General features: G+C 33.6%; 2 pseudogenes; both read right to left on the bottom strand.

The window, feature by feature from the left end:
- Positions 1 to 40232: 40232 nt before the first annotated feature.
- Positions 40233 to 40767, bottom strand: LOC114052016 (annotated as a pseudogene).
- Positions 40768 to 40895: 128 nt separating this feature from the next.
- LOC114052015 lies at positions 40896 to 44859 on the bottom strand (annotated as a pseudogene).
- Positions 44860 to 72089: the final 27230 nt, after the last annotated feature.

Here is a 72089-nt window from a genome sequence, read left to right as displayed (position 1 = left end):
AATGTTCATGTGGACTTTTTTGTGCCCAACCTGTGGAAAAGTCTTCCAAGCTCATACTGGTCTGATCAGCCAGAATCAATCACACTGTACCTTTGCCTAGACAGTGATGTGATTTTGTTCCTCTTTGAGTGAAACAGACTACAACCAACCAACCACACCAATTGCATTAAAAAACAATAAATTCTACATGCAATCAAAACATGAAAGAACTTCAAATATAAAGAAAAGGAAATTGAAATTATGAAAAATTATTTTGTACCCACTAAAAATATAGAAGAGAGTGGAATAACGTGGCCTTAAGAAAAATGAAGCTCAAGAGGCAGCCCAGGGTAAACTAACCTGTTGATATGAGCTTATTCAGAAATGGGAAAAGTTAAATGTTCAACAATAAAAAAAACACTTTTCAAAAATTTTTTAAAAAAATTTGAAATGATTACTTGCTTTGTGAGCTCCTTAAAAACACACAAATACAGAAGGAGTGAATAAATGTAGCATCCAATGACAGCAAAAACAATAGAGGGATACAGAGAGATTAGTAAGCAACTGCTTTCTAACTGTACACAAAGAGAAATGGATAAGATAGAATTCCTGTGCAAGTCTTGAAGAGGAAGTCCTGGGACATTATGGTCAGAGCAAGGCAACACACTGATTACAAGTGAATCAATTTCTGTTAATTTTTGGGGGGGGGGCTACGTTACAACATAGGAGGATCCATGAAAAGGTGAGAAGAGCATGGGACTGGACAGGACTGTGTGATGTGCTGAGGTCAAATCTAAAGCTAGGTATGAGGGGAAGATGACCAATAGGGTCTCAGAAAGAGACAAGATTACAGGTGAGGAGGATAGAAGGAGGCAGCAAGGACTGCAAAAGGAGAGAAAGGAAAGAAATATTGCTTGGATTATGGGAAGGGGTTCCACTGATGAATACTCTTACTAGTAAATACAGATGTTTTATGAAGGGAGATGAAGACTTTGCACTGTGAGTGGACCAGTGGATTTGGTGCTTGCAAAAGTCTATTTGTCCTACCTCAGGAGGGGAATTGTTAGAAATCCTGGGGACAACTGGTACCTTGGGAAGTGGGAGAATATGAACACAGGAAGGAGATTTTGAGACTAATGAAAAAGAAAAGGTAACAAGGAAAGGTTAAAGATCAATGATGTTCTGCACAAACAAGGACTTGGTGGGGGAGGGAGTTCTACCAAGGCACAGCATCCTCTCTGACAACTACAATAATTGGTATTGTTCTGGGAATGAGTCATAATGAAAAACCAACAAATAAAGAAACCTAACTACGAAAGATGAGATATTAAAAATTAGAGGCAAAAAGGCAAATCAGAAACAAACAAAAACATATGGAAATAACAAAACTAAAAGCTGGTTTTCTAAAGATTAATACAATTGACACACTGTTATCTAATCTAATTGAAAAGAGGAGATCAGAAAATCAAATCCAAAAAATAGCAAAGGAGTAAGATGAAATTATAGCAAAATTGTAAGAAATAACAAGTCAGAACATATTATGCAGTTATACACTAATAAAACTGAGAATGCACACAAATAGAGATATACCTTAAAAATGTAGTATAACAAAACTATCTTATGATAGTTAGAGATCTTAAAAAATCCAATCTAATAAAATGATATCAGTCTTGCTATAAAGAAACTAAAAAAGGAAAATAAAACTTCTGCACCCAATGGATTAATAGGAGAATTCAATCAACATTTTAGAGAATGGTTAATAGTCATACTTCTCAAATAATTGTCAAAAACTTGGGGAAAAAACACCCTCCCAAAATCCTTTTATGAAACATATTGTACTATTACCTAAACCACAGAAAAATAAACCATAGAAAGAAAACTGTTGGCCAATATCATTCATTAATAATGATTCAAAATATTAAGCAAAATCTTTTCACATAGACAAAAGAAATTTATCCAAGAAATCATTCATTATGACCAAATGAGATTTATACCAAGGATGAAAGGATGAATAATAAATATGGGCTGAAGCAAGGATATCCACTTTTCCCATTGTTACTTGATAAAGTTCTGGAAATTCTAGCAACAGAAATAATACAAAAGAAAAAAAATCAAGCCATAAAAATAGGTGAAAAGGAGATAAAACTGCCTAATTATAAGGGTCAAATCAGACTCAATTGAAGAAACATGAAAGGATACCCACAAAATACTCCTCTCTGGTGGTGGGATGTTCACAATATTACATAATGCAAATGTTTTTGGATTTTTTCAATGTATTGATTGGTTTTGCTGATTTTTCCCCCTCTCAAAAGCACTATTTGTTACATGAGATGATTCTCAGGAAAGAGGAGGCAGAGGGATATGTCAGATAAATATAATGTAAAATACAGAAAATAGCAGTAAAATTGTATTTTTTAAAAAATAAAAAGGAATAGCATTGATAAGGATAAAAGGGTATGGAAGAGGTTATTAGCATGGTGAAATGGCTGGAAATTGTAGGGAAACTACTTGATGACTTAAAAATAATATAGTTGTCTTCAAATATTTGATGAGTTATCATGTGGAAGAGCACTCTAGGGAGCAGAAATAAGAACAATGTACAGTTATAAAAATTAATGCTGTAGCCTTGATGGCAAAGGGAAAAATACTTCCTAACAATTGATGCTATCTGTAAATGGACTGAACTCTCTCAGCAAGTGATGATTTCTTCCTCACTAGAATTCTTTAAGCAAAAACTAAATGACTAGTTGTGATGAGATAAAATGAAGACCATGTACAAATTGGAGTTTTTCTAGTGTGAGAATCAGGAAAACCAATCAGATTCTGTCTTATGAATACTGACTCCATTTTGTGCTACCACTTGTATTCTCCTCAGTCTTCTTGTTTTTTATGTTATTTATCCATGAGAAAATAGATACTATGAGCCACCTACTGTTTAATAAATTCAGATTGATATAATTAATAATCATCTTTTCATTTCATGAAAAGAGAACCTTGAAACCTACTTGTCCCTGTCCCAACTTAAAACTTACTCTTTCTCTGTCCCAAATTGGAACATCTGTAATCTTTCCTCTAATTAGGAAACAGGTTATCCAATTCTGTATCCTGGTGTGCATCCTGGTTTGTTAATTTTATTATAATTAATTGGTCTTATTTGATTGTTTTTTTTTATGTACAAAATCTGCTTCACTCTGTACTGGAGACTTTAGACTGACTGGGGAGTCCACTCGCCCATATATTCTGATGTCTTAGTTAATAAATTATTTTTTCTCAGATTGTTTCCTCAGTTATTACTAATTAATCACTGCAGTTTAAAATATTGTAGAGGGAACTTTTGTGAAGTTTTATGTCCCAGTGTATGTCCTTTGAGGACATTCCATGATGAGAATTAAAATAATTACAAATTGTCATACACAATTCCACTAAGGAAAGAACATTTTTCATTAGGGAATTAGGGAAGGTTTCATGAAGAATATAATGAGGTTTTAAAGAATAGGCAACTTCCCTAGTTCAGACCTTCATTATTTCTTGCTTGGTCTATTGCAACAACTTTCTAAATGATCTCCCTATCACAAGTTTCTCCTTTTTACAATCCATCCTTCATGTAACCACCAAAATGATATTCCTAAAGAAAAGAAATGACCATCTCACTTTCATGCTCAATACACTCCAAGGGTTCCCTATTACCTACGAGATGAAATAAAAACTCCTCTGTTGGACATTTAAAGTCCAAACTGCTTCCAATCTATATTTTCACAACTAATATGCATTATTCTCCTTGATTTATATTATAAACAATGTCCTTCTCATTGTTCCTTACACATCACATTCCATCTCTGGTCTGCATCCCTTTACATTGACTGTCTAGCATATCAGGATTGCAGTTTCCCCTTCATTTCTGCATCTTAAAATTCCTAGTTTCCCTCAAAACTCAGTTTCAAATGCCAGCTCCTACTTGAAGTCTTTCTTGTTCCACCTAGCAGCTAGTGACTTCACATAAAAAAATCACCTTTCCCTTATTCAACATAAATATTATATATTTGTATAAATGTTTTTTCCCATCTGACAGAATGTAAGCTTCTTGAGTGAAGGCATCGCTTAATTTTTGTCTTTATGTGATCAATGCCTAGCACATAGGCAGTGAATAAATGATGACTGATTCATGCTTTCATTTAATCATTCATTGTTAGACTGGGCAGCAAGTGGAATATTCTAATTATAGAGAACTGAGAATACAAAAGTATAGAGGTTGGCAAAGGAGATTTGTGTTCAAAGAATGGGTGAGTGGTTCCATTTGACTCAAGTATAATACATGTGGAAGGTTGTAATTTGAGATAACACCAGATAGTTAGGAAGTTTCCAGGTTTTGGGAGGTGGAAGTTACCACTGTTTGAAGGTAATTGAAAACTAATCCACCAGTTCCCTGAAATTCTGAGGTGAAAGATACAATTGCAATGAATTAATTTACATGCAGCACTGAAATAAAATTCCATTCAGAAGACTGCTGAGGTGAAACTACTGAAAAGACTACTCAAGCTAAGTAGGCCTCAACAGCTTGCACTTTTAAAAGACAGTTCTTGCCTTTTATGCCCTGCCCAACAACTGCTATTTCATTAAAAATTCTGAAAACGATCATAGCTTGTACTTTTCTGACTCCTTTGCCTCCTTCTGTTTGATCCTTCAATTCTCTTTTATCTTTTGTTTGACTGAGCAGCATTAGTCTTTCACATGTGAAGTTTCCTTGACTCCCTGCTCTGTTCTTTCTCACACCATATTGGCAGTATGGCAGATAATAAGTCAGTTCCATTTTCTTCCCTCTTTGCTCTTGTTAAAGCAATACTGCTATTATCACAATTGATACAAGAATGACATTTTCATATTGTCTGACTCACACAATTTTTGCTGGATAAATAGACAATGCCCTTTTAAAAATTGTAATTGACTTTTTATGCAGGATTTTTCATTTGACAATCTGTGTTGGTTATGAAAAGTAAACCTTGTGGAAATATTGACTCCTTTCTTAGCTATTCTATAAAGCTGTGGCTCTGAAACTTTTTTTAAACACATTGACAAACACTTGAGGATGAACAAGTACAAAAGTATTTTTTCTTTATTTTCTGTATTTATAAGAAACCCAGGGATGAATTGAGAGAAAAAATTTACCATTTAAGGTGTGAACTTGTCAAAAATTTTAAAACAGTCTGAATAGAATGTGCTACTTGGGCCTCATCAAACGCCTTCATTTAAATCAGATGAATATAGAAAAAGCAATTTTTTGAGAGCCAGCTAAGATGGTTTAAGTGAAAGTACATATCATCTAGCACCTGAGCTTCCCACTAACCCTTGCCTAACCTTTGGACTAATACAAACTGGGCCCCAACTTGGGGGCTCATCCCAAATATTCTTTGGCTCATTCTTACCTCCTTCCAGAATTTTTTTTTTCTAGGAAATGTCATGACTAGGTCACACTCAAAGTAATGTAATCATATAAAATATAGAACAATCTTGAATTCACCCAATAGAAAATGCAGAAGGCACAAAGTACTCACTGAAAACCATAAATAGGCACAGGAACACTAAAAGCACTTACAACAACCTATAAGCTACCATGAAAATATTGATAACCATTCATCAACTAGTAGAAGTGGGAGAGAGCTCAAATGTAAACTTGGACAACTTGCTACTGTATTGGGACACCTAGGCGGTACAAGAGTAGTTATGTAGCTTAGTGGATAGAGTGCTGGGCCCAGAGTCAGGAAGATCAGAGGTTAAGTCTAGTCTCAGAGATTTACTGGTTATTTGACTCTGGGCAAGCCACTTAATATGTGTTTGCCTAAGTATCCTTGATCATAAAATGGGATAATTATAGCACCTAGCTTCCAGAGTCATTGTTAGGTCAAATGAGATAATATTTGTAAAGTGTTTTACATGCTGCCTGGCATATAGTTGATGCTATATAAATGTACCTATATAATAATATAATTATTATTAATGTTAATATTCCCAAATTAAAGATATTAGCATTGATTCTACACCCATCTATTGAAATGCACTCCTTCACTTAAATCAAAGTATTGTTAACAAATCACTTTGATATCATGGTAGTGAAGGCAATATAGTTTTAGGAGTATATTCCAGCAGATGGCTGGGTAGTAAACCTTAATCCCTATTCACAAGAGTAAATGCTGAATCTCTCTGTTTTTTCTTCTGCCACTCTAAGTGGCAGAGGAAGAAATCCAGAATTTGTTGACATCACAAACCTCACATCCACCTTTGTCAATGAAAGTGGACTTTCAATCACTCTCTAGGAAAACTGGTTATTAAAGACAAAGGTACACTGGATTATATAGTTCTTGAAACTCTGGACTTCAGTTTCCTCAATAGAGTGAGGCTGGGCAAAAGTGAGGATCTCAGAAATTCCCTTCTCCATGAATAATGTTTTTGTATCATATCATCCTCCTGGTCTAATAGTACAAAGAAGAGGAAGAGGAGAATTCTCAACATTCAAAACACAAGGTTTAGTTTCATAGCTTTAAATCTATAAGATACCTTAGAGACCTACTTACCTAACTAGTATAACCCCCCTTGTTCTAAAGGTTAAAAAATGATGACCCAGGGAGGTTAAGGTACTAATCCAATATCAAATAGATAACACATGTCAGAGCAGGGATCCAGAGTAGACATTGTCAGCAAAAATCTCCTTATTATGTGGTTATTTGTTGCCTTTCATCTTAATTTACCATCCTCACAGTCATTTTTCCATTTTACTTTGGCATAACCAATCCCCCCGTCCAGTGCCATCCATATCCTTAAAATCATTCCCTGCAATTAGGATGCAACTACATCACCACAAGCTGAATTTTGTTTTATCTATGAAATTTCCTAGGTAAAGCAGCCTTTGGTGAATTACCAAACAGAAAACAAAGGGTTAAATTTAAATGAGCAAGATATCTGTCTGTCTATCTATCTAAATATATAGATATGTAATGTACATGCTATATGTTTTATATATGTGTATGAAAGATGATATAAGTTCCATAACTGATATATGTATATGTATGTATGTAAGTTTATATACCTGAAGAAGTAAGCATTTTAACTTGTACTTATGTAAGTTTAAATCACATAGTATTTCTGATTGTAGAAACTAATTGTAGTTTCTACAATTGTTGAAACTCATATCTAATATATCTCAAATTTTCATTGATTGGAGATGAATACAGAACCTTTGATTTTCATTGCCACAGTCATGGTTGGTTGTATATTTTTAATTTGTTTTTTAATTTTTAATATGTGTTTTTAAAACTTTGGGTTACACATTTTCTCCCTTTCTCCCTCCCCACCCACCCTCGTTGAAAAGGCAAGCATCTCAATACAGGTTATAGATGTGTAATCATGCAAAACACTTCCATAGTAGTCATGTTGTGAAAAACTAAGCATATTTCCCTTCATCCTATCCTTCCCACCATTTATTCTATTCTCTCTTTTGACTCTGTCCCTCCTCAGAAGTGTTCCTCAGTCTTCCATCCCCTCTATCAACCCCCTGGTCTCTTGTCTCCTTCCCCCCTTATTTTCTTGTAGGGTAAGATAGATTTCCATACCCCATTGTGTTTGTTATTCCCTCCTTAAACCAAATCCTAGGAGAATAAGATTCACTCATTCCCTTTCACCTTCCCGCTTTTCCCCTCCACTGTAAAAGTCTTTTCTTGTCTCTTTCATGTGAGATATTTTACCTCATTCTACTTCTCCTTTTCTCCTTCTCCCAGCATAATCTTCTCCCACCCCTTAATTTTATTTTCCAGATATCACCCCTTCATCTTCAACTCACCCTGTGCCCTCTATCTACCTATCTATTCAAACAAATAATTTTTCCCTCCCACTACCCTAGTACTGACAAAGGACTCATGAGTTACAAATATCATCTTTCCCTGCAGGAATGTAAACAGTTCAACCTTAATAAGTGTCTTATGATTTCTCTTTCCTGTTTACCTCTTCATGTTCCACCTGAGTCTTGTATTTGAAAGTTTGTATAGATAGATAGGTTGTAGTCCTAACTCCTTTGCCCTCTGGAATATCATACTCCATGCCCTCCGGACCCTTAATGTAGAAGCTGCTAAATCTTGTGTTATCCTGATTGTGTTTCCACAATACTTGAATTACTTGTTCTGGCTGCTTGCAATATCTTCTCCTTGACCTGGGAATTCTGGAATTTGGCTACAACATTCCTAGGAGTTGTCCTTTGGGGATCTCTTTCAGGAGATGATTGGTGGATTCTTCCAAATTGTATTTTGCCCTGTGGTTCTAAAATAACAGGGCAGTTTTCCTTGATAATTTCTTGAAAGATGATGTCTAGGCTCTTTTTTTCATCATGGCTTTCAGAGAGTCCCATAATTTTTAAGCTCTTTCTCCTGGATCTATTTTCCAGGTCAGTTGTTTTTGCAATGAGATATTTCACATTCTCTTCTATTTTTTCATTCCTTTGGATTAGTGTTACAGTTCCTTGATTTCTCAAATTGTCCCTATCTTCCAATTTCTTCATTCTAATTTTTAAGGAAGTATTTTCTTCAGTAGGCTTTTGGACTTCTTTTTCCATTTGGCCAATTTTGCTTTTAAGGGCATTCTTCTCTTCATTGGCTTTTTGGACCTCTTTTGCCATTTGGGTTAGGCTATTTTTTAAGGTGTTGTTTTCTTCAGTATTTTTTGGGTCTCCTTTAGCATCACTCTCAGTTTTTCCTCTACTTCTCTTACTTGCTTCTCAAAATCCTTTTTGAGCTCTTCCGTGGCCCAGGATCAATTCGTAATTTTCTTGGAGGCTTTGGATATAGGAGCTTTGGCTTTGTTGTCGTCTTCCGGTTGTATGTTTTGATCTTCTTTGTCATCAAAGTAAGATAATATAGTGTGACTCTTTTTGCACTGCTTGCTCATGATCCCAGCCAATTACTTGAGTTACAAACTCTTTGTTAAGGTAGGAGTCTGTTTCCAGTGTGGAGAATGTACTGTCCCAAGCTTCAGGGGTTTTGTGCAGCTGTTTTCAGAGATACTTCTAGGGACCTGTGAATTTTTAGTTCTTCCAAGGTGCTATGATCAAGGGTGAGGTGTTTACTCCTTTCCTGGCCTATGCTCTATGAGCACGGGTTGTATATTTTTTTAAATTAAGTTTTATTTCAAGGGATAACTTTTTTTGTTAGAACCTGCAATATATTCCTAACCAGTAAACTGAGTACAAAGAAAATGATAGACCAGTTTTAATTCTGGTATGTGCCAATTACATCAGAATAAGAGATTACTTAGGATTTCAGAATTATCAATATTATTCAAGCTCAAAGCTACAAAGATTCTCAATAGCTGTACTCCAATAGAATGAGTCAAATATTTACAGAAAACTGTTGATTTGAATTCAGTATATATTCTAGGTGTGACATTCTCCTGGTCCCTCAACATAACTTTTGTTGAGTGTTCATTCAATCTGGAGGGTTAGGGAATGAGACTAGAGAATAACAGGTAGTTAATAACTCAAACAAATAACAGGTATTTAGTAAATTTAGAGACAAAACTTCCTATCAGTTTGATTCCCCATCTTCTCTGGATTTGGAGGTGCAAGTCATATAATCTGAGAACATCAAACTTACTCTAAATATTAACACAGTTATAACAGGATCAGGGAGGGTGGGAGCCCTGATCAAGTTGTCTTTACCTCATCCTATAGCTGGCAGAATTCCTAACCTATCTGTCATTGTAATCAAGGAACATAATCTGATGATGGAAAAATCCTTCTGTATACTACACTTTTAATCTGATCAACTTCAGCTTTAGCCCTCCATAGTTGTTAACTTGTCCTGCCTATCTATGCTATTGTGTATTTTAAAATCCCCTCTCTGTTGTGATTATATCAAGACTGTTTGCTGGTTCTGCTACAAGTACTACTAAAAGGTATATTCCATAATGCCTGCAACTATCCCTACCTGATTCCCTTTGCTCTCTGCTTTGTGGACAAGGTTTGGGGGAAGGAGAGGAGGTTTCACATAATTTACCAATATTTAATCACTTTAGAGAGTGTTCAATATATTATTGGAATACCAATTGGCAGTCTAGCTCCCCATCATGAGGATACCCAGCCTCCCCCAACTCTTTGCCATTGCCACTCTCAGACAGACAGTGATTAAACTGTCCATAATTTTTATTTTATCCTAGTGGTACAGTATAGAATATAAGCTTATGAAAATTCAAAATCTTTTCTTGAGTCATCTAGTACCCATCCTATGATCTCGCTTCTTCCCTCCAATCAAGATCCCTAAAGTTAAATGAATTCAATAATTTCCTGTTGATGCTCAAATGATGTATGAAAACAATCTGCTAGCAGAACAAAACAAACAAAACCTCAAGCAAACCATGAAACAAAGTTTCGAAAAGCAGTTCACAGTATTGTTGTTATCTACATCAACTTTCTTTTTTCCTCTCCAAACCCGAACAGAACTCTCAGAAACAGAAAGGGAAAGGGAAAGGATAAAGAAACAAACAAAACCAAGATAGCTGAATTACATAAATAAATGAATAAATAAATGAATGAATAATGAATAAATGAGCAGATAAATAGATGGATCAATAAAATAAATATAGAGCAATTAATTAATTAATTAATTATTAGCCTGACCTTGGATTCTTCAACCTCTCTAAGGAAAGAGAAAAGAAAGAAACTTTGGACAAGAATTATGTTTGATCTTAGTGAGACAGATGGCAATTTATTATAAATATATGTTCGACTCTGTCAAAGTATTTTTTCAATGTCTATTGATAGAATCACATAATGTTGGATGTTTTTGTTTTTAATATGACTATATACTGTTTTCTTCATGTATTCTTGGCAAATAAAACTTGATGTGTGTGTGTGTGTGTGTGTGTGTGTGTGTGTGTGTTCCCTCGGATACATTGCTGTAATCTATTTGAATTTTATACAAATATTTTGAATAAATATTACTAAACTATATTTTTTTATTTGCTTTATCCACCCTTTATTTGGGTTTTAGGACTATATTTGTCTCACAAAAAAAGTAGGGTAAACTTCATAGTATAAGCACTGATCACTTTATAAAATGTTTGGTGTGTTTCTCCTGTAAATCCAGCTGGACCAAGTCCTACAATTTCACTCAAACACATACTCCTCCACATACAGTTACTTTACAATGATTTCAACTTCCTTTAGTGTTGTTTCTATTTTCTGTTGTAATTTGAGTATTTCATATTTTTGTAGACATTTTTTCTCTTCCATTCTGGTTTTCTGGCATATAATGATGTATAGTAGGTTCTGATAATTCCTTGTATTTCCTTTGTGATTGGTTCATTTTGTTTTTACTCTTTTTTATTTACTCTTTTAGTTTTTTTTTAATTTTACTCTTTTTAATCATTTTGGTTCTCCATACATCTCATACATAGCATAACATAATTAACTCATTGAGCATTCAGATGACAGCTCTAAATTCCTACTACTATTGCCTCCTTCCCCCTCCTTACAACCTGTAGGAGGAATAGACTGTATTCTATCCTCCTTATTTTACAGTGTACAGATATAATACAACTGTGACTATAAACATATTTTCCCCTTTGCTGCCAAAAATCTTCCCACAAACTTTTCTTGAGTCAGTCAAGATAATTCCTCACTACAGCTTTTTTTGGATTGCTAGAGAATTCCTGTGGGTGAGCCAGCTGACTGTATATCATGTTCTGGGCAATAGACATTCTTCATCAACTACTTTTTTTTTTCTGTAAGGATAGTTAGACTATTTTGGAGTAATGATTCCTTCTTTTAGAAGGCTGAGCCTTGTTTCATGGCCTAATTCAATTACCAGTGTCATCAGAAACAAAAGGATCCAATGGGCCACATAACTTATAGGAAATCTATCTTTTAAACTATGTGCTTAATACCTTCCATGATAACAACAATTAATTTTGGTATTATTTTTTTCAAACTTTTTTCCATTTTTACCTCATTGGCTGGAGGGTAGAGTACCAAACTCCTATCAATGCTTTCCTTTATAGACAGCAGATACTGGACTCTCAGATGATTCCACTTTGCATCTGATTGCTCTGCCTATTTTCAACTCCTCGGAACAATATCACACACAGACATGCACAGACATACTCACACACACACACACACACACACACACATGCACACACACTTTCTAGCCTCTTCTGTGAGTTTTGTCTCCTCTTTCCTCTTAGATTGTAAACTCTTTGAGGGCAGTGATTATCATGTTTTCTAATAATTGTATCCCTAGTACAGTGCCTAGAATATAGTAGGCACTTAATACGTGTTTATTGAATTGGATTGAATATAGTTATCATTCTATCCATCTCTTTCAAAGAATCCTATATGATTATTGCAAACACAAGAAGGTATTTTGTTAGGGGCAATCCTCTAAGTTGGAATTTTGATCAATAAAATTATTTTTGTAGTTAACAAATAATAAAGTGTGAAATTGTATGTTCTAAAATGTGTGATAGTAAAGATGTTTCCTACAGAATTATGTTTATGAAATCCTTCCTATTCCCATCTGAAACCCCTCTCAAGAATAACCTTGATGTCCTTGGTTAAGAAAATATCAAAGGATTTGAACAAATAGCTCTCAAAAAATAAAAAAAATCAAGTTATATCAGTATGAAAAGATTTAAATCAATAATAATTGGAGAAGTACAAATTAAAACAACTCTGAGGTTCCATATCACACTTATCAGATTAGCAAATTTGCCAAAAAGAAGATGACAAATGTTACAGAGGCTGTGGGAAAACATCCAAACTGATGCACTATTGGTAGAACACGGAATTGGTACAACTCTTCTGGAAAGCAATTTAGAACAATGCCCCAAAAGTTAGTAAACTATGAAAACCTGTTTGCTCACCAACACTGTTACTAGACCTTTACCCCAAATATCTGAAAGACAGAGGAAAATGACAAAAATGTACAGAAATACCTGAAGCACTTATATAATTCTAATGGCAAAGAATCAACAAATAACAGGGTACCCATAAATTTGTGAATGACTGAGCAAATTATGGTATATGATAGAAATATAATAGTATTGTCTTATAAGAAATGATGAAATAAGGTCAACTAGGTGGCATGATGAATAAAACACCAGCCCTGAAGTCAGGAGGACCTAAGTTCAAATCCAGCCTCAGACCAAATACTTGACATTTACTAGCTGAGTGACCCTGGGCAAGTCATGTAACCCCAATTGCCTAAAAAAAAATGATAAAGGAGACAATTTCAGTGGAATCTGAGATTGGCATAAAATGATGCAGAGTTAAGTGAGCCCAATCAGAAATACAGTTTATGCTTTAACAACAACACTGTAAAACTGAACAATTTTGAAAGATTTAAGAACTCTGAGTAACCCATGATTCCAGAGAACTAAGGGCAAATAAAGAAACTTATCTCCTTACAGAGTATTAACAGACTAAATCTAAAGAATGAGATACATTTTTGGACATGGCCAATAAAAGGATTTTCTTTGTTTGTCTGTGTGTGTGTATATATGCATACATACACATATATGTATGTATATGTATGTGTGTATATATACATACGCACATATATGTGTGTCTATATATGTATATATGTGTGTATATATATATATGTATGTATAATTCTGTTCATTACAGGGATTTTGTTTTGCTCTTCCTGCTCCCTCACAATGAGTGAAAATGAGAAAGAAAAAAATGCTTTATTATTGAAAAAAATTAATTAAAATTAACATAATTAATATGTATTTGGATTATTCTCTAAAATTTTCCAGAGGTGAGAAAGTATATATCAAAGACTATGGATTTTTTTCTCACCTTTCTTTGATAATAATCTCTATTATGTGTTTACCATAAATTCCCTGTCCTTCCCTCTTTCTAATTCCCTCTTTCATTTTTATAAATTTTTTTATTGCAATTAAAAACAATTTAAACTTTTTTTAAAAAAATAGAATTTTAAATTCTTTCACTCCTTCCCTCTCTTAACCCCTTATTGAGAAGGCAAAAAATTTTATAAAGGTCATACATGTGTAGTCATGCAAAACATATTTCCCTATTAGCCATATTGTGGAAAAAAAAGAGAAAGGAAGAAAAAGAGAGAGAGAGAGAAAGAAAGAAAGAAAGAGAGAGAATGAGAGAAAGAGAGAAAGAAAGGAAGGAAGGAAGGAAGGAAGGAAGGAAGGAAGGAAGGAAGGAAGAGAAAAAGAAAAAAATATGCTTCTATATACCTTCAGATTCCATCAATTCTTTCTCTGGAGGTGTATAGCATTTTTCATCATAAGTGCTTCAGAATGTCTTATGTCATCATATTGCTGGGAATAACTGAGTCGTTCATAGTTGATCATCATAAAATACTGCTGTTACTGAGTACAATGTCATTCTGGTTCTGCATGTTTTGCTTTGCATCAGTTCATGTAAGTCTTCCTAGGATTTTCCAAAAGCATCCTGTTTATCATTTCTTATAGCACAATAGTATTCCATTACAATCATATACCACAACTTGTTCAGCCATTCCCTAACTGATGAGCATCCCCTTAATTTCCAATTCTTTGCCATCAAAAAAAAAGAGTTTCTATTAATAGTTTTGTACAAATGGGTCTCTTTCCTTTCTTATCTTTTTGGGATACAGATTTAGTAGTAATATTATAGGGTCAAGGGATATACAGTTTTACAGCCCTTTGGACAAAGTTCCAAATTGCACCCTGGAATGGTTGGATTAGTTCACAACTACACCAACAGTACATTAGTGTCTCAATTTTCCCACATCTCCTCCAATATTTCCATCATATAAGCCACTCTGGTAGGTATGATGTAGTATTTCAGAATTGTTTTAATTTGCATTTCTCTGATCAATAATGATTTAAAGCATTTTTCACATGATTATAGATAGCTTTGATTTCTTCTTCTGAAAACTGCCTGTTCATATTTTTTGACTCTGTGTCATTTGCGGAAGAATCTCTTCTTTGAATATCTTAAAGCATGATTCCTCGATGGCCTTGGAAATGTGTTATTTCAAACACAAATCTCATTTTTGTATTCATTATGGTCCAGCTGCTCTTGTTTTCTTTTTTATCATTACTATTTCATCTTACAACACATTGGATACTCTGGTGTTAGAGTTCCAAAGCAATAGTTCCACTTATATTTATGGTGAAAAGAGATTGTTTTAAAAATCTTGACAGATCTCAGTATTTTAAAATGTTCATTGTCATTCTTGCAGTTCTAACCTTCAATTCCTTTAGGATAATAGGACTTGGTCGGGTGACAAGCTTTCTATAAAATTATCTTGTTTTGTTTTGCTTTATCCATAGTTTTGGCTTTTATGAAGCAACGCAACTAAAATATTTCAGTGTCCTTGTTCTTATGATTTTATAAGTAAGGTAATACTCTGAACTGATGTTGCCTTTAACTGCTTTATCTCTTCTCCTGGCAAGGAAAAGAAACATTGTTACCTGGAAGTTTCTATACTCTTTTGACTTTTTGTTTAATTTCCTTAGAGAATTTGCAGCCTTTGTTGTCTTCTTTTATTGAGGCCCTGGCTGTTGTTTCCTCAGTTTTATATATATATATATATATATATATATATATACACACACATATATATGTATATATGTGTGTGTATGTGTGTGTATGTATATATGTATATGTATATATGTATATCTATATTCTGTAATCTAAATTATTAAATATTAGCTTTAAAATATCAGTGCTAACAAGTCAATGACCTTACTATATAAAAACAGTTAATTTGCAAATGATTTCCACATCCATATTGAATCATATCCTATCTGTTAACATGTTTTTAATTTTCATTTTAAATGACATTTATTGTTCACTATATAATCCATTCCAATTCTCTTCACAAAGAACATATTTATGACATCTGGGTGTGAATTTGCTGTATGTTCTGTGATAGCTTTTCCTCTTTCTTACTCTTCAACATTGTTTTCCAATATTTTTCACCATCCACACCTAAGACTATCTTTTCAATATAGTCAATGAATATTGTAGTATATCTTGACTTGCTTTATAGAAATTATCTAGTTTTTCACAAGCATTTTCTTTCTCATCATCTGAAACAATGATGTCCCATAACCAATACATAGACAACTCCTGATCCCTTTGATTATTAGTAGTCTTTTACTCTTGAAATTATTTTACATACATACACACACACAAACACACACATATACACACATGTATCTTCATGTTTTAGTTCATACATGTTATATCCTGCTGGAAAAAAATATATATATATGCTTTTTTTTTGCATTTTTGTAGCTTCTATCTCTAGCACAGTACCCTGAACACAATAGATGTTTAGTAAACACTTGTTATTCAAATTTAATGCTCATTCTGAGCACTATAGTATGATATGACTAAATTTCCTATGAAATAATATTCTTTGCTGCATTTGGACACAATAAATTTGACTCTTCCAATTCCATTATTTGCCACTTGAAGAAGATTCTATCTACCATATTTCCATTTAGCTGCAACTTTTTTCATTTTTAGAAAAAAATATCAAAATTGCTATGATCATAAGCTCAGTAAAGTATCTATTTATTGGTCACTGGATCAGTAATTTCATTTATTGCTATAAATTTATTCCTATAGCAGGAGCTAATCCATATATCCTAAAATAATAATAACATAGGATATAATAAAAATATAATAATATAGACTACTTAAAAACCTGCAATTCTATGTGTCCACTGCCCCCTTTCTTCTGCCCCTTAAGTGCTTCAAAAATCAAAGGGTACCACATGAGATTAATGGTGTCCCCATATTTTTCTTGGTTTCATGGATTCTTGTAGTCAAATAATCAATAAATTATCAAATGGCAAATCTACCACTGGTGACAAAGCTTTCACAACTATTAGTCTAGTTCTTGTACAACAGATGCAATCTAACATTCAGGATTGTGTTCAATATCTTTGCAGCATGGGAAAATCTTCTAGGTCCTGCTCTATACAACTATAACCTTGAAAGAACGTGGATCATTTATATATAATGATGAGTCATCAGAATAGGATTTCATGGAGTCATTTGAAATTGATCTTTCACAAATCCCTTTTGACAACCATTATAATTGACCTGGATTCCTCCTTCTAGAAAAAATAGTGAAAGGTAGACCCATAACAGATATATTGTGCATCAGGAATACTTTTTTGAAAATGACCATGATTAGGTCAGCTATGTACACAAGAAATATTTCCTGAGTCACTGATGATCCAAAAAACATCTAACAAATATGTGTGTGTGTGTTATTAATGGTGCTGAAACTTTTAAATTAAAAAACAAAGTGAAGTAGTCTTCTTAATTTGGATAATTGTTTATATATGATGGTATGTTAATATTCATCAGGAATTTATTTTAACTGTACCATATTTCACTATGTCCATTTAAATTGGATAAAAGTAACTTGTCCCCAAAGAAATTTCAGCCTTTTTTCTCTCCTTTTCTAACAATAACTAATAATAAATCTGTTTTCACTACACCTTTCATCATAACACAAAACAAATATTTTGCCATCTTTAAGGAAGAATCAGTTTAGCTAATGTAAAATATAGAAAAATGGAATGTCCCCAGAAATATGGGTTAGCACTTTAACTTAGGATATCCATGATCATGTGTTTTTTTTTTTACTACTTTGGAAATAAATCTATTTTAGATATTTTCATATAAGTTTCTATTTATATGGAAACACTAACATTTTAATATTTTCCATGATTAATAATCTTACTTTGAGAAAAAAGAAAATTCATAACATTTTTTCAAATACTTTTCAAATTGCCCTCCAAAATATCCTCTTTATTTTAATATTTTTTCCCAATTACATGTAAAAAATTAGCCTTAATTTAGTTCACAATTTTGAGTTCCAAATTCTCTCCCATATTTGTTCCCTTCCCCCCACTGAGAAGATAAGTGATTCGATAATGGTTATACATGTGTAGTCATACAAAAACATATTTCTATATTAGTCATGTTGTGAAAGAAAATGCATGTAAACAAAAGGATAGCTAAGTCATTCACTGTTGACCATCATAAAATGTTGCTATTACCATATACAATGTTTTACTAGTTCTATACACTTAGCTTTGACTCAATTCTTGTAAGTCTTTCCAGTCTTTCTCTGAAAGCATATTGTTAATCATTTCTTATAGGTAAATAGTATTCCATCACAATAATATACCACAACTTGTTTAACTATTTCCTGGTTGAGAAGCATCTCCTCAATTCTTTCTTTGTCTATTTTTCCAAATTGTTTATATAGTATTAGAATTAATGGTTCTTTAAATGTTTGGTAGAATTCACCTGTGAATCCATCTGGCCAAGATAATTTTTCTTAGGGAGCTCATTTTTTCCCCCTAAAATAAGGTTATTTAAGTATTCTGCTTCCTCCTTTTTTTTTAATCTGGGAAGCTTATATTTTGTAAATATTCATCCATTTCACTAAAATTGCCATGTGTTATAGCTTATAATTGGGCAAAATAGCTCCTAATAATTATTTAATTTCCTCTTCATTGGTGGTGAATTTGCCCTTTTCATTTTTGATGCTGGTAATTTGGATTTCTTCTTTCTTTTTTAAAATCAAATTAGCCACTATTTGATTTATTTTACTATTGTTTTTTTCCCACAAAACAAGCTAACACTATTATTTATTAGTTCATTTTTTTTTACTTTTGATTTTATTAATGTCTCCTTTGATTTTCAGGATTTTCAATTTGGTGTTTATTTATGTTTTCTTTTTTCTAGTTTTTTTTAGTTGCGTACCCAATTCATCAATCTATTATTTCTCTATTTGATTGATGTAAGCATTTAGAGTCACAAATTTTCCCCTAAACTATTGCTTTGGCTGCATTCCTATAAATTTTGGCATATTGTCTCATTGTGTTCATGCTCTTTAATGTAATTTTTTTGTTGTTTATATGATGTGTTCTTTGACCCACTCATTATTTAGCACTAGATTATGTAGTTCACAGTTAATTTTTAATCTATCTTTCCATGGTCCTATACTGATTATTTGGCATTATGATCTGAAAAGAAAGCATTTAATGTTTCTACTTTTCAGAATTTTGTTTTGCTCTAAGACATGATCAGATTTTTTGTTTGTTTTTGGAGTGTGTGTGTGTGTGTGTGTGTGTGTGTGTGTGTGTGTGTGTGTGTGCAGGTGCCAGGTACCACTGAGAAAAAAGACATATTCTTTCCTATTCCTATTCAATTTTCTCCATGCACATATCATATCTACTTTTTCTAAGATTCTCTTTAGCTCCTTACCTTTGTTCTTTTTTAGTTTTGCTTAGTTTTATCTAGTTATGAAGGAGAAAAGTTAAGATCTCCCACCAGTATAATTTTATTGTTTATTTTTTCCTCTACCTCTTTTAACTTTTTCTTTAAGAATTTGGATGTTATATGATTTCCTGTATATATGTTTAGTATTGCTATTATTTTATTTTCTATCATACCTTTTACCAAGATACAGTTTCTTTACTTATCTCTTTTTGGGGGAGAAATTGGGGTTAAGTGACTTGCCCAGGGCCACACAGCTAGTAAGTGTCAAGTATTTGGTCTGAGGCCAGATTTGAACTCAGGTCCTCCTGACTTTAGGTCCGGTACTCTATCCACTGCGCCACCTAGTTGCCCCTACCTATCTCTTTTAATGAGACACATTTCTTATTTAATTTTTGCTTTTACTCTGTCTGAGATGATGACTGCTAACCCACCTTTTTATTTTTTACTTCAGCCAAAGCATAAAAGATTTTTCTCCAGCCCCTTACATTTATACTATGTGCATATCTCTTTTCTTCAAGTATATTTCTTCCAAACAATGTATTGCAGGATTCTGGGTTTTAATAGACTCTGCTATCCATTTATATTTTGTAGATAAATTCATCCCATTCCTATTCAAGGTTATGATTACTAATTATGTATTTGTCTCCATCCTACTTTCCTTTATTTGTCCTTATCTCTCTCTCTCTCTCTCTCTCTCTCTCTCTCTCTCTCTCTCTCTCTGTCTCTCTGTCTTTCTCTCTCTTCCCTTCTCCATCTTTCCTTAACAGTGTTTTGCTTCTGACCACTGCTTCCCCCAATCTGCTTTCTTTTCTATTTTTCCCCTTTTAAGTTAGTCCCATCCCTTCCTACTTTCCTTTGGGGAAAGATAGATTTCAATACCCAACTGAGTGTATATGTTAATCCCTCTTTCAGTCAATTCAGATGAAAGTAAGGTTCAAATGTGGCTTGCCACTCCCACCCCCACACCCCATTACTGCAGTCTTCACCTTCCCTGTAAAAGCTGCCTTATGCCTCTTTTATAAAAATAATTTACTTTATTCTTTGTCTCTCTTCTACTTTTTCCCAGTGAATCCTTCTTTCTCTCATCTTAATTTTGTTTTATTTTTTTTATTTTTGATAACATTTCATCATAGCCAACTCACACTTGTGCCCTCTGTGTATGTATACTTCTTCTAACTTCCCTAATGCTGATAAGATTTTTTTAAGTGATAGGTATCATTTTCCCATATAGGAACGAAAAGAGTTTAAACTTATTGAATCCATTTTGATTTTTCTTTCCTGTTTGTCTTTTTATGTTGAGTCTTTTATTTGAAAATAAAAATTTCTAGTCAGCTCTGATATTTTCATCAGGAAACCATGATTTTCTATTTCATTAAATTTCCATTTTTTTCTCCTGAAGAACTATACTTAGTTTTGCTACATAGGTGGTTCTTGGTTGTAATCCTAGTTCCTGTCCCCTCCAGAATATCTTATTCTAAGCACTCTATTCCTTTAAGGTGAAAGCTGATAAATCTTGCATTATCTTGACTGTGTCTTCACAATATTTGTACTGTTTCTTTCTGGTTGCTTATAGAATTTTCTCCATGATCTAGGAACTCTGGAATTTGACTACGATATTCCTGGGAATTTTCATTTTGATGTCTCTTTTAGGAGATGATTGGTGGATCTTTTCAATTTCTACTTTATCTTCTGGTTCCAGGATATCAAGACAATTTTACTTGATAATTTCTTGAAATGTAATGTCTAGCTTCTTTTTGTTGATCTTGGCTTTCAGGTAGTCCAATAATTCTTAAATTATTCTCCTTAAGAGAGGATTCTGGGAAGATGGTAGAGTAGTTCAGAAAACTTTTGGCTCTCCAAATTTTCTCCACAAAAAATACAGAACATTATATCAGAGGGAAGGTAGACTAGCAAAAATAAAAAAAAAAGTAGTTAGGGTAAAGCAGTTGTTCTCCTAAGACAACTTCAGAAGACCTCAGGAAATAATTGCTCCCCAGGGACAGAGATTTGGACTAAGTAAGGTGCAAACAGCTCCAGTCTAACTGTGGAATCAGCAAACAAGCCCTGGGTGAAGTTAGGTTTGGGAGGCAGGCTCAGCCTTAGAAACTTTCACCTCACTGACATTATGGGGGTCTGGTGGCAGTAGGAGAAGATTGAAGGTCCTTCCACTGTTGAGGGACACTGAGCACAGCTGTGCTGAGCAGATGTATACTGGTCTCGGCTGCCTTTGAGGGGGAGAAGGAGTTGGCACACACCTGATTAGTGACATAGCAGAGGGGCAGGGACTCTGTTGGCTGTGGGCACTTACAAGAGAACAGAGTCCCTGGTTCCAGGTCAGAGGCAATGAGGACAGCTGTACTTTGCAGCCAACGGAAGATTACAAGGAGTAAGATCATTTGCAGAACAATATGACCAAGGGTTCTAGCCATGGCTTAGGAGTTGAGAGGAGAACCAAGGTTGAGCCCCAGGACAGATCTCAGAAAATAACAGTAAGAAGAACCTAAGCCTTTAGGCATCATTCCCTATACCTCCTAACTAGAACGTGATTATACTAATAGCTAATAGAAACAAAAACAAGTTAAAATGAGTAAGCAAAGGAGAAAAGACCCAATCATAGATAGGTACTATGGGGATAAAGAAAATCTGGGTTGATATTCAGAGGAAGATAATGGATCTAAAAAAGCCACTTTTATTTTTCAACGAGAAACATTAGATGGTCCCAAACACAAAAAGAGTTCTTGGAAGAACTTTAAAGTGACTTTAAAAATCAAATAATATAAAATAGGGAAAAATTTGAAAAAATAAGTGTAATCCAAGAAAATAAGGAAAATTATGAAAAGTCAACCAACTAGAAATACAGAATCAATAACTTAAGGAAGAAAATAATTCCTTGAAAACTAGAACTGGGCAAAGGAAAGATAATGATGTTCTAAGACACCAAGAAATAATAAAAACAAAATCAAAAGAATGAAAAAAAATGGAAGAGAATGTTAATCATCTCATCATTAGAACAACTGCTCTGGAGAACAGATTAAGGGGAAATAATATAAGAATAGTCAGACTACCTGAAAATTATGATTAAAAAATTGATACAATATTGTAGGAAATTACCAAGGAAAATTGACCCGAAGTTCTAGAACAAGAAGATAAAATAGAAATAGAAAAAAAATCTACAAATCACCACCTGAATGAGATCCCAAAAGAAAAATTTACAGGAATATCATAGCCAAGGTTCAAAACTCCCAGGTTAAGGAGAAAATATTGTCAGCAATGAAAAAAAAAATCCAATTAAAATATCACGGAGCTACCATAAAGATTACACAAAACTTAGCGGCTACTATATTGAAGGACCATAGGTCTTGGAGTAACATATTTCATACAGCAATAGAGCTGAAGTTACTACCAAGGGTAACTTACCCAGCAAAGTTGAGTATAATCCTGAATGAAAAAACAAATTGAATCTAACAAATTGAAAATCTTTCAGGTGTTTTTGACAAAAACAGCAGAACTTAGCAGAAAATTTGACATATAACATCCAGGAAAATATAAGGTAAACATTAAAGATCGATTATAAGGGACTCAATAAGGTCAAATTGTTTACTTCATATATGTGAAAATATTAACAGTACTTTTCTGATTGTCATCACTATTTGGGTAGTTTAAAAGAAAGGCTTGGGCTAGCTGAGTGTAATAGAGGTGATTCTAAAATAACAAAACTGTGCAGGGAAAGATAAAAAGAATAAATATCTCATATAAGTAAGGCATAAAGGGAAAAATATTCAAGAGAAGCTAGAAAGGGGGTAGTGCTGGAACCTTACTCTTATTGGGATTGGATTAAAGAGGGAACAACATGTATATCAAGAAGGATATAAAAGTCTTCTAAATTCAATAAGAAATACGAGGGCAGTGGGATAGGGTAGGGGGAGAGGATAAAAGTGAGACACTTGAAGGAGTGAGTATCTTAAGGAATAGGATAGTAAGGTAGCAGGTAAAGTAGAGAAGTGAGAAGGGATAGGAATAGGGTGAGAAGGATAGTGAAGAAAAATAGGATGAAGGAAAATACACAACAAGTAATTATAGCTTAAAATGTGAATGGGATGAATTTACCCATAAAATGGGAAGTGATAGCAGATTAAAAATTTGAATTCCAAAATATGTTGCTTTCAGGAAATACTATAAAAATAAGAGATGCATAAAAAGATAAAAATGGTCAGGAGTAGAATTTATTATGTAAAAAGGGCAGGGATAGAAATCATGAGCTTAAAGTTCAAGCTAAAATGGATATAATCAAAAGAGAAAAATAGGGAAACTACACTATAGCAACAATATAATTCAATATTGTTTCAAAGTATTTAAAATAACTACTTAGTATAAATTACCTAAGAGCATACCTTCCAAAAGAGACAAAAGAAGTATATGAACATAAATATAAAACACTTTTTTATTCAAATAAATTCAGATCTTAATAATTGAAGTAATATTTATTATTTGTGGGTAGGTAGAGTCAATTTAATTAAGCAAAGACAATTTTATCTAACATATATTTAATGTTATACTAATTAAATTACTAAAAATTATCTTATCGGTTAGAAAAAATAATAACAAAGTTCATTTGGCAGAACAAAAGATCAGGAACTTCAAAGAAACCAGGGGGGAAAGAGGTAAAAGAAGCAGATTCAGTAATATCAAACCTTAAACTATATTATAAGGTAAGAGCATTGTTGAGGTATCATATGGGTACTTTTTATCATTTTAAATTAGAATTTTCCTGTATAAATAAAGTGTATGCAGTCAAGAATACAAGGAATGCAGAAAATTAGGGGGAAAAACTTTTATAGACAATCTCTCAGATAGGATGTGATTGGGTGAGAATATTACTGTGGTGTAAGAAATGATGGGCTGGTTGATTCAGAAAAACATGGAAATACTTGGACTTTATGAAGGAAAAGGCCATCAACCTTAGAGAAACAGATGACAAGTGGAAATAAGCATAATATGTTCTTACATATATAAGTATGAGTGTATATGTGTATATGTGTGTGTTTATAAATATCTTTGTAAATGTGTATGTATATGAAGATAAATATATTAATATAAAATATACATTTTATATATAAATGATATAAAATAGAAATATATTCATTAATTTAGCCTTAAATTTCTTTAGGGCAGGGGTAGGGAGAAAGGGGAAAACTGGAGTAAAAATGAATGGAAAAGAACAAATGAAAACCTACAGGGAAGCAAAGAAAAGTTGGCAACTTCAAAAACAATATGTAATATTTATTATATAGGCTTTCTTGAAATGGAAATTTATTGTTTTATGTTGAAACTTCTCTTATGTTCCAATGTGTACATGATAATTTTAAAAAATTTCAGTTTGTATTTAAATTTAAAATTAAAAAATATAAAAAACATCTCTCCTCTGATATACTTTTTCAGATCAGTTGTTTTTCCAATGAGATATTTCACATTTTATTCTATATTTTCATCCTTTTGATATGATTGAGGCCACATGTGACCTTCTAGGTCTTTAGGTGCAGCCTTTTGAATGAGTCCATGTTTTACAGAACAAATCCTTTTATTAAGGGTATTTGTTCTGTGAAGTTTAGATTCAGTCAAAGAACTAGACTTGAGGACCTAGAGGGCCACATGTGACCTTGAGGCCACAGGCTCCTCACCCTATTCTAAGTTGTCTTAGGCTGGAAAAATATCTTACCTGGACCTTTTGTTGACTCTGACACTCCAGAATTTGATTTAAGACATTGTTTTAAAGTTTTTTGGAAAGGAATGTTGGGAGAGCTCAGCAGGGCTGCTACCTGTACTCTGTCTTCTTGGTTTTATATTACCCCCCACACCTGCCCCATGAAACAAAAGTGTTAAATTTATTGAAGGAGGGCAATGTTTCATTTTTGTCTCTTATTATTTTAGTACTGAAGACAGTGCTTATTGTTGGCACATAGTAGGCTCTTTATAATTGTTTGTTGATTGATAGATTAATTAGATTAATTAGAGACAGTCCAAAGGTTCAAAGAAGGGAGATGTGGTATTGTTTGTGAAACAACTGAAAGAAGCTAAATAAAGAAATACTGTAACAATTTTAAGGATTGTGTCCCATGCTTAATCTAATGAAAGACTGGGTGAGCTGTGAGACACACATACACACACACAGATACATATATGCACATATGTGTGCATATGCATATACATGTATGTGTCTGTATGTGTGTATATACATATGTATAGTGACATGATACAATGTCATATTCCTAATTTCTACTTTCCCTTTGCTTATTATTTTTACCTGGCTTCTAAGGCAATTAAGGAACACGTTGTAATGATTCCTCACATGAGTAATACACCATCTCTCTCACACTACCTCATCCTGGTGCCATAGATTTAATAAATATCAATATTCTTTCTCAGGCAAATTTTGGCAGTAGTAAGTCATAAAACATAAATAATTACAATGCATCACATTAAGCAAATTTGATGTCAGTCAACTCTCTGTTCTTCAAAAAGAGGAGAAAGAGACGTGGAATAGATCAAATATTCTTATCAAAACTTTACTCAATCCTCTTCAATCTGGCAACACTGTTCTCTCAGAATAGTAATTCAAATCTATCAGGAATATTACCCACAACATCTCTTCCCAAAATAAAAATTAAATACATTTCTTTGAAAATGTTTCTTTAGACACTTTCTCCTTCATGGTTACTTCACTTATTCTTTCAAAAAATCTTTACTTATTTTTTTCAGTTTGTGTTTCATTGTTTCTACCAAAATGACAGTTTGCTCCAGATTAAAATTAAATTATAATTAGCTCTATGATTCTATTCTCTCTTAAAGATAAAAAGTAATAGAGACCATAATGTCCTTGAGAGGAGCTGTTTAAACTAATGCTACATTACTTAACAAACTTTAAAATGTCTATAATATCTGTAAGTCTAAAAGATTTTGTCCATATTTGAGTAGTTCTTAAAATTTAACTATATGGAGTTACACATGACTATAAATTACAAAGATGAGAATTAGCATGTACAGCAATATAATATTTCACCAATATTGATAAACAAATTACACTCGGTGTTTTCACAAGCAATCTTCTTTCACTCTATCCCTCCTCTTTCAAAGCAAAAATAACTTATTCAAAGCTAGATATACTATATTGTTTCATTAAATTATCTCACAAAAATACCATTTATGGACTTACATAATCAATAATTCCTTAGGAATTCCTTTTGCTGTACCATATCACAATGTAGAGGCAGGTTAAAATAATGTAAAAGGGGCTAGCCTTGGTATCAGTAAGATCTGAGTTCAAATCCTGTCTTTGATACATACTGGCCATGTGACCACAGCAAATCACTTAACCTTTCAGTAACCCAGGTGATATTACAAGAATATATTACAAAGGAAATCCCATTCTCTATCAGTAGTGACAGTTAATGCATCATATTCTAGAACAAAATTAAAATATATATGTGTATACACATATATGTATGCACACACATTATTTATATACATATGTATATACATCTATATCTTTGCTATTTCCCCTGGAATTAGAGAGATAATTTATAGACAGATATGGTTAATAATCATGTATATATTATTTACATATATATGAGGGAGAATCTAAATATTAAAAGAAAGAAACTCAAAACACCACATAGAATCACATCAAGGTGATTCAAATCTTTGTTTCCAATATACTATATGCCTTTCTTTTCCATATATCTTTCTTTGGGCTAATTAGGTATAAAATAAAAAGTCTACTGAACATTAACTAATTTTAATAGAATAACAAATGTCTGCCTGTCCTTATGAGAATGGGATACCCTTATGTGGCTCATTGGTTAACAAGTTTTCAGCAAAGATGTTCACAGAAAAATAAACAAAACAAAACAAAACAAAAGAAAAATACAAAAGAATTCCTGTCTAGAACTGCACTATCATCAAAAGACCCAGCTAAAATGGTCACTCCAGACATTATTTTCCTATATGTTTAATCTCCACATCAGTTGCTTGCTCCTTTAGATAACTCTGATCTGAGACCAATGGGATGTCTATTGAATTTTTGTCTAGGATTGTTATATCATGAAAAGTCCTGGCCTTTCCATTTACTTCCTTCCTGGATCACTGTCTGGTATGTTCTACCTTCACACAAGCTGCTTTGTGATTTTCCTAACAAATCTCCATTTCAGCATACCCAGTGTTCTCACTTCCATTTTTTGGGAAGGAAGAACCATCTCTTTTTTTCTTTCTTTCTTTTTTTTTTTTTTGGTATACCTATCACTTGTTAAATAGTGAGCCTTAATAAATGCTTTGTCTATCCATCCATCTATCTATCAATCAATCTATCTTTTTAATTGGAGTGGAGATAGTAATGAGATTTTCTCCGATTTACCTGAGAAAGTGGAAAAAATATTGTGAAATACAACTAAGATTAAAATTATACATAAATAAAAAATAAATATCTATATTATTTGACAAATAATAACATAATTCACCAAATTTTTAATTATTTGCTAAAAGGTATGTTTGAAATCAATTGGGCTGCTATTTTCTAAAATTTCAAAGAAGAAAAAAAAGTGGGAAAGAAGTTTAGAAATGCAGAACCATAATTTTTTGGCATCAACAAAGTGAAGAGGTTGCTTTAGTTAATTCTGGTAGCATGCAAAACCTAGCTATTGTTTCATCATATTTCTTTGTGTCAACATTCTGAATATGAAGATTATGCTTTGTAGATCCTAAAAAGAGACCATGGCAACCTTTCTGTATTATGAAATACATCTTGCTGCTTCTCCTGGACAGTGTTAGTTTTCTTCACTCTTCTGAAAGATTTTATAAAATTTAACATCATTTTGTGACTCAGGTTCAAAAAGAAATAAATGCTAGTGAATAATCCCAAAGTATAAAAATAAAATGTCCCATATAAGAATATATCTGCCTGTTCTTCCATCATACTCTGAAGAATACATATTTCCTTGTAACAGAAGGGTTGAAACTCTTCCTTTGGGTTCTCTTTGGACTAATGTTACATCTTAAATACAACCACCAAAATGAGTAAATGATAAAAAATGAATGAATGGAGTTCCTGTCTCCATGCCAAGAGAACTTCTTAGAGTATAATACAATATAAGTAAAATCATATCATATCACATCATGTCACAAAATGCCGCACCATTCTATGTCATGTCATTTTGTCATATCATATGTCATGTCTTGTCACAATGCAAAGTGTATCATGCAAAGTGCCCCACAGTCTTACTGCAGTTTTAAGATGTTAACACCCACTAAAACAGAATATTACATAGCATGATGTGACATATGATTTGATTTGATGGGATGAGATATAATAAGGTATGTATTGTGTAATAGATGCTATTATATGATACAATGTAACATGACCCATAATATAACTTGGGTTTTTGAGTGTTAGGTAATTGTTTCTTTAGTGTGGCAGACAAGTAATTTGTTTTAATTATGTCTTAGACCATCATGAAATATTTATACTATCTTCTTGCAAATTTTTATTGGTTACCTTACATATTTTTCATTAAAGAAATGTATTAATATACTAATACTACTTGGATCTCCTCTATCAACAAATTGAAAACAGATCATTTGATTAATAATATAAGTAGTTTCTAAAACTAAGAAATTGTTTTATCCAACTTCTTGTTTGGTCTTCTATTTAAGACTCTATGATACATTTTCATGTGCATTAGTAACATGGGCAAGATCTCTGATAAAAAGTGGTTCAATCTTTAGGAAAACTTTGAGACTTATTTCATAACTAATTAAAAGAATTCAAAGAAATGTTTCTACCTCTGTGCTACTAAAAATAAATATTTATGTAACCCATTGTTAAGATCCCCCAGTGACTCCAGGCTCACATAGACCAAATTCAGTCTTGGAGACTTACACCAAAAGTGCGGTAATGCCGCATTTGCCATAGCCCCTTATGTACCTTGATAAAAGATATGTTCAGCCAGAAGTGTCTGGTTAGCTTCTCTATAGCACTTTCCTTAAATATCCATGGTGAGAGAGAAGAGTAATATCAAAGCTACTTCAATAAGGATCGATGGTTAAGACAGAAAAAGCCATCTATTAAAGAGAAATTAAAAGGAATGATTGCTGGTATTCAGTCCTCATTCCTCTTTTCTGAAGAGGTGGCAGAGCAAACACTTGATTTGGGGACTATCTGTTCAAGAGAAAGGACCACCCTCTTTTCCTTAGAGAAATGGCAACTGCTGACATAATGCAGCTAAAGCCAGTACTACCTGGGTTAGCATGAACTTGGGTCTTGGGTTTCTTGTTGCCTCTTCTACTTTGTGTGTACATGTTCCACCTGAGAACAGATGATCAAACAGTGATTCTAATGTAAGTATTTCTAGGATAGAAAACGGTCTTTTTGAATTTGAAAATTAGAGTATTCCTTGGTACCTCTGGTTTCACTTGCTTCTCTATAGGAACTGCCCCTATAACCTCCACATTACTTCTTGGAGTGTGATCACTAACTGGAAGTTGAGAATAATCTTTTGCCTAACTTGTTTGAAGACATAAATTTTGAGGAAGCTGTTTAAACAGTGCAAAGCTGAGGTGAAACTGAAATTCGTGTTTAGCTATTCTACTAAGGGATTCATGGTTTTAATGTTTTAATAGTCAGCTTTCTGGAACAGTATTATACCAAGTAATTGTGTGCTTTGTGTATGTCACTGGCACTGAAGACTAGGGAATATTTTTTGTGTTTTAATAATTTATGTCATGTGGAAGAAATAAAGGCCTGATCTACATTGTCCATTGAGTACTTCTCCAGCCTCCTTTATGGGCATACTAATAGATATGATCCACAGATAAGTTTTATGTAATTCTCCCTTAGAACTCTAGGATGGAAGGGAAAAAAAAAGATTCTGACACCAACCATTAGGGGGCTAGGTTCCCTCAGGACTTTACCCATATCCATACGAATTTGCCCAGATCTAGGGACTGTTTTGAGAAACAGGGCAAGTATTCCTAGCCTTTAGGCCCTAAGGCCTAGCAGCAGTTATCTTTTGTCATATGGATAAAAAAGTTCAAAACTCCTCACAGGTATTAAATATATATTCTGAATATAGGGTATTGTACAGCAAATAAATAAATAAATAAACCAATGAATGAATAGATAAATAGATAAACAAATAAATAAATAAAACAAGACACAAAGGATTCACAGGAGATCTTTAACAAATACAGAAACCTAAATTACTCACGTAATCCATGTGACTCTTCCCCAAATTTTGAGAGTGCTAACATGCTCCATTTTTGCTGGCCTTATATTACGTTAGCCAATAAGCAATAGTATGGAGAATTGGCAAAGTCTAGACATCTATCTGGCTTCTGGCATGCCTTTTGTCTTTCAGCTTCTGGGTTATTCACTCTCTTTTCCAAGGATTATGCTATTGAGAAAATATTTAGGAAACAGGGATTCTTGAATTCCATATTAACTATGAGGTAACTCTCAAGTCTGGGAAGGTTCATTCTCAGAAACTCTAGTTTCTTCTTTGGTCAGAAAAGAAAACAGTGAAGCAGAAGAAGGTGTGCAGAGATCTATCATTCAAGTATGTCAGGACCTATGGGCAAGCATATGTAGCTCAGCATGTATTTAATTTAAAATTGACTTTTTTTTTTCATTTTTTGGGTGGGAAATCCTAAAAGGAAGTATTCTGCCCTCTCCATTCTGGTCTTAAAGCCTAAGGGTTAGACAGAAAGTGGAGAAGAAATGTCACTTTCAATTGATCATTTTTAAAAGTCTCTTTTGACCAGACTTCTTTCCTCTGACTCTTAGTCACAAATCATCTTGGAGGCTGTCCCACTCAATGTGAACTAATCAGAGGACTTCCCAGTGTCCTTTTAGAAAGAGGTTAGAACATATCTAACTCTATGTGCAGTGTTCTTCTAACAAAAATCCATGTTCTTTAATCTCATCAATTTAATTGATAGACTCATCAAATTATTCAGGGCAGAGTATTTCCTGCTCAATCATCTTTACTAGTTTGGAAACTATAAGAGGAAATAACAGCAGTAACTTTAATTATGAAACTCCATTAAAATGGTTAACTTCTCTTGTTTAAGAATCATATTCAGACTTGCCTAAAAACTTTGGCATTTTTTTTTGTGAATCAGAAGTATAGCATTGAGTTCTTTTCTTTGCTGTAGAATGCCAAGGCACTAGAATCTCCTCCTGGTATGCTAAAGTGGGTCTTTCCACTAGCTGGCTGGGCGACTCCTGGTTCTGTACTTCTCCCCTTCCCCAAGTGTAAGAGGGGTCTTTCCCATTAATCCCTCTAGCTACCTGGGCTACTGCACTGCTGCACCCCATCTTTCTTCTGGTTCAGCTGTTCCAGGGTTTTTTCGGGGGTGATATTTTCTGGGTTTTCAGAGGTTGATAGGGGAGGGTGAGAGCGACTACCTTTTTATTCCACCATCTTGGCTCCCAGAAACGGAAGTCCAAAAGCCAGTACTGGTTAAGAAAAAGAAAGATAGATTAGTGGAACAGACTAAATACATGGTGTACTAAAGCAAAAAAAAAAAATACTTTGTAGTCTAGTGTTCAATAAACTCAAAGATCTCCACTACTGGGATAAGTATTCATTATATGACAAAAAATGCTTGTGAAACAGGAATATGATTTGGTACAAATTTGGGCCAGATCAAATCCTCACTCTTTGTACCACAAAATTAAAAAAAATGAATATATAGCATTTTCAAAAAAATAAAGATCATATCATAAATACCTTAGAGAAGCAAGAGTGAACATACTATTTGAATGTATGGATAAGGGAAAGAATTTAGAACCCAAGGGATAGCGAGCATCACAGAAGATAAAACAGACTATTTGATTGCATATATATGTATATATGTATATTTATATGTGTGTATATGTGTACACATACATACACACAAATACAATTAAATTTAACAGGGTATCAATTAAGGGGACAAACAGTTTCTATAATAAAGGTCACATTTTAATGATACATAAAGAACAATTATTAATATATAACAGTAAAAGACTTTTCCAAAAGTGATAGGCAAAAGATATGAACAGTTTTCCTTCTTTCTTTTTCTTAAATAAATTTCAGTAACTTTTGTTTTTATATCACCTAACTTTCCCCAGTATCCCTAACATTTTCCTTCCTAAAAAGTCAGTCTATAGAACAAAAGATAAAGTTTTTGAAGAAAAATAGAAAAATTCAGCACAAATGATCAATATATTGAAGAAAAAATATATGTAATGGTTCACATATGTGAACCCCTGAAAAAGAATAGGGAATTGTCTTCCCCTATCTCTTATGTGAAAAACATGACAGTTTGCAAAGAAATTAATTCAAGCTATCAATAGCTAAATATATGTATGCAAGTGGTATGACAAATATGTAAATATGAATATGTATGGATAAAAGCATGTATTTGTACACATGTTCATACATATACACATATGCACATATTTGTGCATATATCACTATATTTGCATTAGATAAATGCAAATAAAAGCAACTTTCAATTTTTACCTCATAGTTATCAAACTGACAATGTTGACAAAACATGAAAATGATAAATGTTGGAGGCGATGAATTAAATAGGTACATTTGCACATTGTTAGTGGAACTCTGTACTCTGTACTTCAGAATGATGTTCAGTCATTTTGGAAAACAATTCGGTACTATATTGAAAAATTAATTCAAGTGTGTACACATTCTTTTTGATTGAGTGATACCACTAATAGGACTATATTATAGATAGGTCAAAGAAAGAGTTAAAGAAGCCATATGCACAAAATTATTTATATAAACTCTTCTTGTTTTGTCAAAAAAAAAAAACCTGAAAACTAAGTGGGTACCAATCAATTAGAGAATTATTATTAAATTAACATCACTTTCCCACACGAAATTGGTATTGATTAATGGAGAGATTAAGTATTAAAACAGATTGAGTACACAACATATGAAAACAAAGAAAACTAATAGTTTAGTGTTCAAAGAACCCAAAGAATTTCACTGCTTGAGTAAGGATTCATGATTTAACAAAATACTGGGAAATAAATGGAATGTAGGCTGGCATGAATTAGTTATAAATCAACTTCTCATGTCATATATAACAACAAGCTTTAAATCAAATGAAACATTATTGTGATGTAAGGAATAATGAAAAATTTGGTTTCTGAGAAACCTGAGAAGATTTGCATTAACTGATACAGAGTAAGGAAAACAGAAACAGAATAATTATCATAATTTCAGTACTGGTAAGATAAACAACTTTGAAAGACTCAGGAAATACAATCAACATAATGACCAGACACAATTCCAGAGAATGGACAATAAAAAGTGTTAACAACTTTCCTGAAACAGATGTTGTTAGATTTAAGATATAGGATGAATTTTTTTTTTCTTTTTTGGAAATTGCCAGTGTGGGAATTATTTTTTACTTGATTGTTCATAATTTTTATTGTATTATTAGCTTTAATTTAATGTGGATAGGAGGAAAAAGTAAATTCTTACTAATTTTAAAACTAAATTTTAAAAAATAAGTAAAAATGCAAGAAAGAGGGGGTCTACTAATATCAGATCTCAAACTATAGTACAAAATATGAGCCACCAAAACTCTTTGTCATTAGTTGAGAAAAAATAGAAAAGATAATCATTGGAAGAGGTTACATAAGTAAGTTACAGAAGCAATTATATATAATCATAAACACAAAGAAACTGACTAATGGGACAGTAAAAACTCCCTGGAAATAGTAGGAAAGAAATAAGGTTTAGATTGGCATTTCACATGATATACCATAACAAGATACAAATGAAGATGGCCTAGATATGAAAGGCTATATGATAAACATATTAAAGGAGAAAGAGTGGCATTTCTTTTCATAATTGTATACTGGGAGAAAATTCTTGCCAACTTAATTAATAAAAACTATCATAAAAGTTTAAAAGCACAAGTTTGATTACATACAATCAAAAATGTTTTGCATATACAAATGTATTACAGATAGAATTAGAAGGGAAATAACATATTGGGAAAATTTTGGCAGCAGCAATTTTTTCTAAAGGCCTAATATATAAATTATGTACACACAGTTGACACAAATAGCTAATTATGAGAACCATTCTCCAATAGATAAAATACCAAAGTTTATCTCAGAACATTATATGATGAGACAGTTTTCAAAAGAAGTAGAGACTGGTAATAACTACATAAAAGTGGTCCAATTCACTAATAATATGAGAAATGAAATTTAAAACAACTCTGAGTTTTCTCTTTCTCATCCATCATATTGGCAAAGTTGACAAAAAAGCAAAAAGACAAATGTTGGAGGGACTGTGGGAAACAGTAACATTAATACACTTTTGTTGCAATTAGGAATTGCTCTAAATATTATGGCAGGCAGTTTGAAACTATAACCCACAACTTTTCAAACTCTGCATTTTCTTAGGTACAGAAATACCATATGCACATACTATCAAAGAAATCAAAGACAACTGGAAAAGACCCATATAACAAAAAATATTTATGACAATACTTTTTTATTGTAGCAAAGAACTGGAAACAAAGAAGGCAAGCATCAACTGTGATTGAATAAATTGTGGTCTATGAATGACTCCAAAAGATATGGTTCAAGTTACATACAATAAAAAAAGAAAAACAACAACTTGGGAATGGTTGTATGAATTGATGCAGGGAAATGATCATAATCAGGACAACACTTTTTATAATGACAACAGAAATATAAGTGGAAACAAATTTGAAATAATTAAGAACTCTGATCAATACAATCATCAATAATAACTCCAAAATTGTGATGATAAAATGTGTCTCCAACCCATTAGTAACAAGGTGTTACTTGAAGTGTACAATGAGACATACTTTTAATACATGACCAATATAAAAATGTATTTTTTCTGTATATAATTATATGTTACAAGTTTGTGATTTATTTGGGAGTGAGTGAGTTGTGATGGGGCTAGCTATGGCTAGTGATGGTGATAATGATAGTGATAGTGATAAAAGAGAAGCGAATAATACTAGTGAAATAAAAAAAATACACTGAAGAGAACAAAAAGAATTTCAGAAGGGCTCACAGACAAACAGGGTACTATTGGTACTTTTGTGTTAAATTTAATACTTTTTAAAGCTATGTAGAATGTAGGATTTTTTTGTTCATTCATTTGAAACTGGCTCTCCATATATGACTGAGATCGACTCCTTTACTGATCAGCAGGGGAGCTTTGATATGCTTTGTTTCTTACATTTTCTTGTTTGCTCCTTTTTTTTTTAGTCTAATAGCCCCTCACTCCAGTGAAGGGAGGACCTATTATGCTGGTGTCAGGCTTAACGAGGACATCCTACTGGCTTAGGCCCCTGCATGCCCACTACCCAGTAGAAGCAATTCACCAGCCTCAACATCATCATAGGAGGGATTACAGGAGAGTGCCATGATGCAGGTTGCAATAGAAATTCATGGTTTCATATACAATCCTTTTCAAAAATCTCTTCTTTGTGTGTTGAAACATTCATGTTTGATGGTATTTATTAAATTTATAGTAAAAAATAAATATGGAAAAGTTGAAAAATAAAGCAAATTAGATAAACATAACCCAGAAGCAATTGAACATAGTAGAATAGTGTTCTTTAAATCCAAGGGCACCAACCTTTGAAGTAAGGATTAACTCTGGCTAAAAGTCCTGGAAAATGAGAAAACAGCCTACCAAAATTAGTTTTAGACAAATATTTATATCAAATACCACATAAATATCAAATGGATAATAAATAAAAAATGTCATAACTAATAAAAAGTAAATATATGAGTATAAATTATGTAACTAAAAAGTTATTAAACCACCCACCTTAAAGGTATATGAATATAAAAAGATATAATATATGACACAATGCATATAATGAATATTGAGAAATATGAAAACATAAGAGAGGACCCAGGAGAAAATTTTTTGTGATCAAAACAATAATAATGTGGGGAGAAAAAAAGAACAACAACCAAAAATAATGGAATATCTCAGGACTCTGACCAAAGTTTCAACCAATCCCGATTTTGAAAGACTGATGATGAAATATTTTCCACCTTTTAGAATACAGATGATGGTCAAGAACTACAGAACAAGATATGTAATATCAAATGTGGACAATATGATGATTTGTTTCACTTGATTGTATTCTTTCATAACAGAATAGGGCTTTTATTTAGGATTTGACCTAGGAGATGAAGTGCAATAGTGGGTGGTGAGACTAGTGAAACAAGAACACTAATAAAACATTTTTTAAATGTATAGAAGTGCAGAAGGAAACACAAATAAAAAATGTTGTTAAATTTATTAAACTTAACATCTATAGAATAGTGAAAACAAATATCGCAAAAACAAAAAGAAGGAAAGAGAGGAACATTGCATGGAAAGAAGGTACAAAGAAAGAAAGGTACATAGAAGGAAGGAAGAGAGGGAGGGAGGAAAGAAGGAAAAGAAGGAGGGAGGAAGGGAACAAGGGAGGGAAAGAGAAAGAAAGGAAAGAAGATAAAAGTGAAAAATCTAACCTTTTAATTTCATGATAATATTTCCATATAGTTTCAGGTGCAATTTTGTTAAGTATAAATATTATTTTTAAACTAGACCGAGTGTGAAATGCATCCATCATGATTCATTTTGGTTATATGTACATTGATGAAGTTAATGTTATCATTTTTCCTTTATTTGTTGTGTTCCAGAACCCACCCCTTAAAAAAAAAAAGCTGTAGATTAAACAAGAGAATCAATTATTTTGAGTAGATTTTAAAGGGGGAAAAAAAGCCAAGCTATAAATGTTTATAAAAGGTACTTTACTCTGTATAGTGATCTAAGACATCATAAAAACATAATTCTTTTTTTAATTAAAAAAATAGTTCTGCCACAACAAAGGTACTCCCCTCCCCCAACAAAATAAAAGCACAAATAATTTTGCTTTTGTATGCCACCAACTATAAAATATAATTAGAGAGACAATATTCAATTGGCATTGTTAGTCATGGAAACCTGCGATTATCCTAACAGGAGAGACAACATAATTGGTATCATGAGGCATTAAAAATGCTGCCCCAGTGATTTACTACTTCACAGGAAAAAAGATATAGATGACAAACTTTAAATGGCATCATCAGACACTGAAAATTGACACCCTAATACCTAAAGTGTACTGTAAAAAAGGGACATGGAGTTCACTTAGCTTTGCTAAGATAAAAGTATTCTTATAATGAAGAGAAAGAAAAAAAATGTTAACTTTTTTTCCCTCATCATATGTCTTGAACATCTCTATGTGAACAAAGTTAAATGATGGACCTAGAAGTGTGTGTGTGTGTGTGTGTGTGTGTGTGCGTGTGTGTGTATGATCTGAAACCTAGTTTGCTGCTAAGGCACATAATTGTAACCAAAATCCCCATCCTTTTATTATTTTTGCTGGTGAAGTTATAATAGATATAGAGCTACAAAGGGTCTTAGAGATAATCTAGTCAATGCCACTTGTTTTGAGCATGGGGAGCAAGAGATCATCAGAAGTTAAGTAATGTCTAATACCACATAGTAAGTAGCAGAGGTGTGATTTGAATCCAGGTTTTCTGATTAAAAGTTCATTGATACCATACCACACCCGTCTCTTGAAAAATAGGCTATTCACTTTCCACGTATTTCTCATACAGAACCTTCTATCTCATATTTGTTCACCTTTGCACAGGACATGTCTCAGGTCTGTAATTTGTTCTCATCACATTTTATAATCCCTTTCTCACTTCACAACTCAGTTCAAGTGTCAACTATTGTGTAAGACCTTTTTTCATTGTCCTACATGTTGGTGCCTGTAGGTTCTAGGATTCCCGCACCTAGGGAACTCCGTAATTCTCTCCCAAACAGTGGGGCAAGTTCAATGCCAAAGGAAGAGGCCAAGGAGCTCCAAATTGATTATAGACAGTATTTTAATCAATTAAGCACTTACATTGGGGCAGTATGATGAACCCCTGCCAAGATTTTGATAGTCATCAGTCTAGGCTGGAGGCCAGACTACAGGTTGGATCCCTGCAAAGACTCTAGGAAAATCCAGTACAGTTTTATTTTTTTATATATATATTGCTTCCATCTAGTAGGAGAATGTAAACTCCTTGAAGGAAAAAGTTAATTTTACATTTTTTTTTGGTATCTGTAGTACATAACACAATTCAGAAAAATAAATGCAATTTGACTTGAATTAAAGTGTAACAAAATGCTCAACTTAGTAGTACCTCATTTATTTGCTGTTGTCAGAGGACAATGTCTTTTTTATTTAATTGTGGTGTAGTACTAATACTCCTACATGTAGCTTAGGTGGGTCACCAACCCTTTCTACTTGAATTTACCATTCGCTCATTTATTTTTATAGTAGGATCAAGTGGTTTAGCTTATTTCCTCATCAGTTACTAAAATGGTAATACCTTATTTCTCCATTCAATTAGCTCTGACCCTCTAAGTTTGTTAAATATTATTTATTAAACAAACTGGAAATTTTCTATAGGCTCTCAGTCTTTTCTCTGAGATTCTGTCTGTCTTTGTTTCTGTGTGTGTGTGTGTGTGTGTGTGTGTGTGTGTGTGTATAAAATTCATTTTATTTTCATTTCAGGGAACAAAAAAAGTATTTGCATAACACAGTACAATAAAAAAAAATGATTGCACATGAAACTGCATTTCTACCATGTGCAACTTACTGTTTCCTCCCTCCAAATATACAACAAAGTCATGGTGCAAATTTCTTTTTTTTTTCATTTTTTTCTTCCTTCCACCCTGCCCTAAAGATGGCTACCACAAGACACAAATATTTATATGTGTGTATAATTATTCTATACATACTTCTATTTGTTAGATATTTGTTGAGGTGCACATAGCATCTCTCTTCATATATCTTTTATTTTTAATTTGTGTATTTGTGTATTATCTTCTCACCCCACCCTCCCATCCCCCACTTCACCCACCCCTCCAAGAGTGTTCCCATCACTAGCCCCCACGCCCTCCCAAATCCCAATCCACACACTCCTCTAAAAGTCCCTTCCCCATCCTGTCCCCCTTTCTTCAGCTCTCCACATGCTCAGATGACTTCTACATCCTTCCAGATGTACACATTGTTTCCTCTTCAACCCAGATGAGAGTAAGGTATCAACATCACCACTCCTCCACCTCCAGCTGCTTCCTCTGTATTAGTTCTTCCTGTCATGCCTTATTTTATAATATAATTGCTCCCTCTTACCTTTTCCGAGTCAATTTTTTTAGAATCATTCCATCATATACAACTCAGCCACAACCTTTCTTTCAAACTATTTTAGTAATGATGACAGTTTTAAAAATACTGATAACATATTCATATATATATAAACAATTTGATCTTAATAATTGCCATATAATTAGTCTTTGTTGTTTTCCTTATATTTCTTCTGAATCTTTTAATATAGAATTTTCCAATGAGTTCTGTTCTTTTTGTTACAATTATACCTGAAAGTCTTTCAGTTCTTCAAATATCCATTTTTTTTTCACTCAGGATTATACTCAACTTCACTGGGTAAGTTATTTTTGGATGCAATTCCAGCTCTTTTGCTCTTCAAAATATAATGTTCCAAGAGCTATGGACTTTTAGAGTAGAAACTACTAGGTCTTGTGAAATCCTAAGTGTATTTCCACATTATTTATTTATTTTTTGTTGTTGCTTTCAATATTTTCTCCAAACCAATGATTTTTTGAAATATTTAAATGTTATTTTTCCTTTATCTAATCATGAAATATTTACTTTTATCAATAATTGTACGAAATAGCAACTTGAGTATTTTCCATTATTTTTTCTAGTTGTACTTTAATTTTCACATTAGAACATTTCTGATTCTGTAGCTTTAACATGTGATTCAACAACCAGAGACATCTGGGACCATAATTTTAACCATACCCTCCATACGTTTGTCTTCTTTCTATTATACAACATGATACTTTAATACAAGCAACACACATCTTCACCTTTTTCTCTTCAGCAGTCATTAACACCATTTCTCCAACATATAAAGGGGCTGGGAAGTTAATCTCCTGAGAAATAAGCACACAGTCTGGATGAGGGATTTTGGTACCTAGAAGTGCAGAAATCAGTCCTTTGATCAAAACTCCATGAAAGATGGTTCTTTCAAGCATTATCTGCTTTGCAAAGTCTTCATTTAAGTGTGAGGGGTTGATATTCCCTGTTAATTTTGAAAACATAGCAACATCCTTCTGGGTAAAAACCTTAGTGAGCTCAGCACAGTATCCGACTTTTACATTCAAATATCGAAGGTGCTGCCTGGTTAGGTCAGAACTGCATGTCTTTCTTTTGTTTAGCCTCAACAGCACTGGGAGAATACTAGGCCCTACTGTGCTCAATAAAATTCATTGACTGGAAATTACCATGAACATCTTTCCAAATTTTAAACAGTTACAAACCAGACCTGCAAATCCTTCTGTCTACAAATGCTGCACACACAGTCAGGAAAAAAAAATCCGTTTTCTTGAATATTAATTTTCAGAGAATTCCAATTCAATTTCTACTCTTCCAATATGAATTCTCTACTATTACCAAATAATGCAAGAAGAAATAGAGAAACCTGCATCACTCGGAAGAGACATTTCTTCTTCTGATAGGATCCCAGCAAGGTCAGAGAACTCCATGACTTCACAAGGCCAATGCTACAGATTCTCAGGATTGCTGATAAGTCTTTTCTTCATATTTCAACACATCAAAAGCTAAGGCAGCACCAACAATTAGACTTTCATGTCATGGTATTAAGAGGGATTTTTGTATTCAATTCTTTCAAATGTGGCAGGTGAAGGCAATTTGTTTTTACTTAAGTGTTTCATAGTATTGATTAAATCTTTGAGTAGTGCCTTTGCCTCTCGCGGCCTCAGGTTCCCTGTTGGAGAAGCCCACACCAGGAAGGCGCTTTCAACATCTCAAAGCTCTACAAGCAGGTGAGTAGCCCAAGGAGGGCTTCCTTACTTGCACAAAGGCCACGGACCCACACTCACTTGGTCCCCATGGAGGGGAAGAGATGGTGGGACAAACCACCCCAGGAGCTGACAGATCCCCAGCAGCCCAGACACTTGGCACCAGCTCCAGGTTTGGTGACTCCAAACTTGTGAATTTTGAAACTTGACTATGAAGTTTCTGTAGATTTCCTCCTGGGATCTCTTTCAGTTGGTAAATGTTAATTTTTGTTTGTTTGTTTGTTTTTCTATTTCTACATTAGCCTCTTGTTCTAGAACTTCAGAACAATTTTCCTTAATAATCTCTTGTAAAATTATACCCAGATTCTTTTTTTGTTCATAACTTTCAGGTAGTCTGACAATTCTTATATTGTCTCTCCTTGATCTGGTCTCCATATCAGTTGTTTTTTCTAATAAGATGTTTCCGATTCTCTTCTAGATCACATTTAGAAATGTTAGATTTGACAGGTCTCTGGAAATTATAATTCATAACCTTTGACCATTTATGAATTGAAGAATGGCTCTCATTTCTATAAATTTGACTCAGTTTTCTATATATTTGAAAAATGAGGTCTTTATCAGAGAAACTTACTGTAATTTTTTCCACAGTAATGATTACAAACTGTGTATTTCCCTCGTATTTCCCTCCATCCTATTCCCCCTCCTTTTATTCTACTCTCTCCTCTTTTCAACCTGTCCTTTCTCAAAAGTATTTTGCTTTTGACTTTTACCTCCCTCTATCTATCATCCCTTCTATCAGCACCCCCTTGTTGCCTTCCCCTCCTATTTTTCTGTATAGTAAGATAGATTTCTACACCCAACTGAGCAAATATATTATTCCTCTTTGAGCCAATTCCCATGAGAGTAAGGTTCATGTGCTCCCCACCCCTTCTCCCTGTCATCTTCCCCTCCACTGTAAAATCTCATTTGGGCCTCTTTTATGTCAGTTAATTTATCCCATTCTACGTCTCCCTTTCTCATTCTCCCAGTGCATTCTTCTTTCTCATCCCTTAATTTTTTTAAGATAATCATCTCATCATATTCAACTCACACCTGTGCCCTCTTCCTATGCATACTCCTTTTAACTATCCTAATAATTAGAAAGATTTTAGGAGTTACAAGTATCAATTTTTCCATGTAGAAATGTAAATAGTTTAGCCTTACTGAATGCCTTATGATTTCTCTTTCCTGTTTACCTTTTTATGTCTCTTTTGAAACTTGTATTTGAAAGTTAGATTTTTCTGTTCAGCTTTAGTCTTTTCAATAGGAATGTTGAAAGTGCCCTCTTTCATTGAATATAATTTTTTCCCCTGAAGAACTGTATTCAGTTTTGCTGGGCAGATAATTCTTGATTGTAATCCTAGCTCTTTTGCCCTCCAGAATATCATATTCTAAGCCATCTGATCTTTTAATGTAGAAAATGGAAAACTTTGTGTTATCCTGCCTGTGGCTGCACAGTATCCGAAACAATATTCTTTTATTTTCTCCTCTTCCTCCTCCTTCTCCTCCTCCTCCTTCTCCTCCTCCTCCTTCTTCTTTTTGACTCCTTGCAATATTTTCTCCTTGACCTAGAATCTCTGGAATTTGGCTATAATATTGCTGGGAGTTTTCATTTTGGGATCTCTTTCAAAACATGGGTGGTAGCTTCTTTTAATTTCTATTTTACCCTCTGGTTCTAAGATGTCAGGGCATTTTTTTCCTCCTTTTCCTCCTTTCCTCCTTTTCCATTTGGTCAATTTTATTTTTAAGGAGTTCTTCTCTTTGGTGACTTATTTGTATTTTTTTTTCCATTTGGTAAATTCTACTTTTAAAGGCATTCTTCTCATCATTGGATTTTTATGCATCTTTGGACTATTCTCTTTTGATTTTATTAAATTAATTTATTTTGAATTATCAACAATCACTTCCATAATCTTTTGAGTTTTCAGTTTTTCTCTCCCTCCTTTCCCACCTCCCTCCCTAAAACAGCAGGCAATCTAATATAGGTTATACTTATACATTCCTATTAAACATATTTTCACATTAATGATTTTGTAAGTAAAAATTAGAACCAATAGGAAGAACCACCAGAAAGAGGAAACAAAATACAACAGAAAAAAAAATAGCAAATAGTATGCTTCGATCTGCATTCAAATTCCATAGTGCTTTCTTCTTTGTGGATAGCATTTTCCATCATGAGGACTTTGGAGATGTCTTAGATCTTTGTATTGCTGAGAAGGGTTAAGTTTATCATTATTAGTCATCACCCAACATGGCTGTTATTGTGTGCAACATTCTCTTGGTTCTGCTCACTTCACTCAGCATCAGACCATACAAGTCTTTCCAGGTTTTTCTAAAGTCAGCCTGTTCATCATTTCTTGTAGCACAATTGTATTCCATTATATTCATATACCACCACTTGTCCAGTCATTCCTCAATTGATGGGCATCCTCTCAATTTCCAATTATTTGCCACCACAAAAAAATCTGCTATAAATACTTTTGTACATGTGGGTCCTTTTCTCATTTGTATGATCTCTCTGGGCTATAGCCATAGAAGTGCTATTGCTGGATCAAAGGGCATGCACATTTTTATATCTCTTTGGGCATAGTTCCAAATTGCTCTCCAAATTGGTTGGGTCATTTCACAACTCCATCAACAATGCATTAGTGTTTTTTAAAGTGTTGTTTTCTTCATTATTTTTGTGCCTTCTTTATCAAGCTGTTGACTCTTTTTTCGTGTTTTTCTTGCATCATTCTTTCCAATTTTAACTCTAACTCTCTAACTTGATTTTTCAAATTCTTTTTGAGCTTCATGGCATGAGCTGAATTCAAATACACACACATATACACGTACATATACATGCACATGTATATATGTATGTATGCATGTTTGTATATATATACATATACATACATACATTATATATGTATATGTGTGTGTGTGTGTGTGTGTATATATATATATATATATAATGTGTCTGTGTATTCCACCTTATTTCTTGACTTTTAACTCTTTCCTAAAGTAGGGCTCTGTTTCCACAGTGGAGGGGGCACCATTTAAAGCTTCAGTTTTTTTATGCAGTTGTTTTCAGAGGAATTCTGGGTAACTATTACTTGTTGGTTCTTCCAAGGTGGTATGATTTAGGGAAAGATCTGTTTACTACTTTTCTGTCCTATGCACTGGTCTAGGAGCAATCACAAGCACTTTTTTCCATCCTGGAACTGTGGCCAGGGTCCCAGTTCCCCTGCAGCTGCAAGCTCTTGTGTGCTAGTGCTCTTCCTCACCCTGGGACTGATACCCAGGACTTAGACCCAGATACATGTATGGGAAATGCAACAGATTATTGACCCCAGTGCCGGCAAAGGGAGCCCATTATCTCCTTCTGATCAGCTGTCTGATCCTCTTACCACCTGTGTGTTGAGAGGTCCAGAAATCACCACTGCCACCACTTATCCACTCTCCCCCAGGCCTGCTCCTGGTTGCTGGGGGCCTGGTCTGAGCTGGAGCTGCCAGTGCTGAACTGTATTCCTCTCTAACTTTCATGTACCCGACCTCTCCTGCCAACCTTCTAGGGTTACCTTGGGCTAGAAAATTCTTTCACTGTGTCCTTTTATTTTGTGGGTTCTGCTGCTCTAGAATTTGTATTAGGGCATTATGTAAAGGTATTTGGAAGGGTTTGGGCAAGAGTTCAGGCTCCTTCCTGCCTTTTTTCTGCCATCTTGGCTCTGCCTTCTCTAAGAATTTCAAGAAGATAGATGAGATATTTGTAGAACAATTTTATGAAAGAATTATGCTACTATCAGTCATGGTAGGCTTTTCAAGCTGCCATCATGAATTAGTTAGAACAAGAAAATACTTCCATAGAAGGGAATATAATTTCTAGAATGTATCCTATGAAGAAAGACAGAATCACTGAGCATTATTAGAGGAAGCATGCTTTGAATCTTCCCTTATTAGAAAAAGGAAATTCATGGGCTATTTGCTTATTTTGTTGCCATTAAGTTTTGTGTTTAGCTGGAGTTAAAATTGAGGGGAAAAAAAAAAAGATGAAATGATTTGCAAAAAAAGGTATAGTAAGTTAATTCTACCTGGTCTTTGTTAGGATTTACCAAAAGCAATCTCAAGGAAAGGTGTTAATTATATTATTTTCTAAAATCCATAATTAATTATTGTTGGCATATAAAATTAAAGGAAATAGGTATGGTTTCATGCATTTTTGATGAGGATTTTAGCAACAATATAAGCCCAGTAGTACAGAAACTTCTGTGTCTCTAAAAACCAAAATAACCTAAGGTCTGCTACTTTTTTTTTAGGTTTTTAAGACCAGCTCTACAAATGCCAAGACCTAGAACCTGTATACTACATATAATAGCTTCACTCTCTTTTGTGAGTAATTTTTTTTTAGTAAGGTTAAGTTGGTTTGGGGAAGTATATATGTCCCTTTATAAATGCTGAAACTGTTTCTTAATTTTTTTCTCAAGTTTATTATATTTCAGTTTTCTATTAGAAAAATGCTTGTTAGTCAAATGTATATTTTAATAAAAATGTATTCTGCATTTTTAAAGCAAGGAATTGTTATCTGATTTGTTTTTGTCAATCATGTAAAGAGACCTTTAATGTTTGGTCCCTTCCCCATACCAGTGTACCACCAACATTGATGACAGCTCTCTACTTAACAAGAATACAACCTAGGAAGAGGAAACAGGTATAAAGGAAATGTGCCCACCCAATTCAGCCTACTGACAGTGATACATGAATCATAACAGTGGAAAAACTAATTTTAATTGGTGTAACCTGGATTCAATATTATACCTCACATTGAAGAGTTATGAGAGCCAATGTGTATCTGAAGCTTTTGTTAAAACTTATCTCCAATAATCCTTATGCAAGGTTTAAAGGTACTCTTAAGAATAAGCAAATCTAACATTTACCCCTCAGCCTACTACTACTAATTTTGACACTGGGTTCAAGAGCAACCAGAAAAAAGGATAGATGTTCATCATAAGTTAATTTTTAAAAATCTTATTAATGCAGTAATTATTTAATCCAGTATAATGATCTATTAAAAAATCAACTTTCTTATCTCAGTCTCAAATTTTAAACTCAAAAGCTAAGACCAATATCACAGCATTATTATTAAAATTTCTCCTTACTCTTTCTCCATGTCAATTAATTTTTCAAGTCTTCACATAAAAAAAACAAACTGTTTTTTAAGGTTTCTCTATTCCCTTCACATATTCTCCAAGTATGAGGGTTAACTATACAAGTCTCTCAAAGAACTTTCTTCACAGAATTTAACTTTCCAAGTATTCTTTAGGAGTGTTGTCTTAACCTGTCTCTGGGCTTCACACAAACCCCCTTAAATATGAAAGTTGACTGTCGTTTCTCAGTATTCTGTTCATTCACTCTTAAAGCACAATAAAAGTACCAAAGTCTATGAAAAGGAGATATTTAAGCTGAAGTTAGCCGTGTGGGGAAAAATACATCAGAAACATAATGTACCAGAAAAAAAAAAGAAAAAAAAAGGAAATACTTACACTGTGATCATAATACATTCTGTTAGAAAATAAATCATTAAGAAAAAAGTAGGATTCTAACAAACTTTTTAAGCACCAAGTCCATTATTCTTATACTAATTAGTCTTTAGTTCCTTCCATGGTGTTTACTTTTAAATACTTTTTGCTTGTTTATTTTTACCAGGATGCTATGGTAAACAAACAATTAAATCCCATGTGCTAATAGAATTATTATGACTTGTCAGAGAATCTATCTCTTAATGTCAGTGATTAGTTGGCATCACATTCCAACAAAATGTTAATCAAATCTATGATATATTTTTTTCATTTTTAAAAAGTATTATTTCTTTATCTCCTTCTTGCCATGCTCATTGAATGACAAGGGAAAAATCACATTTTATGACAAATTTAGTTTATCATTAAACCCAATTTGAACTGGGGAAACATATTTAATGTAGTCATTTGAATTCTGCTTGATCTGCTCCTTTTCTGTGACTTCCACAAGTATTCCTAATGGGCCATGTAAGCTTTAAAAATCACTAATAACTGCTGATTACTTTTGACTATTCTAAATACTTGATGGGACAATTTCTCTGAAAATAAAATACCATTAAGTTAAATTATCTATACAATCAGCAGAACCATGTAAACAGCATTAAACATACTACTGTGTTCCACAATGGGTCACTTGTTCAGAGTGGTGGAATGGAAATTTTCAGTTTTGCTACTAGATATTTAGAACTAAATTGAGTAAAATTAGGGGACAGTAAAGTTTTGTTTGCAGATCATTACTTAAGCACCATCTCTCCCCCCCTCTACTTCAATATTTTCACTAAAATTAGGGTTTGCTACTGGTGGGAGGAGATGCTTTGCTCATATCAGTGCAACTTAAAGATACATTCTTTGAGATTCAGGTGAAGCTCTCTGTTCACAGGATCTCTCACTGATATGTAACTGTGTATTACTATATTTTATCCAAAATACATGCTTTTAGCAAAGCAGATAAAAAGGAAACATTAAATACTGCATATATATGTGTGTGTATATGTGTGTATATACATGTATACAAATATATATACACACACACACACATATATATATATATATTTTAAAATGTTTCTTCAAGAAATAAGCTTCTAGGTATAATGTGTCAAAAATTTCCACCCTAATTCTTTAAGAATTAACACTAATTCCAACCTTGATCACATATTCAGAGTTTTGTGTAGAATAATATTTAGCTTGCTTCTATTAATATAGAATAAAGATCTGTTCATGGTAGTACATGATGCTATTGACACTGTAGTTATATGAGTGTGATGGGGATCAAGTTCACACCATATGGGAATGAATCAAAAGTGATGGAAAAAAAATTTGGGGATGATGAGAGGCTGTAAGAAATTATGGCAGTTTTTGCCACAGAAGCCAGAACAAGGAGAAATGTTTAAAGGTTGTAAAGAAGCAAATTTACATTTGATATTTTTAAAAAGTGCTTAACTGTCCAAATTTGTAACAGAATTTCCATAAAGGAGAAGTGGGTCAACCATAATTACAACCCTTAAGTGAAGGTTGGATAACTACCTGCTGGTTACATGATAGAGGGGGTTCTTTTTTTAAGCATTTTTTTATTTCATTACATATTTCCCAATTACATGTTAAAAAATTCAGTCATTTGAATAGTCTGTCAAGTGGTATTTTGCATTGTGCTATATATATTGCATGTAATATTCATATGGATTTGATGTAAATCAATATTGTCAAATTTAAATACAAAAGATACCTTATGATCATATATTAATTTAGAAAACCATAAATTAACATTGTGTTATGTAACATTTTTTATTTATTTTGTTAAATATTTCTCAATTACATTTTCATCTGATTCCAGTGACAGAATTTTGCAGACTACAGGCCTCAAATTTGATGGCTGTGATATAAATTATATCTTTTAATAATTATCTATGATGTTGGCAAAATCATCTTTCTGTATTACATATCAATAATGTTTATTAGTAAATATTTTTATGTTAAATGTACATCCTCTTTACTAGGAGAACTCAGCAAACATATTGATACATTCTCAAGCACTTTAACATTCCAGTTCCTATAAAGGCTTAGTGTAGAAAGTGCTTACCACTCATGTGACCTTGGACAAATCTATTACCTTGTCTTGGACTTAAGTTTCTTGTCAATAAAATAAGGGAGTTCTCCTCAAAGACCTTTAAGATCTATTCCAGCTCTTAGTCTATGATCCTATTATTTCATTTGTATGATGGCCTTTTTATTAGACAATAATGGAGAGTTCTGTAAGATTTTACTACCTTAGAATGACATTTCGGTAAAAGTTAACTATTTTTTTAAACACTATAGGGGCATAATTCTTATTGGAATAACCAAGCCCTATAAGACTGGAATTAATATTGATGTTTCTTTTTTTGTTGTTGTTGTTGTTGTTTGTTTGTTTGTTTTTACCATTATAGCACCATAACAAATCCTTGGAAATTTACCTGGATCTGGTGGAAAACTCACTTGTCAGACTTACTATAGAACCAATGATTGAGTAGTAAATTGAATACTATACAGAACCTGGATGTGTTCTTTTCCTAATCATGGAAAAATGCTTTCAGAATATTTTTTTTCTGAATGCTTTCAAAATAATACATATCATATTTATGAAGAAGAGTGCTAACACTAAACTAGAAGACCTCAGGCTTTTTATCTAACCCAAAGGATATAACTAGCTTCAAAAGATGATCTTATGCTCATTCTTGGCACTAATTCTAAAGAATTGATAAGCTACCCTGAAAGTCTTACATGGTGTTCTGTAGATTTGTAGTCCATGAATCCTAGTCAAAATGTCCAAAATGAAAGGTGGTAATAGTCAACACAAGGGGAAAATTAACTTCTCTTCTTCTGTCTAGGGTAGATGGGGAAATGGTTCCCCTGATGTTGACTGGGAAGACTGACTAGGTCTGATTTTTTTAACATTCAGTCTCCATTCCTATGGTCTGCATTTCGTATTCATTTGGGTGAGAAAATTTACCCATTTGAGTGGGTGAATTAGTGCATATGGAAGGTATTAACTTATGTGAAGTCAATGAAGCAATCATAATTGTAATGGGGTGGCAAGTAGTGTTTTAAAAATCTCTGAAAAATGTTGAAACATCAAGAAAGTGCCTTCTTGCTACTCAAAATAAGTGACTTTAACTGATGGTGACATCTAGGATGCTTCCTGAGCCTTCCCAAATCTTTCCTGCATGGAGAATGTACAGTATTATGAGCTCCATTTATATCTAATTTTATATTGTTTGAGTTATAAGACCCCAAATAATATCTTCATTATAGCTATGTCAATTTACTCTGTAAAGTGGCTTGTCTCCACATGTCCATATCTCCTCACGTGGAGAAACTTTACTTCCCTGAGTTACCTACCACACAGGTATGAAAAGCCTCCTTTAATTGAATGATTAGCTGGTAGAGAGTGTGTCTTTTAAACTGAAAAGAAAAGCAAACAAACAACAAATTAACTCTCTTTCCTGTGAATTTATTTTTCTTTCTGCATCTATATGGGGAAGACCACAGTTTACTCATAGCACTGGAGCCATAACTTGAAAAGGGAGGGTAGAGGAATCTTTTACCCCACCCTTTTCCTTCCACTGGGAGAAATGGGCTTGTGGTGTTTTTGTTTCTGTTCTGTTTTGTTTATCCTCAGTTTAACTTGCTGGTGATAATCCTCAGCAAACCCTTGTAGTCAGCCAGCCCCATGGAGAAGCCTATGAAACCAGGGCACCTGGAACTCCAAGCCTGGGGGTGTATTTGAACTTGCAATTTAGGAATGTACTCTTTCAGAACTGAAGTAAACTACTAACTTAAGCCATATGGTATGGTGGGAGGGGAGGATTAGCTTCCCATGTGTTGGGAGTAAACTGGTTGTCTATTTATGATTATACCTTTCAAGTGTTTTGTTGTTGTTGTTGTAAAAACTAATCCAATTGTTAGTGCTTGAATGGAACTGTGGTGCAGGAGACTACCTCTTACACTTGGGGAAAAACTAATGTTGGGAGCTAGAGCCTTTGGCAGAGAATTTAGTGACCTCTCCTACCCCAATCCTCCTTAAGAGTAGCATACAGTTGTGAGGGAGGAGTGAAATGTAACATACCTTGCCTTCCGATGGTGGGGACAATGGTAGCAAATGTTACATCACCTTGTCACCTTTCCCCTAGAACCTGCTGCCTAATATGTCCAGGGAATAATCTATGGCCATTCTCCTACATATGATCCTACATATGATCTTATATGGAAAGAGCACTACCTAGTTCTTGACTGAGTTTCAAGAAATGTAATTACCTGAATAATCCCTCAGATTGTTAGAAGTAAGAAAGGGTTATATTTCCATATAAGGAAATTGGGAGGAAGTAACTCTTGGTGAGGAGTTAAAGAATCAGCTAAAACAGGGTGAAACTGGTAGTGTGGTTAAAGAGGCTGAAAGTAGGACAAAGGTCATCACTTGGCTGAGGTGCTCATGCTTAATGAGGTTATTACTATTAACTTTTCCTCCCCAGGGGAGGATTAACACAATTCTAGGCACACAGTTACATGTAATGAAGGGGAGGAACATACCAAAGGGAACATGTAGCGGGCATTTTGGGAAGTCTATGAGCTATACTGACTTCTACCAATGAAAGTCAGCTAAGAGGGACTTGTGGCCAGAAATAGGGATGTAAGCCTTGCTCTGGCTTTTGTAGCATGTGCGAGCTTATTTTGAGTTCCACACCCGTTTCCAGCAGGGATACATTAAAGGTTTCAACTGCTTCACTCATCCTGAATCCCTCTCACTTACTGTGTCTACTTGGGCACCAAAGGATACTTCCAACAAATGTTATTTGGGCCTTTTTCTTCCCCAGATGAGGTCTTTTAGTTAATTTCAGCTCCAACAGGGATAAAACTTTCTCTCCCACTAAAATCTTAATTTTTACTGTGCTTCTTTCTCTCTAGACTGAAAATACTATTTCATTCCCAGTTCACTTTAGATATTAGCCAAAGGCTGGCAAAGGCCCAATATACCTCTAAGCCCTGTAGTTAAGAGTATCCTAAAAGGAAGAAGGAACCTGATATTCCCATATACTCATGGAGCCTAAAGACACTTGTGGGTTCTGAATTTCATTGGTCCAGGATTGTCTTCCCTGTTCCATTACCACCTATTCATTTCATATCTACATAATTTTATTTCATCCTTTCCCTCTCTTGTACAAATGATTAAATAATGGCTGAACTTAAGGTTCTGCTGTATTACTGTAGTCAAATCTGCAGAAACCAAATGGCATTTGACATATACTCGCTATCTCACCCTGGACAATTCACTTAACTTCTCAGTGCTCTAAATAACTCTAAGTTGCAAACAAAATAGTCACCTTAATTAATAAATGGAGTTTATTCATTAGGAAATTCATTATATATATTACAGGTTCAGTCTCTGTTCTGAGAATAAATTAGCTTAATCACTGCATGAATAAGCTTAACACGTATTCCATGACATCCTGAGGTTGTTGTTGGTTTAGATTACTTGTCCATATTCTTAGAACTACTGGCCAAAAGTCTTAATTCTGCACTTGTAAATAATTCAAACTATTTCTCTCTATTCATTTAGTTCACTGGGCAATCAGAAAAACATCCAATGAAACTTCTATAAATTTGGTTGAGTTCAATCAATCAATAAACATTTATTACTGGCTTCTATGTTCCAGGCATTGTTGATACCAGTTTTCACTACCATTTCATCTGGATCATCACCTCCTGAACTGTCATTTAGGTCTCAACAAGAGGTTAGTGAACTCTTCTTGGAGTTCCTTTAGCTGGCTATCCATTATTCCTTTTCATGCAGCTTACCAGGGAGTCCAAGTAACTCCATACTAGGCAATGGATAATAGCCAGATCTATGATTTCCTCGGCATAAGGAACTCATGAGGTAGAAATTATCTCTACAAATATTGATAGAAAACACCTTTTTCTCAGGGAATTTTTTCAGATATTAAGAGGTCAGAGGTCAAGGGATTTGTTCATGGTCACACAGGTAATATTTGTCAGAGGTAGTTCTTGGATCCAGTTTTTCCAGTGCTAGGCTTTCATATCATGTTGCTTCTTAACATTTAATTTATGCCTAATAGATTTTGTATCGAGAAACAAAATGGCATAGTGGGCACAGAGCTGGCCTTAGAGTCAGGAAGACTTAGGTTGAAGTTCTGCCTCTGGTACATGCTGGCTGTGTAACCCTAGACCAATCACTTAATTTCTCACTGGCCAAGGCACCTCAGAGTTTCAACTTTCAGGATCTTTGCTGGTATGAACCAGTAAGGGTTTTCTCTGCTGGAATTACCTATACCAATAAACAAATGAGTTTTCTATACCAATGAAAATACCCTATACAAATGAAATGACAGAATTCACCACCTCCACCTCCAAATAATTTTATTAGATTTATTCCAGTATTATAGCCTGCTGAGAATTTGTGGATCTTGACTATAATCCAATGAATTAAGTATTCCTCCTAGATTTGCATAACCTACAAAGTAAAAATTTTATATGCAAAGTAGCAAAATCATTTGCAAAGTGTTTATGTTGCTGATAATTTTATGACTATCTATTGTCTTGGCTAGGTTGCTGATGTATATAAAGGAATTTCTTCATAGTACATTTTCAAATTGGGTGAAGAATTGTTTGGAAGAAAACAGTAAACCTCATCTTCTAATACATAAGATGGAGACCATAATACATGCCTAGAATATAGTAATAGTTTCTTAATTGGTATCCCTGCCTTTAGTCTTTGCTCATTCCCCATTCATCTTGGATAACAATGGTATTAATCTTCATAAAGTAATGTGCTGGTCTCATCACTTTCTTTCTCAAAAAGCTTCAAGAGCTCCCCTTTGAATATTCATTTGCTTATTTTTTGATTTGGTAGATTTTGTTTTTATGCAATATAGAAAATATACTTCTGGAAAAATAAGCAAAATGAAACAAAAGAGAAATTATAACTGTTAGCACATATAATTATAAACATTTTTTGATAATTTACAATATTTTTTTAAAACAGGAAGTTTGTGTCCTTCAAGTTTAATAACTGTTAATGACCAAGATCATTCTTTGTATTTAACATGAGTTTTGTTGATATATAATGTTGTCTTGATTTACACAGTTGTTAATGGATACATTATTCTTTTTGATCTGCTTTCTTCACACTGTATCATTTAATTCATATCTTTGATTATTTAAATTCTTCATATCAATTCATAAGTAAAGCAAAACATTCCATTTCATTCATATGCAACAATCAATCATTTACCTGTGGTAAGGAACAAATATTGCTTTTTTGCCTTTATAATAATAATCCTATGTATATTTTTGAATTATATTTCTTTTCAACTGTTTTTAAACTACTAATAAGATCCACTGTAAAACTAGTTGTGTTATCACTGGCCAATTAAAAATAATCATGTAACTCTTCTTGTAGAATCCATATTGCTTTCCCAAGGAGACCAATTAATAGCTCCATAAATAGTGAACCAAATGGAATAGTCCAGAACTATCATATACCAAATCTAGAGTTTTTGAGGACAAGAGAAAGATACTATAAGAGATCAGGGAAAAAGAAATCATGTGTGAAAGAACCACAATCAAATAACATCTAAAGTAAATGTGAGGAAATCTTAGTATATGATATAAAAAAGGTAAAAGAAAAAGGCTTATGACCAAGAATAAGTTGAACTGAAAAAAAATATAATTCTATAAGAGAAATTATGAGTCTTTGGTTGTATTTAGGACTTTTAAGTGTTCTGGCTAAAAAAACCATATCTAGAGAGAATCTTTGAAACCCAAATTTAAAGAGAGAGAGAGAAGCTTAGGAAGGTATTTTTAAAAGCTAGTTGAAGCAGCTAAATGATAACCAAATGCTTACATCTTCATAGTGATGTCAGAAGTAGAATTCTAATATCAGTACCTTCTTAATTCAGGTTTGACATTGGGAGGAAACTGAGGCACTTGTAAGTCATCACTAGTCACAAGTAAGTTAATAAAGGATGATTATTTTGCTCTAAAATAGCAAAGAAATCCACAAATTATACAGTGCTATGGAAACATATCTGGTCATCAGGTCAAGGTAAGGCTATTCAGTGAGTTTAAGAAATACACCAAGTACAAGGAGCCTAGACTTTACCTTGTTGAGAATTTTATGCCCATAGATGACGAGGAAGCTGGATCAGGGATTCCAGGAAAAATCAAGTAATCAAGTCCCAGCTGCAGCTTTATTTTAGGTCTACCTCATATCATTGGGGGCAGGGAAAGGGTAGGGAGGTAGGACAGTAGGTGAGGGTTTAGGGAATAAAGAAATCTTGTGTCTAGAAGATGTAACCAGACCACATAAGTGTAACAGAGATTGTCCCTGTCTTGCATTCAATTTAATCATTACCAATCTAATGATCTACTAGAGGCAGCTAGGCAGCATAATGAGAAATAATATTGGATTTGGAATCAGAGACTTGAGTTTTAAATATGCTTCATTTACTAGTTGTATAACTGGGAAAATTAATTGATTTATTTCAGCCTCACCTTCTTCATCTATAAAATGGGGGTGATAATAATAGTGACTCCCTCCCAGGGTTGCTGTGAGGATCAAATGAGATAACATTTATAAAATACTACATAAATACTAGCAATTGTCAGCTATTATATCCCCTCTGCAATAATAACACTGTGATGCTATAATAATAAATGATATTTTAGGGAGGAAGAGAGGGATTTGAGACTTTGAAAGTATCAATGATTTTTTTTCCTTAAAGCTACATAAATATTTCTTCCACTCTTTGAAAGATTTTACCTTTTCTGGAATTATTTGGTTTATTCTATCTACATTGATTTAGATAATTGAAATAACTTAATTTTGTTTTGTCTTATGTGGACATAATCTGCTATTTATAGACAGCCAAGCAAACAAGCCATGAGACAGCAAAATGAGGTAGTATGATTTGCTACCAATTATATTATCAATTTATATTTTTTATGGGTATGGTTAGACTTTCCATTTAGATACAAAAACAGACTGCAGTAGATAGCATAAATTTATTGGTGTGTGTGTGTGTGTGTGTGTGTGTGTGTGTGTGTGTGTGTTTGAGAGAGAGTGTGAGTGTTTAATCTATCTTGGGCATTCTATTCCAGGCCATCTGCTTCCTGTCCTCCTGTTTTCACTCCAGGACCTTACCAGGAAACTCTGAATCTGCCTGATAATCTGTCCATCCAGGTCACTGTCCTTTATTCTCTTTGCTCCAGTGCATCATCCCCAAGCTGTACATGTTCCCATACAAACCTCAGGATTCTTGGGCTCTCTCTTTATCCCTTGGTCTTCTCCTGGGTGAGATATTTGAGATCAAACCACCCTTGAACTGCCAGATCCTGCTTCCTGCCCAGACACCTCTAGGCCATACTTTCTGCTTCTGTTTATTCTGAGGTGGACCTCGTGGGCCTCACAGAGGATGAAATCACCGCTTTTTATGAGGTTGAATCTGAACAGATGCTTGTGAACACTCTCCTCATCTGTTTCCCTCATATGAGCTTCTCTCCATCTTCTGATACCTGAACTAAAGTCCTCAATAGCCATTGTATTCTTACCCATTTATATTCCCCCCAGCCCAAAGATTCTGAATCCCTGGATGTTGTGCAAAACCCATTCTCCTTCTCTCATCACTAGATCCCTTCCTCCCATTCCCCTCAATCTACTCAGTTCCCATAGGCTACTCCTCCATTCTACCTCAGGAAGCCGCAGAGATGGTCATATCTTTAATCTTGTGATATGGAGTTATGTTTCCAAGTTTATGAACTGTGAAATATCTTAGCTGATGATATCTGTAATCATTTCATTTTCACTTCTGCCTTAAAACTCTGTCCTTCATTCTCACACAACATCCAAACTCTCCACCCTTCTGGGTTTCCCAAACCCTCATCTGGCACTGGCTACGCTACCTTTTCTTCACTAATTTGATTCCTTGAGTAATCAGTACAAATCTAGAACATCCTCTACATTTAAGTCCTTTGTTTCTTTGTCCTATTGCTGATGCTACATGGCCATATACAAACCTGACTCATTTGCTATGTTGGCTTCAACTTCTGTGTGTGCCCCTCTCCACTAGCTGCTGGAAAGTATTACAATATCTTTCAGTCCATCACAAATCAATTTTGCCTAATCTCGCTGACACCCTCACTGCAACAAGACAAACATTCTATTATTCCCCAATTGATTCACTATTCCAATAATCATAAGCAGGTGATTCTAAAGATTCTTGTCTCTCCTTAAGCTTCCCACCCATTTTTTCCCTTTACTGTTCTCTCAGCCAAGAATCTTGCCTCATATTACTTAGAAATAACAAACAAAACAAGAGACATTCCCTGAGAACTTTTTTTTCCTTCTCCTCCTCATCATCACACATCAATCACGTGTCTGCCTGACAATTTTCTGTAACCCACTGTCTCCCATGAATAAATGACCCTTCTTCCCAAGGCAAACTCCTCTAGATGCACCAGTGGTACCATCCCATTCTCCTTTTACAATAGACTATCTCCTTTGTCAACTCCACTCTCTCATTAATCTTCACTTTCCTTTGTTACTGGTATTTTCCCTGCTGCCTACAAACATGTTCATGTCTCCTCTAATCTTTAAAAATAAAATAAAAAAGAGATTGTATTCTGGGAAGATGGTGGAATAGGTCAGAAATTTCCAGGCTCTCCAGATTTCCTCCACAAACAAGACAGAAAATCACCGTGAAATGAACATAGAGCAGCAAAAATAAAAGGATAAAGCAGTTGTCCTCCTAAAACATCTTGAAAATACCTCAGAGAAGACTCCAGGGGCTGAGGATTGATGTGAGTGAAATGTAAACACCTCCAGGCCAACTCCACTGAATCAACAAACAGTGGACCTTAAGGGAAGCAGAAAAGGGTTCCAGAACTTTTGCCTCAACTTTCACATCTTTCAGGGCCTCAAGAAATTTCACCTCAGGAGCTTTTATCTCAGAGCCTCAGGAACTTACACCTTAGCAACTTTTACCTCACAAACTTTCATAAAAAGAACAACAGACCCTCAATGGGGGAAGATTGAAGGACCCCCTGCTGTTTCCAGAAGCCAGGCCTAGCAGTGCTGACCAGAAGTGATCTCTAGCTATGGATGGATGTGGGTGAGGATCCCAAATTTGGTGAGTGCAGCATCATAGAAAGAAAAAAAAAACATTTTTGGGACAGCTTGCCTGGCTGGGGCTTAAGGGAGGAAGAGACAAGTCCTTGAGGTGGAGCCCACGGACAGAATTCAGAAAATAACAGTGAGGCACAATTGAGGCCTAGGGCAACATTACCCACTACTTGGGATTAAAACTTGATAGTAATAATAATAATTATATTAAGCTACTAAAAGTAAAATAGACAAATTAAAAATAAAATGAGTAAGCAAAGATAAAGGAACCAGGCCTTTAATAGCTACTTTCATGTAAAAGAAGATCTGGGTTCATATTCAGAGGAAAAATGCTTCCCTCAGGGTCCACTGTTTTTTGATTCAGTGGAGTTGGTCTGCAGGTGTTTATATTTAACTAAAACTAATCATCAGACCCTGGAGTCTTCTATGAAGTAGTGTCCAGATGTTTTAGGAGGACAACTGCTTTATCTCTTTATTTTTGCTGCTCTATGTTCATTTCATGGTGATTTTCTGTCTGTTTGTGGAAAGCCTGGAAATTTCTGACCTACTCTGCCATCTTCCCAGAATACACTCCCTTTTTTATGATGTTTAAAAAAAAAAAAAACATTCCTACCCAAAAGAGTAATGTCAAGTAGTCACAATCCCAAAAAGAAATCTTAGAAGGATTTAAAAAGGAATTAAAAATCAAATAAGAGAGAATGGGATAAAACTAGAAACAAAAATAAAAGCAATTCAAGAAAATGATGAAAAGAAATTTAAACAATTAGAAAAAGACAAACACAATCTTAAGGAAGAAAATAATTCCTTGAAAACTAGAATTGGGCAAGTGGAATCAAATGACATTATAAGACACCAAGATATAATAAAACTAGAAAAGATAGAAGAGAAGCTGAAACATCTCATTAGAAAAACAACTACCAGGGGCAGTTAAGTGGTGCAGTGGATAGAGCACCAACCCTGAAGTCAGGAGGATCTGGGTTCAAATGTGGCCTCAGATCAAACACTTGACACCAGCTGTGTGATTCCGGGCAAGTCACTTAACCCCAATTGCCTAAAAAAAAAAATTTCAAAAAAGATTTAAAGGAAAAACAACTACCCTGGACAATAGATCAAGGAGATGCAATATAAGAATTGTATGACTACTTGAAAGTTATGATAAAAAAAAAAAAAGGATCTGGATACAATATCACAACAAATTAAGGAAAATTGCCATGAAGTTCTAGAACAAAAAGGTAAAGTAGAAATGGAAAGAATCCACTAATCACCACCTGAAATTCTAGGAAGAAAACTTACAGGAATGTAATAGCCAAGTTTCAAAATTCCTAGATTAAAGAGAAAATATTGAAAGCAAGAAGAAAAAAAATAAACATTATGGAAAAATAATTAGGATTTCATGAGACCTAGCAGCTTCTATCCTAAAATACCATAGGTCTTGGAATATTATGTTCTGAAGAGCAAAGCAGATGAGGTTGCATCTAAGAATAACTTATCCAGCAAAGTTGAGTATAATTCTGAATAAAATAAAAAGAACATTTGATGAACTGAAGGATTTTCAGGTATTTGTAACAAAAAGACCAGAACTCAAAGGAAAATTTGATATAAAAGATCCAGAATAAATATAAGGAAATCCTTAAAGACTAATTATAAGACATTGATTAAGGTCAAACTGTTTACTTATGATATATGAAAATGTTATTAATATTAGTAATTATAACAATTATTAGTAGTAGTAATAGTATTCTTAAAACTGTTATCATTATAAAGTAACTTGAAAGAAAGGTTGGGACTGAGTTGTGTATGATTACATAATTCTAAAAAAAAACAAAATTGGGTAGGAAAAAATTAAAAGGAGAAATTATCTTATAAAAATGGGGCATGAAAGGAAAAACTAATACAGAGGAAGCAGGTGAGGTTGGAGGGCTGGTAATAGTAGAAACTTACTCTCCTCTGAGTTGAAGAGGAACTAACTATATCTGAACAGGTTTAGAAGTCTTCTGAACTTCTAGAGAGGTGAGAAAACTGGGGGATGGAGGAGTAGGGACTTTCAGAAGGGTACATTGATTAAGATTAAGAGGGTGGAGTGAATAGATAAGGGAGGTACCTTTAGAACTGAGGATGAAATAATGAATAAGAGGATAAGGGGAGAAGATTACATAATTGGAATAGGGTGAAAAAAGACAGGCTGAGAAGGAAAATAGTATGTAAAAATAAAAGGGAGGTAAATTCACAAATAGTAATTATAACTGAATGTTATTTGAATATGACTCATGAATTAATGAAAAGTGAAATGAGCAGAGCCAAGAGAACATTGTGTACAGTAATAGCAATATTGTTTTAAGAATGACTTGGAAGGGCAGCTAGATAGTGCAGTGGATAGAGCACTGGCCCTGGAGGCAGGAGGACATGAGTTGAAATCTGGCTTCAGACACATAACATTCAATAGCTATGTGACTCTGGGGAGGTCACTTAACCCCAACTGCCTCACAGAAAAAAAAAAAAGATGACTTTGAGTGAATGAGTTATTTTGTCTATTATAAATATCCAAATTAACTATAAAAGACATAGAAATATGCTATCTGTATCTAGAGAAAGAACTGATAAATAGAAGTATATATAGAATAATTTATATGTGTATATATGTAATATGCATGTGTATATATGTGTGTATATGTGTATATATACATATGCATATACATATATGTGTATATACGTGTGTGTGTGTATATATATATATATTTGTGTCTGATCATAATCATCTCAGGGGAGGGGGAGGGAAGAAAAAATAAATTTACATGATTATTTTGTTACATATTTGAAAGGAATACTAAGTTGTGCATTGTAGGTTTGCAGTTTCATGTACAATCATCCTTTCATTATACTATGTTGTAAAAATGTTTGTTTTTTTCCATAAATTAAAAGTAAAATAAAATCAACCCTCATTTGATATGACTATCCTCACTGTCATCCTATATATTCCTCCTCAAAAATGTTGTATGTACTCTGTCTCCAATTTCACATTTTTCACTCAATTTTTAATCTCCAATATGTCTTCAAGCCTTATCTTTGAACTGAAACTCCTTTTTCTTTCTTTTTTCTTTTTTGCTATTTTAATTAATTTATTTTTAGTTTTCAACAATCACTCCCATACACTTTTGAGTTTTAAATATTTCTCGCCCTCTCTCTCTCTCCCATCTTCTACCCCAAGACAGTATGCAATCTGATGTTGGCTATACATATGAATTCCTATTAAACATATTTTCACATTAGTTATGTTGAAAGAAGAATTAGAACCAATAGGAGGAACTATAAGAAAGAGACAACAAAACAAAACAGAAGAGAAAAAAAAGACCAAATAGTATGTTTCGATCTGCATTCTAACTCCATAGTTTTTTCTCTGGATGTGGATAGCATTTTCCATCATGAGACTTTTGGAAATGTCTTAGATCCTTGTGTTGCTGAGAAGGGTTAAGTTGATCAAAGTTAGTCATCGCACAATGTGGCTGTTACTGTGTACAATGTTCTCCTGCTTCTGCTCACTTCACTCAGCATCAGTCCATACAAGTCTTTCCAGGTTTTTCTGAAGTCAGCCTGTTCATCATTTCTTATAGCACAGTAGTATTCCATCACACTCATATACTACAACTTGTTCAGCCATTCCCCAGTTGGGCAGACCTTCAATTTCCAATTCCTTGCCACCACAGAAAAAACTGCTATAATATTTTTTTAACATGTAGGTCCTTTTCCCATTTTTATGATCTCTTTGGGATACAACTTTTGAAGTGCTATTATTGGATCAAAGGGTATGCATATTTTTATAGCCCTTTGTGCATAGTTCCAAATTGGTCTCCAAAATGGTTGGATCATTTCACAACTCTACCAACAATGCATTAGTGTTCCAAATTTCCCACATCTTCTTCAACATTTATCATTTTCCTGTTTTGTCATGTTGGCCATTCTGACAGGTGTGATGTGGTACCTCAGAGTTGTTTTGATTTGTATTTCTCTAATCAATAGTGATTTAGAGCATTTTTTCATATGACTATAGGTGGTTTTTATTTCTTCATCTGAAAACTGTCTGTTCATATCATTTGACCATTTATCAATTAGGGAATGACATCTATTCTTATAAATTTTACTTAGTTCTCTTTATATTTTAGAAATAAGGCCCTTATCAGAAATACTAGTTGTAAAAATTCTTTCCCACTTTTCTGCTTCCCTCCTAATCTTGGTTGCATTGGCTTTGTGCAAAAACTTTTTAATTTGATATAATCAAAATTATCCATTTTGTATTTCATAATGTTCTCTGTCTCCTGTTCGGTCATGAATTCTTCTGCTCTCCATAAAATCTGATAGGTAAACTATTCTTTGCTCTCCCAGTTTGCTTATAGTATCAGCCTTTATATCTAAATCATGAACTCATTTTGACTTTATTTTGGTATATGGTGTAAGATTTTGTTCTATACCTAGTTTTTGCCATACTCTTTTCCAGTTTTTATCAAATAGTGAATTCTTATCCCAGAAGCTAGCGTCTTTGGGTTTATCCAATAATAGATAACTATAGTAATTGACTACTGTGCCTTGCATACCTAACCTATTCCACTGATCTACCACTCTATTTCTTAGCCAGTACCAAGTAGTTTTGATGATTGCTGCTTTATAATACAGTTTAAGATTTGGAAAGGCTAGGCCGCCTTCCCCTGCATTTCTTTTCCTTAGTTCCCTTGACATTCTGGACCTTTTGTTATCCCAAATGAATCTTGTTATTATTTTTCTAGCTCTATAAAATAAATTTTTGGTTGAAACTCCTTTTTCTAAAGTTACCAGTGATTTTTTGTTTTAATTGCCAATTTAAATTGCCTTTTCTCAGAAAACCTGGACTTTTCTTTAGCATTTGACAGTATTATTTTTTTAAATTCTTTTTTCCCTTCTTGTTCCTCTCTACATTTTTGTGACATTACTCTCATCTGATTCTTCCCAAACCAGTCTGACTACTCTTTCACAGTATGCTTTGCTGGTATTTCTTTAACATCACTAATCATATGTGTCTCTATGATGTGTGGCTCAAATGAGATAATACATATTATTTCACTTATCTCAAATTATTTCAAAACTTTTGTGCCATATAAGTGCTTATTATTATTATTATTATTATTAGCAGTAGTAGTAGTAGTAGTAGCAGTAGTAGTAGTAGTAGTAGTAGTAGCAGCAACAGTAGCAGCAACATTAGCAGCTGCAACAACAGCAACAGTAACAGCCTATATTAATCCTGTCTGTTGATGGCTTCATTCTTTGACCTACTTCACCTTGCTAAAATCAAGTAATGTTTATAGAGCAATAGAGGGATATGCTGGTAAAAAAGTTTTATAACTGAACTATGGATGGGGTTAGAATATATGCATACACAATTTTAAATTTACTCTGAAATATTAAAACTTTCTTAAATCAAGAAATTTTTAAAAAAATGAGCTAAGCATTTTTTTGCCCATCTCTGAGGTATAAATATTCATGCCTGAAAATTTGATAATGACTTCTCAAAAGTAAATGGGAACTGGTTACTTTACATCCTTGAGTGTACCCCAAAGCTCTATCCTGGATTTTTTTCTCCCTTTAGAATATCTTGCTTGGTGATTTCATCAGCCCCCATGTATTCTGTTATCATCTCTATGAAATTATTCTAGTTCTACACATTTATCCCTAATGCTTCAGTCATGAATCAGCAACTACCTCTTGTATCTCTCAAACTGGATATTCGAGAGACATCTCAAATTCAATGTCCCCAACCACAACTTATTTCTTTGTCCTAAAGTCTCTACTATTCTGAATGTCCCTTTTACTGCTATGTACACTGTCATCATCCTAATCAACCAGGCCTGAAACTTCAGTATTTTCCATGGGTCCTTACTTGCAGTCACCTGATATATCCAATTTATTGAATTCTTGTGGTTTTTACTTTTACATATCTCATGTATATTCTTTCTCTCCACTTGAACAGCTGTCAAACTGGCAGGCCTTCGTTACCTCTTGTCTATTATAATTGTCTTTAAATTTCTGTCCCTACTTTATATTTTCCCCCACCCATTAATTTTCTACTAAGTACCAGTATGATTGTCATAATGTACTTATATTGTCATATTAAATACTCTAATTGGCTTTTGTGACCCTTCATAACCTCAGCCTTCTTGTCTCCTTAGTGATTTTATGCTTGACTCCCTTCCTCATGGTCTATGATCCAGAAATTCTGGCCTTCTTCACACATTTTCCTGCTCTCTGCCTTTTCACTGTGTTCTTGATTCCTGAATGCTCTCTCTCCTCACTTTGATCTCCTAGATTACCTTTCTTTCTTCAAGGCTCAGCTCAGATCTCATCTTCTGTAGGAGACCCTTCCCAGTTGTTCTCACTGCTAGTACCTTCCCTCTGAGATTAAAACACTTGTTGATTTACTTATGAATGCTTTTTGACTTTTGCAGGTTTCATATAGATCTATCACAGCAATGTGACAATCTCTCTCTCTCTCTTTCTATATATGTATGTATATATCCCATTCTTTGTTTTTAAAAATAAACCATATTATTGAGAGTAAACACACCAAAATGAAGAGAAGGCCAAGTCTTAAAAGTGGATATATAGGAATATAGGAACTTAATTCCTGTTTCTGACACATGCCAACTGAATTATCAACAGCAAACCATTTAACCCCTCAGGGCCCTAAGTAGCTAATTTATTCTATTAGCTGTGGATAAGATTTCTGTGACTCTTTGCCTTTTCATGGGCAGTGCCCCTCCACCCTCTCTCCCCACATTGGTAACATTAAACATTCTCATCTCTGGCTCAGAGAATTCCTAGCTTCCTTTCAAGTATAGTTGAGGTATCACCTTCTGCAGAGTGAGCTGTATCTGAAACTAACAATAGTTACTAATGTTCTCCTCCATATCCTGAAGTTATTCTCTCTCTCTCTTTCTCTCTCTCTCTCTCTCTCTCTCTCTCTCTCATAACATAGATATACATATATACATACTTATATAAATATACATACATACATTCCCATTTCCCACAACACTAAGTGCAGCCGGATTACATATTACATACATACATATAAATATGTAATTGTAATTTGAGAAGACAAATTAAATATAATAAAATAAATAATATTACCATTTATGTTAATATGTGAATGGCAGGGATCTGTATTTACTATTTAGTAGCCCCTGTTTCTGTTTGAGTTTGACACCACTGGTGCACATTTGGTCTCCACTCTGGTTTACTAGACTGAAAGAAGAGTTTCATTTTTTTTTCCTTTTTAGCCCCAGTTCTTAGCACAGTTCTTGGTACATTGTATATACTTAGTAAATGGTTGTTGAATTGAATTGAATTGACTTAGTTACTTAATTACCCAGATTTCTTTTTTCCAAGAAAAAAACTCTGGAACTCCTCTTAACAACTAGAAGACATAAAGGCTCATTTCCATAAAGCATTTTTGTAGTTGTATGCAATTATCTAATTCCCACATATTAGTTCTCTGCAATTTTGACTTTTACAACACCCAATAAAACCCCCGCAGTGGTGATGAAAATGTTAATTCAAACTTTTAAGTTAAAACTTGGAAGAAATCTTTAAGTGGTTTTAGAAAGAAAACTCCAGTTACTACTTTGTAAGTCTTCATCAGCTTCAATAAACCTATTTTCTCTTATGTATGAAGCTTCATGTTCAGAAACAGCTTTGACATGCAGTAAGAACCTTTGAGCAATTATTGACAAAAATGTTGCAATGTAATATACATACCCTTTGTCCATTCTTGAGATTTAATGAAATGTCAAAGAAATTATTTTAACTTTGTGTTAGAAAGGTGCTGAAGTAAAGCTTCATAAATTAGCAACAAATAATCCTGAATCAGTGGTTATCCAAAGGCAGATTGGTTTCAAGTCTACCTTTGCATTTCCTTGGGGGAAAATGATTTGCTAAGCAAATTAGCAGTGCAAAAAAAAAAAGATTACTGATGAAGGGGGATATATTACAATAAGTTGCTTTTGAGCACTTAAAATACAATGTAATCTAAAATGGGATAGTTACAAAGCATTATTATCTATTCTTTAAAATACTGCTAACTGGCCTTCCACTAAGTTCAGTTCAATTTAACGTTTATATTGTCCTGTTTTGTTGGGGATACAGAGCTTACATGTAGGTAGCAGGGAGGCTAGAAAATAAACACATGTACATGTACAAGAAAATATCACGAAATACAAGGAAATTTCTAGAGGGAGAGTATTCTAACACCTGGAGGTATTAAAAAAAAAAAGATTTCTGTGGGAAAACTGTCCTGAGCTGTGATGTAAAGAAAAGCAGGGTTTCTAAGAGGTAGAGGAAAAAACAGAAGTGTATTCAGATATGGGAGAACAACTGGCCAAACACACAGAGGTAAGAAATGGATTATTCCATGTGGGAATGTCTTGTGTGGATAACAGCTGGTAGAATAATTTGACTGAAATAAAGAGTGTGTTAAGGGGACTAAAATGAAGTGACAAGAAAGTTATTTGGAAGTGAAATTGGGGATGACTTTAAAAGCCAGACTGAGAAACAAATATTTGCAAATTTCTTGGCTAATAGTTTCACTACATAACTATTTATTAAATAAATAAACATACATATACATAATTTTTAAAGTATAACTTTAAATTCTAGAATATTGTCTTTCCAGAAATTTAGAGTGAATGTCTTTCAATTAATCCTAGTAAGTAAGTTTGAATTGTAAAAGAAAAATTCTGGAATTTTTTTTCATTTCCTTAAAAGTTTTGCAAAAAGGTAGCCAAGATTTCCAGGCACAATTAGATATGCAACTAGTGCTCCAATAATAAATAAGAAACATAAAATTAAAATAATGTCAGAAAGTCCAGAGGGTACATATTTCTCAATTCTTTTGCTATTGTTAGAGGAGGAATTGAGGTAAGTTAGTCATTTCAATGTCCTTGTACACTTTTCATTTGCTTTATTGGAAGTTTCAGAATATTGCTTTTTAGTAATGATTACCATAACAATACACATGATGGAAACATGTAGAAATTTTTGAATGCTTTGTCTCAAATAATTTCAACAATAGAGTTATTAATATGATAATATAAAATTTTAATAAAGGCTACAGAGGTATATTTAGTCATTTGTGATATGTTTATATGTAGAATTTGGGATAAAGATTTTAACATCAAAACATCATTGAACCTATTCCAAAGTTAATTAGCATATTTTAATGTTCCAGTGCTGATTATTTTTCCTTTTCAAATCCTTGTATAAAAGGTAAAATCCATTAAAGATTTATTTTAAAGCAAACATAGCATATGTTTTATATTCAAATACAAACATATTTTGATTAGGCTCAACTACTAATAATTACTCATATCCATCAGGAGGTCCCAATAAACATGAAATTATAAACCTATAAAGAAAAAAAATGGTTTCACTTCATTCTTGGATATATTATTTAGTTATTGGACCATAAGATTGCTCATGATTCTATTTTTTTTTTTTGGTCCTTTTGTGTCTAAGCAAAAATTAACATAAACTCATCAATGTAACATATGGTAAATATTAGAAAGATAAATGATTTTATGTCACCTGATGATTTTTTATTAGCAATATCTTTTATTTCCAAAATTTTAGCCTTTTTTTTTTGCAAAAATTGCAACACTCCTATTGTGTTGGGAAGGTCACATTAACTCTAGTGGAATAATCTATAAAGATTTCTTTAAAACAAGAACAAATTATCCTTATTCATCCCTGGCAGTAGAGGGAATACCTGATACGTCATCTGAAAAAGTGTAAATGGCACTAAAGAAAACAAAGATGAGAAGAGCAGCTTCACTAGGGTGGTGGAAAGCATACAGGATTTAGCATCAGAAGACATGGATTCCAATATATACATATACATATATGTATGAATGTATATATATATATATATATATACACACACATATGTATATATACACACACAAGAAACTTATGTTCTATTGAACAAAAAAACAAATATACAATTAAGTAAATACTTGATAGACAGACAGTCTTTTTAGAGAGATTGGTGATAGATGACATCAAACTCATCTGAAATAAAAAATAAAAAGTCTTTCACCTTGTGAAAGCCTTATTGAATTATGTCAAAATGTCATTTGGTCTTGATAACAATAATATTTTAATATATGTGAAGGAAATATAGAAACTGAAGGCTTTAAACATGAATCTAGATGTCACATTGAACAGATGGATAAAAATAATTCCTGCAAATGCTTTGGTCTGTTTCAGCCAAGACACATGAGATACACAGCTTTCAAGTAGAACAGTATAGCAGAATATGTTGAGAAGTTTTACTTGTGCAACACTGTTACAATCATTAATTTATAAACAAAGAGACAATATAGTAACCCTATATGTGATAACCTCCTATTTTGTTCTATTATATATATTATATATGTTATATAATTATATAATATATATTATATATATTACATATTATATAAAATGAAAAAAAATAATGCCATCAAAAGCATTCCAATGGTCTAGTCAAGAAAATTCCTAATACGTAAGTTGAGGTTTGGTTCTTTATCTTAATGTATTTATCTTTGTTTTCTCTTTCCAACCGTACAACTTTTTGTGTTGGAGGCAAAATTTGGGTTACTGGAAATGCCTGAGCAAAGAACAAGTACTTGTAATGGAAGTTGGGAAAAACAACAACAACAACAACGACAAAGAATCAAACATTTTCTTGGGACTTCTCTTTAATCTTTGGGGAATTGCCACAGCTATTAGCACGAGCCTAAATCATCTGCTTTGAGATGCCTTTTGAAATATTAGCTAGCCTTGATCTCTCTTTTTCTGTCACAGCTCAGTCTACTTTCTTCTTGTTTGGGTTTCATTCTCTCCATTTTTTCTAGCTCAGCTCTTAATTTTCTTACTGCACTCCTCAATAGCTTTATCCAATTTTGATATAGCTCTTCATTTTGTACAATATCTCCATCCTTTACCCAAGTGGGACAGGCTTCTAGTGTAGCACCATTGAATTTCATCCAATAGGTTTCAAGGTTTTTGTACACTTTATGAATATGTTTGGATTTAGATGTAGCTTTGTTTTATATATATATATATAATCAGAGCCAAGTAGTCATGGCATGTTCACACATTACACACACACACACACACAAACACACACACACACACATATGTGTGTGTGTGTGTGTGTCTCAGTAAAAGTAGAGGCAATTCCAACCACTATTGATCTGCAACCAGAAATAAAAATAAATTGGAATAGTATATTTAAAGCAATAAACAGTTATTTAATAATCATATTAATTTGAACTTTTGCAATAAAGAAAAAGAAAGGATGACATCAGGTTTGGAAAGTTGTCTTAAAAAAAACCTTGTATCACATTAACAAAATATAAACCCATCACTCTAGGATAGGTGGAATACATTCTTTCCAAAAAAGCAGGAATACTATTGATAGACATAACAAGTAAACACCATTTGATGTTTTTAATATATCTGAAAGTGGTTTATGTCAGTTTTGGGCCTATTAAATGGTTTAAGATCCAAGAGCTAAAGCAAATCCTCTCCATAGACTACATTCTCATCCACTCAACCAATAATATATTGAAAAAAGCAGAATCAAACAAATGTCTGAGTCATGAGTTTGTTTATGGAAATTGAGGCACTTCGTAGGACTAAGTTATCATCACCAGAAAATATGGAAAGGTTATCTTTAAGAGGCTAAGGTTTAGAGATCAAGGTGGATTCAGTAGCAACATATTGAAACTTGTACAGCAAATCACGTTAGTCCACCAAAATTAGTATCTAATGAAGATTTAATATGACATGGTGGCTAAAATTATTCATTAGGTTTGCTATATTTCATAAGCTGACAAGCAATAAATTCCCAATACAAAAATTGACCTCAAGATATTGGAAAAGTCAACAAATAAACTGCATAGAAGCTAGAGAATGATTACAAAACAAATTGTTGCTCATGGTTTCCCAGACATAATATTAGTCAATAAAAACTTATCAGCAACATTAAATACACAAAAATTCCAACTTGGGTGAAATTACAAGCTGCAATTTCAATTAAAATCAAAATTAAGTGGGAAGGAGATGTAGTACTTTTCAGCTCCATCTTTCAATCTTCTGGAGTTGTAATGAGGATACCTTCAGTTAGTCTGGAGAGGAGACTACCATAAGCCTTCCTTTTATGTAAGTCTACCCTTACATCTTAATATTGTATTCAATTCCAAAAAGTAATTATTTTATCCAACCATGCAATTCATGTAGAACATTAAACATAAATGAATAATAACAGAATAGTGCCTTTTCCCAGAACAGTTTCTATTTGAAATCCATCAAATAGAATGACAATAAAGTTTTTTTTCTAAAATTATAGTAGTAATAACAACCTTCTCAAAGTCCAACCTATGATTGACATTGTAAAATTGAGGTGGGAGGATACCACCACAAAGCAAGGAAATGATAGCCAAGATATTTTACAACAAAGGATCAATAGTCTCTGAGACTCCTATAGTAGCTCTGAAAAGCTTCACAATAACCCTTTAATTACTATAAAAAAATTTACCAGCAACCTCTCAAATGTAAGCTGGTTGTCACTCTCAGTCAGTCAATCAATAAACATTTATCAAGTGCTTCCTATGTGCCAAGTGCAGCTCTAAACATTTGGGATACAAAATAAGCAAAATAAGACTTCTTCCATTATAGTTCACATTCAAATAAGGGAGCCACATCAATAATTCTGTAAACACGTGATATAGCCAGAGTAAGTGGAAGGTAATCTTAAAGGGGGAGAGCTAAGTGCACAATGGATAGAGCACTAGGCTTGAAATCAGGAAGACTCCTCTTCCTGAGTTCAAATATGGCCTCTTTATTAACTGTATGAACCTGTGAAAGTCACTTACCCTGTTTGCCTCATTTCCTTTTCTGAAAATTGAGATGCAGAAGGAAATGATAAACCACTCCAATATCTTTGCCAAGAAAACATCAAATTGGATCATGAAGAGTCAGACACAACTGAAGAATAGCTGAACAACAATCTTAAAGGGAAAGGGGCTAGCATCTGAGGGAATGGAAAAGGCCTCCTAAAAATGTAAGATTTGAAATGAACCTTAAAAAAAAGTCATGAGTCACCAGTGAGAAGGTAGAGGCATGGGAGACAGCCAGTGCACAGGCCCAGACATGGGAGATAGACAGTCCTATGTGTAAATCAACTATAAGAGCATAGCTCTTATAGCTTTGTCATAGAGTTGATTGAAGGGAGTAAAATTTGGGAAAAAAATGAATGGTAGGAAGGGCCTAGATTATGAAGAGCTTTAAAGCTCAAGTCGTTAGGGAGGCAGCAGAATTTTTTTTCTGTGGATGACATTAAATGCTCAGACTTACACCATGGAAAAATCATATTTGCAGCTGACTAAAGGATAGATTGAAGAGGGGAGGAATTTGAGGCAATGGGGAAAAAATAGAAAGCTATTGCAACCTTCAAGAGGATATAAAAGCCTGCACCAGAGTTGTTACTATTTGATTTGAGAAAACAGGATGTATATGAAGGATAACATAAAGGTAAAAATAACATTTGCCAATGATAGGATGTGCTGGAGAGACAAAGAGTAAGGAGTCAATGATAAAGCATGTTAAAATATTTTGTGAATGGGAAGGTGATGGTGTCTTGCTAGACAACAATATGAAATTCCTAAGAGGGAAAGCCTTTTGGGGGAAGGATGAATTCTGTTTCAGACATTTTTGAGTTTGAGATGTCTATGGAAAACTGAGATTGAGATGTTTATATATGATGTAACACACATCTCTTATAAAAAGTTGAAAATCCTCCCCCAACTACTACCCTAAATATAAGACAATTATGTGTTTATGTGTTTATGTATTCATACAAAACATCTACTGCTTGTATCACTAGAATAATATATAAATATTCATAAACTTGTGTGCATGTAATATTGAATATTTTCAGATTGAAATGATAGGTCAAAAGTATCAAAAAA

The sequence above is a fragment of the Vombatus ursinus genome, unplaced genomic scaffold (genome assembly GCF_900497805.2).
Source record: "Vombatus ursinus unplaced genomic scaffold, bare-nosed wombat genome assembly UNPS02014807.1, whole genome shotgun sequence".
NCBI classification, from domain to species: Eukaryota; Metazoa; Chordata; class Mammalia; order Diprotodontia; family Vombatidae; genus Vombatus; species Vombatus ursinus.
Note: the sequence above shows the minus strand (reverse complement) of the source record. Positions and strands in the feature narration are given on the sequence as shown.